We start from the raw sequence: 57208 nt of genomic DNA on the forward strand, positions 1-57208 counted from the left end.
TGCTGGAATACTTGCTTCCAGGGTCATTGCTAGCCCTGGGACCTATTAATGAATGAATAATTAATTACATTTCTATACTGCCCAACAGCCGAGGCTCCCTGGGCAGTTCACAACAGTTAAAACCATAAAATATAACATAATACAACATGATATAAAACTTAAAAGCAGCATGTAAAACCAGAGCAAAACCCAAGAGCAGTTACAGCCCAGGGAAAGCCTGGGTGAAAAGGTAGGTTTTTAGGAGGCGCTTGAAAGATGCCACATTTTCTGCCTCCCAAACTGCACGAGGGAGGGTTTTCCAGAGGGTGGTTGCTGCTACAGAGAAGGCCGTCATTGGGGTTCATCATGGCAACGTTCCTTTCATTTTGGAATAACCAGCAAGGCCTCCTCTGATGATCTTAAGATGCCGCCTACATATATATTAGAGAAGGCAATCTGCTAGGTATTGTGCTCCCAAGTTGTTACCAGGCCCCAGATCATTTCCCAGGGCCTTATGTGTTGAAAGTTTTTCCCTCTGCTTAATTGTCATGCAGGGGTAATTTTAATAGGGATGCTGCAACTCCACCCTAATCCCCCCTGCACAGCAATTAAGTCTGAAAACACTCTTCCACTGCTGCTAGTGGAAGCTTTTCTTTCCTAAGCTTAATCACATGGATGTGTGAAAGGGCACAATGTGAAATTTACCAGCCACTTTTTGTGCGCTTTTCACACCTGTTCACAGCCACTGCAAATTAATTATAATTGAAGAGGAGTTACCAGTTTAGGATGATCTGGGGGTAGGGTGCAAATTAATTAAATGATTTATTTTATTTGGTGTGATGTGGATGGGTCATTAATTTGCTGGCATTGCCTTCTGTGAAATGCAAATGAAACCTAGTAATTATATATCTGCATATCGAGACATAAATTAGCATATGTACATTTTATGCAGCTGTATGCCCCTATGAGCCTGGGGCCCTGAATCTTTTAAGTGCCTAGCAATGCCCCTGCTTGCATCCCCCTCTCAAGCAGCAATGCTAAGCAAGACTGGATATTCTGCAGCTCCCACAGGAACATCTGTCTGGAATCTTTTATAAACAGAAGTGGAGTTAACTGGATTGAACTGCCATTGGCACTAAGTGCTCTTTTATTAAGGTAATACCTACGGCAGCCTTCCTCCACCTGGTGCCCTCCAGATATTTTGGACTCCAACTCCCATCTGCCCCAACCAGCATGGCTAATGGTCAGGAATGCTGGGAGTTGTCATGCAAAACATCTAGAGGACACCAGGTTGGGGCTGGTCTAAGGCTTTTCTTGGCAATTAGATTGGGGGGGTATTTTAAGAAGGCAGGGGTGGGCAAGTGGAGGTCTGATCCCCTTGCTTCTCAAAGCGGCTACCCGGCATGCCGCACTCTTATTTCTGTCTATGTGACAACATCACAGCAGTCTTGTACCAATCCAAGGTGCCTCAAGTGTCTGTTTCTGGCATGAAGGAAGAACTTTGTTGGCACATAGTAGGCCAGGCATGCACTCCTTGTGGGGGAGGGGGAATCTGGCCAGTTGGCTGCAGTTGCAAACTCAGAGCAGCGTGGAGGGCTTTGGATCTGCCTTTTCTTCCCAGCCATGCAAAATGATCTCTGGTGCCCGAAGGATCAACAGCATGAGAAAGTGTGCCATCCGCCACACTGCCCAAAGTTGCCCTGCACAGGGGGGAAATTCTAACCTCAATTGTACACAAGAAATAGCACAGTTCTGAGGACACAGCAAAACTCTACCTCCCACCCCCATGATCTAGAATGGGCCATTTCCACATGAGCCCATCCGGACAGCCAGGGATGCCAAAACGTTGCCCAGGGATGCTGGGCAACAAAGTGGAATAGGTAGCGTGGTTGATGCATCCACTGAAATGCAGATACAAAGACATCGTCCTTTGAAGCTTACTTTGCTCGTTCTTCTGAGCAGATCCTTGCAGAAGAAGCAGTCACCGTTGGCGCCTTAAGGCCGTTGAGTCTTTTATTCCCTCTTTTTCATCACCAAGCTGCACAGTTTCCTCTCCTGTGCCCAAGCTTCTTAGGTGTAATCTGATTTTTCTCTCCGGCTCTTCCTCCTCCTCTGCTCTGTCTGCCTCCCTATCTACATGGCATGGTATTTCTAGACCTTGCATAATGTAAAGCACCCAGTATGCTACAGATGCCTTGAAGCTGCTGGGGTTCAAGCATCACTGGGATGAATGGAATCCGCTTAGAGGTATGTTTTAAATGTGGTAAATGGTATGTAAATCTATTAAATAAATACATGCATATGAATCGATAGCCAGGGAAAGGGAGTGGGGTGGCATCACTTCTCAAGAATCCTATACTGGGAGGCACCGAGGATAAGGAAGCGGAGTCCCCCACTGAATACATACCGGCCAGGGAGGTAGCTGGCTGTAGGTGGGGGTTAGTTTTCTGAACGACTGAACAACAACAACAGTGAGAACGGGGGAGGGCTGAATGATATAGTTGGTGCAGCGGAAGCTGAAGGTCCTAAGGACACGGCGACATAGGCAGGGGAAGAGCGCGCTAGAGGAGTGCAGGGAGCCACACACCTACACACCGCCCGCATCTTCTGTGGCCACGATCCCCGCACCTGTCGGGTGGTGGAGGGAGTCTTCCTTGCTGCTAAAACAGGCAGAACCAGAGGCCGGGAAGCCACTGCCTGTGGAGGGAAGGGCACGACTCTGGCGTGCACGCCCCCCGTGCCAGGGGATGCGCGGGATGGGCTGGCACCGAGGCGCGCGAGAAGGGTGTGGGAGGGCGCCTGCAGCTCTGCCCCAGGAACAGCCCTACCTTCGCAGAGACGCCAGAGCCCGGAGTGAGAACTCAGCTGCTCCGCCTCCCACGCGCTGCGGTTGTTCTCCCCAGCCAAGTCCACGCGGACCAAGTACCAGTAGTCGGTGCCGATGGCCGCAGTCAAGAGGCCGAAGCTGAAAATCCCGCACAGCGCAGCGGCCAGGCAGAGCGCGCCGGGAGGCACCGCTCCTCCGCCTCCTCCTCGCTTGGGCCCCATGATCCCGCCTCCGCCACAGCAGAAGCCGGGCTCGCCACCGCCTGGGCCGCCGGACACGTGGAGAGAAGCAGCCGAGCGGGAGACGCCCCCTTTCGAAGCGCAGCCCGGCCGCGCCCGGAGCGCGAGTGAGTTGGGGGGAGAGAGGCGCTGGCTGCGCAGGGCCCCGACGCTCGTCTCCGCGTGGGGTCTACTGTCAGCCTGGCGGAAGCTTCGCCCGCGGGCGGGGGGGGGGGGGGGACGCCTGCCGCCTGCCGCCTTTTGCGGCCCAAACTGGGCTCGAGCGCACGGAGAGACGACGCCGGCGGCGCTCCAGGAAACAAAAGATCTCCAAAAGTGGGCAAGCTTTCGAGACCTCCAGATCTCTTCGTCAGGGAAGAGGCTATAGCTTGCACAATATCTTTTGGTGATCTTTTGGCCGGCCTGATAAAGGTATTACGCCGATACGGATTTTAGAACTTTACTTCTGCTCAACACGGCTCCCTTTGCTTTTCCCCAAGGAAACAAAACGCCTTGTGGCCCGATCCTGCCCACATTTAACCACAAGTAAGTCGTGCTGAGCTCTGGGGTTATCACTCTCCACTTAAGGCTGCCCGAATTGCAGTGTTGGTTTTCCCTACTCACCCCCGCCCACGCAGGAATTTAGGAGAGATTCTCACGGGGGGCGGGGGCGCGATTCCCAGAGGGGGCGTCCGCATCGTTCCTTTCTCTGGCGCGCGTGGCATCTCGCAACGGCGCAGTCCCGGGCCGGCCACGCCCTGCCCCACAGCTGCTGAAGCTAGCGAGGTTCCCAGTTTTAAGAGGACAAATCCCAGTTGACAGGTACCTGAACAAGTAAACCCCTGCGCCCAGAGACTCTAGCTGAGTTCCTCTTCTATACCCCCCCCCCCCACACACACACACCGGAGTTCACCCACTGCAGTGAATTTTATCGGCTGCCCTTCATATCTTCGCATGTTTGAAGCAGCACCAGCCAGGGACAGCCCTAAGTAGCTGCCAGCAACTGGCTCCTTCGGCGAACCATGCAGGCGGCACCCCCACCCCCAGATCTCAGCTGAGGTTTTTGATAAACTGGGAAACATTTTGCCCCTATTTTCCATTTAATGAAGAGGCAACCCCCGCACCCACCCCCAGTCTTGGGAAGCAGGAATATCATCATTTATAATAAGACACACCCAAATGGGACTTGGTTTTTTTGGTGTTTTTTTTTTTTTACTAAGCACTGTATTGGCACAGAGGGTCTGATAAAAACAACAAAGGTGATGAGCACAGCCCTGGAACGAGGGTCCCAGTCACCTCCTCAGGGCAATGTGAGGCATAAGAACACAAGAAGGGCCCTGCTGGATCAGAGCAAGGGTCCATTTAGTCCAGCATTCTGTGCACACAGTGGCCACCCGGCTGTCGGCCAGAAACCCACAAGCCCGTAGGCTCAACCCTCTGCGCTTTGCTTGGTCTCTACTAGCAGGATTGCCTTTGTCATTTTATTTATTTATTTATTTATAAACACACACACCCCCAATTTGGCACCCCACTTGACTTGGCAGCCTAGGCAACCACCTAGTTCACCTATATGGATGGGCTGCCCCTGGGACTAGCGAATCTGCAGAACTAAGCAGTTGCACTTTCAGCATCCAAATTCCACCCACCCGGCCACTTTATTCCACTTTGGCAATCCTGCTAGTAGAGACCAAGCAAAGAGCATCCTAAGTTGCAGAAACATACAAGGACTTCGGGGGGGGGGGAGTTTAATTTCTAGAATGAGAGATGCTCAAGTTTTGTTGTTTGACTTCAGAGTCTCCCTAACCTCAGAAGTACAGGAACTACTCACAGTGAAAAAAAGCCAATCACACCTGTTTAAAGGCACTTTGCTTCTTATTCATTCATACAATTTTTATTTTTAAAATTATTTATTACATTTATATCCCGCCTTTTTTCCTCTTTAAGGAATCCAAGGTGGCATACATAATCCTCCTCATCTCCATTTTATCCTCCCAACAACTCTGAGGTAGGTTGGGCTGAGAATCTGTGACTGGCCCAAAGTCACCCAGAGATCTTCCATGGCCAAGTGGGGACTAGAACCTGGAACTCCAGACTCCCAGTCCAACACTCTCGCCACTACACCACACCGGCTCTCTTTTTAGCCTGTCCTTCTGCCAGAGAGCTCAAGGCACCATGCATGGCTCTCCTCTCCCTCACTTTATCCTCACGACAAGAAGGCTAGGTGGAATCTAACTGGCCCAAGGTCACCCAGTGAGCTTCATGGCTGAATAGGAATTCGAACTGCAACCCTCATTCCTAAAGCCTGACACTAACCACCATGCCAGCTTTCATTTATATGAGGAGCCATATGCAAGCCCCAACATTAAAAACCACACACACACAGTGTCTGGAGCAGGGCTCTGGTGGCAATTTCAAATCATGAGAGATCCAGCAACATGCCCATTACAGAGGGCTCCTGTCTTCTTTGGGGTGCAGCCTCTTTCCAGCTCACAAACTTGATAGAAGTTTCTAATTCTTTTGTTTTTACTAAAGGGACTGAATAATAGAAACCTATCTGCTCCTGCTCATCCGTTCACCCACACCTGCAGAGAATGGCATCCAACTCACCTGAGTCCAACTCACAGTAGCAGTACTTGGGCATTTAAGCAAGGGAAAGCCTAGCTGTAAACAACCCACACCACCTATATGCAGATGACACTCAGCTTTAACTCTGCTCCAGGTCTGTTCTTCCTTCTGGTCCTGCATCTCCAACCGCCCCCAGCATTTCTGCTTGGATGCTTCATCACTGTCTTAAGCTCAATATGGCAAAGACTGAGCTTCCCATCTTTCCTCCCACCTATCATCTCCTTGTTCATTGTCCTTAACCGTTGACCGCACTGTCCTCCCTTTTGACCAAGCGCAAAGCCTTGGTTTTGGCTTTGACTCTTCTTTCCTTAACCCTCCAAATTCAATCTGTCACCAAACCTTGTTGCTTCTCCCTTTACAGCACTCTGCTGCCAAGATGATTCTCTCTCGTTGCTCTGACCATGCAACTCCACTCCTTAAATCCCTTCACTGGCTTCCTGGTCCCTCCTGGATCCTGTACAAGCTTCATGTCTTTGCTCTCAAAGTCCTCCATGGCCTTGCCCCTCCTTCTCATCTGTTGTTGTTCAGTCGTTTAGTCGTGTCCGACTCTTCGTGACCCCATGGACCATAGCACGCCAGGCCTTCCTGTCCTGCGCTCTCTCCCGGAGCGTGCTCAATTCATATTCATTGCATCGGTGATGCTATCCAGCCATCTCATCCTCTGCCGTCCCCTTCTCCTTTTGCCTTCAGTCTTTCCCAGCATCAGGGTCTTTTCCAGAGAGTTTTCTCTTCGCATTAGGTGGCCAAAATATTTGAGCGTCAGCTTCAGTATCTGTCCTTCCAATGAGCAGTCAGGGTTGATTTCCTTTAGGATGGACTGATTTGACCTCCTTGCAGTCCAGGGGACTCGTAAGAGTCTTCTCCAGCACCACAGTTCGAAAGCATCAATTCTTCGGCGCTCAGCCTTCCTTATAGTCCAGCTCTCACAGCCATACATTACTACTGGGAAAACCATAGCTTTGATTAGACAGACCTTTGTCGGTGATGTCTCTGCTTCTTACTATGCTGTCTAGGTTTGCCATAGCTTTCCTCCCAAGGAGCAAGTGTCTTTTAATTTCATGGCTACAGTCACCGTCTGCGGTGATCTTGGAGCCCAAGAAAGTAAAATCTGTCACTGCTTCCATTTCTTCCCCTTCTATATGCCAGGAAGTGATAGGGCCAGATGCCATGATCTTCATTTTTTTAATGTTGAGTTTCAAACCAGCTTTTGCACTCTCCTCTTTCACCCTCAACAAGAGGCTCTTTAGATCCTCTTCGCTTTCTGCCAATTAGGGTGGTATCATCTGCATATCTGAGGTTGTTGATAATTCTCCCGGCAATCTTAATTCCGACCTCTGATGCACCCAACCCGGCATTTCTCATGATGTACTCTGTATATAAGTTAAATAAGCTGGGTGAGAATATGCAGCCTTGTCGTACTCCTTCCCAATTTTGAACCACTCGGTTGTTCCATGTCTGGTTCTTACTGTTGCTTCTTGACCCTCGTACAGGTTTCTCAGGAGACGGGTAAGGTGGTCTGGTACTCCCATCTCTTTAAGAATTTGCCACAGTTTGTTGTGATCCACACAATCAAAGGCTTTAGCGTAGTCAATGAAGCAGAAATAGACGTTTTTCTGGAATTCTCTTGCTTTCTCCATGATGCAGCGAATGTTGGCGATTTGATCTCTAGTTCCTCTGCCTCTTTGAAACCCAGCTTGTACTTCCAGTAGTTCTTGGTTCGCATACTGCTGAAGCCTAGCTTGTAGGATTTTGAGCATCACCTTGCTGGCATGTGAAATGAGCGCAATTGTGCAGTAGTTTGAACACTCTTTGGCGTTGCCCTTCTTTGGAATTGGAATGTAAACTGACCTTTTCCAGTCTTGCGGCCATTGTTGAGAGTTCCAAATTTGTTGGCATATTGAGTGCAGCACTTTAACAGCATCATCTTTTAGGATTTTAAATAGCTCAGCTGGAAGACTGTCATCTCCGCTAGCTTTGTTGTTAGTAATGCTTCCTCAGGCCCACTTGACTTCACTCTCTAGGATGTCCGGCTCAAGTTCAGTGACCGCACTATCATGGCTATCAGGGACATTCAGATCTTTCCTGTATAGTTCTTCTGTGGATTCTTTCCACCTCTTCTTAATCTCATCTGCTTCTGTTAGGTCCCTGCCTTCTTTGTCCTTTATCATGCCCGTCTTTGCACAAAACGTTCCCTTGAGATCTCCAATTTTCTTGAAGAGATCTCTAGTCTTCCCCATTCTATTCTTTTCCTCGATTTCTTTGCATTGTTAATTTAAGAAGGCCTTGTCTCTCCTTGCTATTCTCTGGAACTCTACATTCAGTTGGGTATATCTTCCCCTTTCTCCCTCGCTTTTCGCTTCCCTTCTTTCTTCAGCTACTTGTAAAGCCTCATCAGACAGCCACTTGGCTTTCTTGCATTTCTTTTTCTTTGGGATGGATTTCGTTGCTGCCTCCTGAACAATGTTACGGACCCCAACCACCCAAAGGCCTCCTGCTCCCTGAACCAACTCCACCCATTTTCCCTTGCTGCCCCTTATGCCTCAAACTGCCTTACAGAATGCTTATTTCCTTTAAGTCCCTCCTCAAAACTCACATTTTCTGGGAAGCCTTTGCATCATACCCCTAGTCCCTACATCAGGGATGATGAACCTTAAGCTCACAGGCCATATCCAGCTGGCCTAGGGATCCCCAGATGGCCACGCCCCTTCTCTTGCCCCACCTGCTCTCCCCCCACCTGCAGATCTGTTGGTAGTTTCCCAGCTTTTGTGTGGTTGATTCCCCTGTTCTAAAAGGTTGGGATGCCTCTCCTAAGGCTTAGTTACTGGCACTAAGAGCTTTAAGCAAAAATATGCTGGTATTTTTCTCCCTACTGACCACTGGAGTTCAGCCTTCAAGAGCCAAATTGAATTAGGTCGTCAGACTAAAAGAGGTTCAACAGCCCTGCTCTAGACCTTATTGTAACTAAGCCAAAGCGCATATAATTTAAGGGTCCACGTCCTTCCACTGCTTCCCCGTGCCTCCATATCCCCATTCCCGTTTTCCTGTGTCTTAGATCGTAAACCCCATAGGGTAGGAACCCGTCATATCTGTTCTTTGTCAAGTGCCATGTACATAGACGGTGCTGTATAAATAATAAAAACAGGCCATGCAAACAGTAGTAGTTGAGGATCACCAGGAACAGACAGCCTGTTTGATGCCTGAGGTAGAAAATCCAACCCTCCCTTCTCCAGTAGTAGATTATTAATTAATTAATTATAATCAAAAACATTTTGACTGCTACCTGAGGGCTACCTCACTCTGCCCTGGCCAGGAAGACAGCAGCAGTCACCTCTAACAAAGCACCAGCTATGGCATGATTTAAGTGCATGAAGAGCCACCCACTCCATTATTTCCATTATTCCGTCTGCAATTACTCTAGGGGTTCATTATGGCTTCTACCACTGTGCAAAAGGCACAGAGTTACAACCCTTCTGGAGAATGCAACTATGCTGCCCACTCATTGTCAGCACTCAGCAGGAACAGTTCTAAATTCTAGCGGGGACTGCAAGGCTAGCACAGCTTGTAGGCAGAAAGTGCCACTTTATCTCATCAGCTTCACGAGACAGATTCAGAGAAGTTTACAGAATCTCACAATGTGATTAATCTCGTACAGTGGTAACGAGGCTGTGCAAGAGCACTTCTCCCCAGCAGGACTGTCGGCTAAAACCTCAGCTCCTGTCAGATATAGCTGGAGTGACGAATGGTCTGTCTATCCGAGTCTTTTCTTCCTCCATCAGTACCTAGCAAGAGACACTTCAAATGGAATGGTAGAAGTCAGAGGATAATTACAGAACAGTTCATCTTTGTCAATCAGCCCCAATGCTGGTCCCCCCAAAACACTTGCACCCAAACAGAACCATCTACTTCTAAGTATCCCATTGATGTCAATAGGTGGCAGTCCTTTCATTCTAGAGCAGCCCCGAGTTGGCTGTTTTAACACTGTTACTATGACTATTCCTGCACCTGGCAGCTCGCTTTCTCTCCCCCATCAGGTGTTCCTGCAGCCCTCACAAAGGAAGGATGGTGGGATGCTCTTCTTTGCCATTTGCCCTGGTGACTGTGTTGCCTAATTATTTCAGGTTCCAGTCATCACACACCATAAATAGCTCTCCTAACTGTTATACAAGAGGACCCGAGCTCCTCTGGCGGTGGTGGTGAGGGAAGAAGATTGTTCTAAAAGTGTTTTGCTGGATCTAACCTGTTTAGGACTCTCAAGAGGGGCACAATGGTGATGCCCATTACTTTTTTTTTTAATACCCACCAAAATTTTGGACTGACCAAACAGAGTTCTGTTTTAGCTATCGTGGCATATAGAGATTGATGCAGTCTCAATTTTTTCCCTAATCCTTAAAAAAAAGCCATCTAAAGTGCTATCATTTTGTAGTGATGAATTCTACAATTACACATTTCTTGAAGTGCTACCTTGTTTATCTAGAACATACTGTCAATCCTTTACAAAGCAATCTAAGCTTTGTGGTGATGAATTTTTAAAGTTAAATATGCATTGAAGTACTGCATGTTTACCCTGAACATACAGCTTCCCAGTTTCATTGGATGACTGCAAGGTCTACTGTTTTGAGAGACAGTACTTTGTCTATTCACTTTGTCCAGATTATAATTTTATAAGCCTCTCTTCAGAAGGATGAAACATCATTGCAATAATTATTTAACAGGGAATAAGTCCGAGTGAAAACAGTAAACCAGCCTGGGATCACACCTTCTCTGCCATGTCCTTTATGAGATGGAACCAGATTTTACACACCATAGATTTGCACACCATATGACAAAATATAATGGTGCTTGACGTTTTGTTTTCAGTCTCTTCCTAATAATTTCAAGGAATGAATTGATGTTTTCAGTAAGCTTTCCACTATGATTCCAAAATCTAATTCCAGGGTCTCCTGACAGCCAAATTAGTCTCCGTCAGTGTCTATATGAAGTTTGGAATTTGTCTTTACATACATAGTTTTTCACGTACAAACACAAACTGCCATTCCACTGCCTAGAGAATATTTGGGGGCATCACAAGACCTGCTTTGGCTTTTACCATCCTGAATAAAACTGGCATAATTTATAGTGTTAGCTACTTTACCATATACTCCTGCCTCCAGATCACTTGTTGGGAAACAAGGCCAATCCCTTTAGAGGTGTTGAACCTCTTTTGGCCTAAGGGCCAAATTCTATTTTGGGGGCCGTATTCCAGGGGTCTGGGCTGGGGCCAAAGACCACAAATACCAGCATATTTTAGCTTAGACCTCTTACTGTGAGTATTTAAGCCTTAGGAGAGGCATTTCACCCATTCGGAATGGGGAAAACACTGCACAAAAGCTAGGAAATCACAAACAAAATGGTGGTTGGGGGAGGGGCCAGGTGGTGTGGCCACCTGAGGAACCCCAGATGGGCCAGATTTGGAGCTTGAGCCTGAGGTTCTGCATCCCTGCTTTAGATCTATACAGCTAACCAAGGCATATCTCCCTACAAAATGTTGTCATAATTCAATACCCATCTATTGGTCCCAACAAATCCATTAAGAGGGATTCTGTAATTGATAGACCTGAAACATTCATTTCAGAATTACTGCTTTAGAAGGCAATAATGGCAACAAAGCAGCATCTCAAGGTAGCAGTTTAATATCTGCTCTTGACATGATGTACCATATTCCCTTTTCATAATAAGCAACACATCTGGTAATGTGCCCCATTGAGGCATACAATGTGGGTGTGGCCTCTTGGAAAATCTCTCACTGTAGATGTACATGCACTTTTAAACTATATTCCTGTGATGTGGGGACTAACAGATGGACAGCAAAAGTACATTTCAAGAGCTCTTGCCCTAACAGTTGCAAAGAGATTCATATTACAAACTTGGAAATACGAACACTCGCCATTCAGTGGTCTGAAGACCTTACCACTCTTGCTGCATTTGAACATATGTCCTAGTCATCAATTTTGTATGCCTGCTTCTTGAGATATATGGACTGCTTATGTTAACGTGTATTTAAAACAGAAATGTCGAATCTTTTTTCTTCTGTTTTTTCATTATTGGCGTTGTGAAACACTATTGTGAATGGATACTTTTTTTTGCTATGTTTTGTTGTATAAGTTCCCCCACCCTCAGCCACATTTTTGTTTATAACTGTAATAAAAAATTAGAAAAATAATAAGCAACATAGGGACTTGCCATGGTATCTGGCACCACAGGACATCCAAGCACTATACCAGTTTGGGGAATGGGGTCAGAGAAAAGTACCACAGACAACTTCATTCAGCCTTTTAACAGCAGCTAGGCTGGAACCACTGCTGGAAATGCAAGAAGGAAGTCCGAGGCCTTCACACCTTGACAGATAGCTACAAACTGCAGGCGGCCTTGCCAGGAAGCTGTCAGAATGCAATAATTTGAAAACCAGTAAACATTTATTAAGAACAATTGGGAAGGTAAACTCCACAAGGAGAAAACACAGAAACTCATATACTTGGACTGAGGCGCAGACATGGAACCATTTAGCTTCTGCCTCTGCTCAGGGCCATTAGACAGTCAGTAAGGAGTAAGCCCATAGCATTGGAAGGCACAACAAGAGCTTTATGGACGTAGCAAGTCTAGTTCATTATGGATGTTTTTGGCATATTTTTCCATCTCGATAATTTCTTGGTTAACTTCCTTTTTCTAGGAAAAACCCAGAAGAGAACGCCATTAGTAAATAATAAAAAGACAATCCTCCAGCTGCAGGAAGAAATACAAAGGGAGGGTAGATAGGGACAGGCAGGGGCAATTCACTTTGAGAAGCAAAACAGGAAAGCCGTACTACAGCGGAGAAGAGCAGACTGGTCTCCAAATTGTAGCCAAATGAGCCAAGAAAACCACCTTCGAATCAAGGTTGTTCTATAGGCACAGGACCATGTATCACTTGGAATGGAGAAGGGTTTGGTGCTATAAGACCATTCTAAAATTGTAGGGTGGACAGGGGGATAAGAGCAGCCAGACTAAATTTGTGGCTCCATGCAAGCCATACTTACAATCAAATTGATCATTCTTTCTTTGCTAAGTTTCAAAAGCTCTTGTACTGTCAGTTGAGACACGTCTTTCTGGAGAGCAAGAAATGCACAGTTGGGGGAGTGTCGCCGGTGCTCTTCCCTAGAAATTAGGAGGACAAACTATATTAGCACAACAGTCCCCAAAGGAGAAAGCAGACCTCCCTGGGAATACATGCGGAGAGTTTATTTCATTTTTATACTGCCCAATAGCTGAGCGTATTGGCCTCAGGAGCATAGCCAAGTCATTTGTAGTGTTAGAGGGGCCTAGAGATCCATAATGCTTGTGTAAGTTCATTATTGGTGCAATTCCCATGCTAGTAAGCCTCTGAGCATGTGCAGATGAGTCAAGGGCCAATAACAGCCTTCTCAGCGCATTCCCTACTAATGAGGAGAGTCTTTATGTCTAATGTGCCTGGGAAGCAAAGTCTGTTTACAGGTGGCTGTGCTTGAGAACCAAACACTTCTAACCTATGCTGAGAATGAACACTACGGGCACATGCTGCTGAAACGCTGCTTATTGCTAACCTGTAGAGTATAAGAGCCATTGTATGCAGTGGCTCATGGTTCAGAGAAGCTGTCTGATACAACCATTGGGTACGCCTGTGTGCTGTAAGTTACTCAATAAAGTCTCCTTGTAAGCAAACCTTTGAGTCTGATTTATCACTATCTTAGCCTTTCTTACCGAAGAGTTCAACACTCACGGCCAGGGCAACTCACCGAGTTGCTAGTAAAAGACAAAAAATTAATCAGAGTTTCCCCACCTCACCTACTAGATGTATCAGCTGGATCAAGAGAGAGAGCAGTGCACACACACTTGAACCTCTTCCCCATCAGTCTATGTCCCAGTTTAAGCCATCATATCCATAAAATGTGATCACCACACCTAGGCAAGTCTTGCATGGCTTTTGGAAGAGGTTTGGGTCTTGGCAAGTTGCCAAGGAAAGGGTATTCCTTATTCCACCAAACACACCTTCCTGTATGCCCTTAACATCCTAGTGGGGCACACAAATGGTACATTTAAGAGGGCACTCTCAGTTTACCTCAGCAGGATACCAAAAGGAAATGTGTCTGTAGCCTTAGAACTGTCTGGATAGCTACAACTGCTGTTCTTCAGCTGTCGTGTGACGAGAGGTGTTCTGTGCCCGTATTTATTGCAAGTGGTTTGCTTTAAAGCAGACTCAATGGGAGCTTTTAACAGACATCAAAGACTGGCAGCCAGAAAAGTTTGGAAAGTGCTATGCTGTGGCTCCTTCTGGAGATCAGTTCCAACAGGTTTGTTTGCAACATTTGAAAGAGTGCAAACATTTCACTCAACATTTGAAAGAGCGGTATATAGGCACAACTTGCAAATGGACTTATATTTGGATATCTGGTCTGCTTTTACTGAAGTTTACATGTAACCTATACTTTTTCTCTTTTTTCCTCCCTAGGATATTGTAATATTTGAAACTGAGGATCTTAGAATATGTTGTTATATTTTTATTTGGGGGGGTTGTTATTATTTTTTGTTTGTTCGTCTGTTTTGTTAAAACTCACAATAAAAAACTGATTTTAAAAATCTGACAGGTTTGTTTCTCTTTCAGATCCAATTCTTCCCCAACTGAGCATGCACGCTACCTGACTGTAGGCAGATCAGGTATGCTATTTCAGTAACTGGTTTACTTCCAGTACAGCTTTCCCATGGCATTCCCCACTAGTCCACATGGCTGGCAGGAGTTGTTACAAAATCAGCTAGGGCTGTGCCAGCTACACAGTTGTCTTCCACTTTGAGGATGCCAAAAGGTAACTCAGAAAAAAGCCCTTATTAGCATTACCAGGTTGCACAGCAGCTAGGGGGATTCAGCCTAAGTTAATGCCATGCACTGTGGTCCAGGGGGGTGGTAGAGATTTAATCTGCACTTTTTGCAAATGCAGTTTACACCCCGCTGCGGAATCTGAACACCTGCTGCTGCAGACCAGGCCTCCGTATGTTCAAAAATCAAACACGATCTGCCTACAACAAGTGGTCTCACTCGCTCTGGAGTGGCTGCATTGAAACAACTTTTAGCAAAAGAAGAGGGAATGTGCGGACAACTCATGAACTGCTAACATGCTATACGAAATTTGTGCATCCACCTCTGTCATCCTTGTAAAACCAACAAGCCATTATGTTTTGCAGTGATGCTTTAGTACAGCAAGCATTTATTTGGTGGCATTGCAACTCTTAGTATCCAAATACCAAGATACATACATGGGGTCATCATCAGGCTCCCATCCCTCCAACTCCTTAAAGCATATGAAACACTGAGCCACGTCAGGTGCATTCTCACTAGGACAATGAATGAATCCTGCTTCTGCCATCTGAATTGGGGTGGGGAGAGAAAGAGGGAGAAGTTATTCAACAAGGGCATATATTCCACAATCACAATTCAAGGTTTATGAACTAGGAAGGTAGAAGAGATGGGTTGGCTATGTACTGTCCCTGCTCCAAACCTCCAGGTGTTGGAGGTGAAAGCATACCAAGAGTCTACATGCATAGGCTTCTTTCTAGGTATCCTTTTTCAGGATTCCCAACTGTATAGCATGTATAGTTGTATGTGCAGACTTCATAAACACATTCAAGTAATCTCATGGAGGCAGGGTGGATAAAAAACAATGATTTAAAAAAATGCTTCAGATGTTTGAATGTTCAAATGTTTAACTTTTTTTAACACTGTAAATCTCAAGTTTCTCCTGAATAATATTAATTATTAGATGTTAATAAATAATCTGGATATAAGCATATAGAGCCCTATTATTAAACTCTAAAATGAATCAAAGCTTCTACCAGATAAATTTTGAGTTAAAGGATGCTTTTCTATGTAAATAAGGGAGCAATCCTATGGCTGCTAGACAGCGGCTAGACAGCCATAGGATATGGTGTTTTCCGGGAACCAACCTTGGGGTCTCTGCACCGAGGTTGGTTCCTGGAGAACCAACCTCCCCCCACTTCCACGCTGCTTCGGAGGTAGTGTGGAACAGCCCTGTCCTCCGCACTTGCAAGAGGAGCGTGGAGAGGCTGGAAAGGGGCGTGTCTGGGGGCATTCCAGGGCAGGGAGAGCGTAGCTGCCTGTACGACATATCCAATGTGTCGTACAGCAGCCTCCTTCCTTGCTCCATGCTTCCACAGCTACACAGCTGCAATTGGCTGTCTAGCTGAAAAAGCAGGGCAGGAAGAGCATGGAGGGAATGATCCCCTCCGTGCTTCTCCTGCCCTGCTTTGGATAGGCGGTCATCTCTGAGTTTGGAGGCAGCCTCCTATCTTGTTAGGACTGCGCCCTAAAGAACCAGTCTGATCATTTCAGAAGCATGAAGGTTACAAGCTACCAAACATAGATACTTCATTAGCACCTGATGAAAATAAACTAATAACGCTTAGTGTAACTATCAGAACTTACTTCTACATGTCAGTCATGGGCATTTCATTTTTTGTTTGTTTACTTTGTTTTTTCTGAGGGTGGGGCTTAGAGATGTAAAATTTCCAGAAATTTTGAAACCATGGGGGAAAAAACTGGGTTTTTTTTCCTTTTTTGTTAGGAGAAAACAGAAATTTTGGGAAGCATTGAAAAATAAGCAATACTTATTTTTTTTAGCACTCTTTACAGTTCCAGAGTCACTTTGTTGCTTAGGACAGTCTTCTCCGACCTGGTGCGCTCCAGATATTTTGGACCTCAGCTCCTATCAGCCTCAGGCAGGGTGGCTAATGGTCAGGAATGCTGGGCATTGTAGTCCAAAATATCTGTAGGGCACCAGATTGAGGAAGGCCGCTTTAGAAATGTAAAGCAGCCTTTATGTTCCTAAAGTTATATTATGTATAACTTGGTTTGCTCATAAAATTGTCATATTTGAAAACTTTAAAAAGTGAACTCAGTAAGTAAATTTGTAATTATTGTTGGAATAAACTATACTTTAAAATTTTCATATACCAACACGACTTTATGAGCAAACCTAAGTTATACATAACATGTGTTAGGTTCTTAGTTTATGTCTGACCAGAGGGAACTTCACTAAGTTGCTCCTGAAACATCTGAATCATCCTAGAAGCCAGAAGAAGCAGAAATAACTGGAGGCAGAGGAAGACAAGTCCAGAAACACAGAACTCTGTAGAACAAAACCCAAACTGTCAAGAACGTACATTTTCTTCCATATTATGATATGGTGACTATTCACATATTGGGAAACTGAGCATGACTTGGAACATCCCAAAATGTTTATCAGTAATAGATTGGATCAATAATTTTAATAAGCAATGAAAGAAATAACTATGCTGGGAATCTTATAGAGAGGATTAAAAACATTTTCACCATGCCTTCATTATTTCCAGACATTTTACATCTCTAGTCTTTCTATAAACATCTTTTTATTTCATAGTTTTTAGAAATAATTTGTGGGGGAGTAATGGCTTGGTAGCAATATAGAAACACCTTCTCTTAGATTCTAAAAGAAAATATTCCATAATCCAAAACTGTTCAATTTTTCAGAATAAACAAACAGTCCTTGGGAAAAAAAAACCTTGTTTCTGAATTTTTCCGGGCCTCCACATCCTTAGTGGGGCTGGACCACATCAGAGTGAAGAAGAAGGGAGCAACACTGGAAAGAAGAGAAAAGTTGTCCAGTGCACAGGTTCCCATACTTATAATATAACCTATACATATCTACTCCGAACAAAGTCTTTGTTTTTAACTGATCTTTCGTTAAGGTAAGTGTGTATAGGATTGCAGCCTAAACTTTACCAACAAATAAATAATAATAAACTTCAAAGTGTCATGGGTGCTGGTTGTAAGAAAGACTTCATATAAAAATATTTTAAATACATTCTTTCTATACGTTAAAAAAGGAAACCATGCAAAATGTGTACAGTGTAACAGAGACAAATAAGGCCTGGATGTAAGAATGAAACAGTATAAACAATATTCTACTTGCAGATTAATATGGTTTAGGGAGTCAAAGTTACACCATTATTTAGGAAATAAGTCTAAATGGGAAACTACTGGCTACTGCCTGCTCCAGATTACAAATACACACATGCTCTAACCTTGAGAATGCGAAGTCACAATCTATTAACACAAGCCTATCAATGTCAACGATATTTAGTTTTTATTTAATGTGGGTTTTTTTAAATGCACTTCACACACATTATCTCAGTAACCTTTACAACAGCCCTGTGAGGTAAACCGGTATTATCACAACCTGTACTGAATCCTGGAAAACTAAAGACCAGGAAGAAGGGTTCTAGTCTAGCCTTGATGCTGGCATTCTAGTTTTCTAGATGCAGGGCATATTTTTGAATAAAGAAGCATTCACTCATGCGAGTCCTCACCTGCAATCTGGAGTGGCACATGCTGTCCTTTACCACCCCTTAACGGTTAGGCCTACATATGATATTAAGGACAAAATCTTATACACATTCACTAGTGAAAACATTTGCGTGCAGGGGTACCCAACCTCTTAGGGATAGTGGACAGACACATTGAGAAGTTTGAGAGGGTGCTGCAGACACTCACAAAATGGCTGCCATGATGGGTGTGGCCAGTCACAAAACACCCATTTCCCAGAAAGCAAACTGGCACTGGCGAGGCTAAAAGAAAAATAACTTGCCCAAGAACCTAAGCACAAGGTGGGGGGCTCCAAGCTCCAAAACTGCTCTTTTGAACCTCCAGTTGTCTGCTCCCACACCCATTTCACAGAAGGCAAATTGACCAGGCTCAAAGACAAGTAATCTGGCCAAGAAACCAAGCACAAGTCAGTAGGTGCGTTATGTGATTTAGGATTTGGAGCTCATATTTGCTCCAGCAAAGCATAACAAAGCATTTCACAAAGGCAGACTGGTATGCTCAGAGACACATGCACAGAGCACAGCCAACCACCCCCTCCCTGCCAACCCCTCTAGCTCCCCAGGATGCTTCCTACCACACAAAGCTTACCTTGTTTTCCTTTTGGAGGGGGCTGGGCATGCTTCAAAACAAACCACTGGACTACAGTTGCCCACCATTTTATTTTCTAGGAATGCCTCTGTGGCCCATCTGGGAAATAAAGATGGTACTGGAGGCTGGCACTTTACTTTGCAGCACTCCAGCCTCCCAGGTGAAACTTTAAAAAATTAAAAACCAGAAACTTAACGGGCATCTGCAGGCACTACAGGGAACCACGTTGGTGACCCTAGCCCTACTATACCCCAGTGAACTTATTTTGGAGAATACATGCATGGAGTGGAGCCTCCTCATTCTTAACATAGATTAAAATTATATTCCTGGCCCAGGTACTCGGCCGGGCAAGGGAGAGAATCGCGATCTACAGAAACGCATGGCAGCACAAACGGTTATGCTCAGTTTGGAGAGCGAACGAGGAAAAGTAGACGGAGCAGGGAGACTCTTCGCCCATCCACTTTTGAAAACCTCTGACACAGGACGAGTTGTGCGGCGCAAAGGCTTGCAAACCGTGGTCCCTTCCGCTTTTCAAAAACATCACCTTCGCTACTGTGGGAGGGAAACGCGCTCTACGAGCCACAGGTTAGCTCCCAACCGCTTACGGCTGCGATCCTATTCATACTTACTTGGGAGGAGACCCACTGAAGACAACGGGGCCCACTTCTAAGTAAGCATGCCTAAGATCGTGCTGCTCGCAGTGGGAAGGCTCACCCTTCTTGGGCGGTGAGTGGGAGAAATAAGTCCCTCACCCGGTCGGGAGTGCAGGAGCAACCAGAGACGAAGGGCCACTGAGAGAAGGTGGCGACGCGGCACTCCTTCAGGTACAGCTGCAGCGCCGGCGGCACCAGCGCCTCCGCACCCGCACAAACCATGTCCGCTCTGCAGCTTTCAAACCACCGCGGGAATACAACGGCTCTGCAGGGGATGATGGGAAGTTCGCTCCTAATGAGCGCCGAGTAGCGGCGCTGATGGGGCGCAGACTTTGGGGCAGAAGTCCCAGGCTCCACCTCCGTGGAACGAACGAGCGCCGGGCATGTTGGGAGTCGTAGTCCTTTATCATTGTAGTCTGGTAGAGCATAATCGGTTTTGTTCCGTAAAAGTTCTGTGTTTTTTTTAAAGAAGCTTTTCTCATAATAGCTCTCGTTTAAAATGCCCCTGAAATCAATTAATTTATTTTTTTAACTACAACAGACTAGCGCCTCTGGATTTTGAAAGGAAAACAAAACAAGAATTCCACATAACTTTTGCTTCCTGCTCCGATTAGAAACCCCACTCCTCATCTGCGAGGTAAATGGTAGAAGTACATAGAATCAATATTAAAAAAAAAAAACCAAGGATAACAGCGCTAGTCCAGGAGAGAAAAAAACACACATCCAAAATCCGCAGTTGGACGATACCTTTATTAGCACAACCAAAATGCTACAAAATATGGTGCAAGCTTTTGAGTTCTCCAGAAATCTCCATCAGGCAAGGAGGTAAAAAACCGAACGGAGGAAGAAAAGTTTTACAATTAGGACATATGTTGTACCCATGAATCTGCAGTTAAGACCAAGTCACAAAATGGAGATTACAGACTGAATGAATTAGTCACTGGTAGGTGTTGGAGGTATCAGATTACACCTGGCATTCTGGGGCAAAAAATAATGGCTGATCCCTGTTTCCGAAAACAACAGTCCGGCTGTAATTCAGATCGGTCTTTTGCTCTGGGTTCCTTGGTAGGTAGAGAGCAGAAATAAAGACAAACCTTTTTATTTATTATTATATTATATTTTGCCTTTTTTCCTCTTGCGAGGAGCCCAAGGTGGCTTATATGGCCCTCTTCCTCTCGACTGTATCCTCACAACAACCTTGTGGGGTAGGTTAGGCTGACAGTCAGTGACTGGCCCAAAGTCACCCAGTGAGCTTCACGGCCAAGCGGGGATTAGAACCTGGATTTCGAGAGACCCAGTCCAATGCTAACCACTACATCACGCATCACCGTCTTTAGTTTGCATTAACAAATCCAGATATAAATTTTAGGTGGGGTGGTGCACTAGTTCTGTAGAACTCAAAAGCTTGAACTATCTTTTGTGGCATTTTGGTTTGTCCTAATTGCCCAATAGTTGTTTTTGGATTTTTTTCCTCATGACTCAACGCAGCTAGTTTAGTTTTTAACATGCTTTGGAAAATACTGGATTTAGCCGAGCCATTCAGGGTGGAATCTGAGGAAGATGATTTTCCCTGAAGAGGGAATTTGCATTCTGTGGGTTCCATTTTATTCAACCACTAGTGCTGGAGAAGACTCTTACGAGTCCCCTGGACTGCAAGGAGGTCAAATCAGTCCATCCTAAAGGAAATCAACCCTGACTGCTCATTGGAAGGACAGATGCTGAAGCTCAAATATTTTGGCCACCTAATGCGAAAACTCCCTGGAAAAGACCCTGATGCTGGGAAAGACTGAAGGCAAAAGGAGAAGGGGACAGCAGAGGATGAGATGGCTAGATAGCATCACCGATGCAATGAATATGAACCTGAGCACGCTCCGGGAGAGAGCACAGGACAGGAAGGCCTGGCGTGCTATGGCCCATGGGGTCACGAAGAGTCGGACACGAACAACAACAACAGGTAATACTAAACAATTTGCTTTCAATTTACTCTTTTAGTGTCCATCACCTAAAACGAATCCCTGGCTTTTCTAATATAAAGTATCATGTTTTGCTTTACTCTCTTACTTTTACTGAGTGGATGACCTTACTCCTTCTCTGGCTGTTAGAACAGGAGGGGGGGTGTTAAAAGTAAAAGCATAATAGGGTTGTTGGTGCGTGTAAGAAGACCACACAGAGAAGTTTAAAGCCACTTAGGGTGCAATCCTATCTAGACAGGCAGCCACCTCCGAACCCGGAGGCGACCGCCTATCCAAAGCAAGGCAGGAGAAGCATGGAGGGATCGTTCCCTCCACGCCTCTCCTGTCCTTTTTCTGCTAGACAGCCGATACCGGCTGTCTAGCCGCAGGGGGGCCGAGAGGGAGAAGAAGCTGCTGTGCGACACATAGGACGTGTCGTGCACGTAATTCCGCTGTCCCTGCCCCAGAACGCCCCCAGCCACGCCCCTTTTCAGCCGTTCCGCGCCCCTCTTCCGAGCATGGAGGACAGGGCTTCTCCGCGCTACCTCCGAGGCAGTGCGGAAGGTCGTTTTTCCGGGAACCAGCCTCGGTGCACGGGCTCCGAGTTCGATTCCCAGAAAACAGCATATCCTATGGCCGTCTAGCCGCTGTCTAGCGGCCATAGATTTGCTCCCTTAGTGTACAAGTTTAATTTGTTTTTCTTTTTTATAAATAGGAGTTACAAAGATGAGGCTATCTAGCCAGCTGAATAAAAAGCAACATTTACCTTTCTATTTTGATATTACATTATTTGCCAGAGACGGAAGGAAGGAACAGCAAAAAGACACAGGTGGACTTGGCCAGAACACTAAAGGGATTGAAGGGGGTCTTTAAGAGACACATGGTACATCCTGATCCTTTGCACATGCACTCAAAATTAAGCCCCATTGTATTCAATGGGGCTTGCTCTCTGGTAAATTGCAGTTTAAAGCTGCAGTATCCTAATCACTCTTAATAGGGAGTCATATTGAACTCTGTGGGATTTTTTTCTGAATAAACATGCTCACACTGTAAGGCTGCAGTGCTATGCACACTCACTTGGAAGGCAGCTCTAGTGAACTGAATGGGAGTTACTTCCTAATCAACATGGATAGGATCAGGTTGCGAAGTGCATGTACCTTGTCAAAAACTGAAGCCAAGGTTTCATGAGAGAGTCCAAGGGCCCACTAAGACAACCTTCTCCAATCTGGTGTCCTCGAGATATGGTGGACTACAACTCCCAGCTGTTAGCAAGAGTGGCTGAATAACTAAGTCCATGAAGTGAAGGCTTGGCAAAACAAATTTTACTTGGTTGTATTGCAGAATTTTACCCTTCTGCCAGAGAACAGACACCAACTTTTGTTTGAGCAAATGTTTGCACCACACCTTGGTGTTCTAGTAGTAATCAAGAGTTGCCAACATGGTCCCTTGGGACTGAACCCAGAACACTAGGCAACTTGGGTATTTATACAAAAAAGTAAACGAGGCGCATGAGGTAAGCTTTGGTCATTATTTGGTGCAGCGCTGAGTCAAGGGGCTACAAACTTCCTTCAGATGAAGTTTTCCAGTTTCCAGAGCCCTGCTAGGCATTGTGACTCATGTGCAGTAAGTTAATCAGCCACCATCCTCTACCACTAGGTCAATCACTACATCCTTATGCCTTCATGACTCTTGGCACTTCAGCAACACATTCCCATGCTAACAGTGCAAGTGGTATTTTTCCACTTCAGTCCCTCCTTTTGGCCAGGGCCTACTCCATTGGGGAGGCCCCTGGCCAACCTTTAGAGTTTATTAGCATGAGCCTCATGACTTCCTCTTTCCTTTCCCATTCACTTTCCATTTCTTTCATCACCAATAGCTTAATTTTGGTGGCGGGCATAGTTTGCAAGGACTTGCTGGTCCTTGAGATACAACATTTACAGGCACAGATCAACAGTTGTACAACAACATATATGATTATGAGAATGACAATACCCATGATAAGATATTTCAGTGGGATTTTACCCATCCTGAAACATCCAGTAGCCATCCCACCAATCCCAATCTCTAATATTAAACCCATTTGCGTCTGAGGCTATGGCATGCAGCCTTTGAACAGCCTGTTTGATTTTGTGTACATCCTGCTCTATTTATCCACTTTTATTCACTTAGGTACAGCAAGAGGTGTTTACTAATGCACAAACTCCCCTTTGTTGTACAGTAAGCAAATCCAAAGCCATCCGGTTTTGGATCACTACTTTTACAAGTGAATCTACTTCCTTTTGTAAATTCAGCAAGCTATTAATGGTTGCATTTTCAATTTTCTCCATGGATGCTCAGAGGCTTTTAAATGCCTTTTCTAATTCAGTTATACCTATGCCAGGGATCATTGCCCTGATCATTTTTCTCCACCAGGTGTCATCCTCAGTGCCCAAAATGGTTTAATGATCTCCAGCTTCTCTATGCACTCTGTGTAGCATACCCAATTTTCTAACATGAGTATCTGTAAGGTTCTTTATAACTTGTAATGCAGGCATCCAAAAACCAACTGAGCAAACACCCTCCCAATCAATTGGTAAGGTTTTATACCAAAACCTTACCACAAATTTATGCAGTTGAGTTTCCCGCATTTGGGGAAATCGCAGGGGTCAGCACACCCAGCGTGCAATGGATGAGCCTCACCGTGGGAAAACCATCTTCACGATCATGGTGTCTCCCCTGCCAGGTTTCCACGAAGAAAATACAACCCATCAGTTGTTAAATGTGGGCTCCAAAACCTTTGGACCAATCTCCGTGTTTTTAGGGGATGTTCCTTCTGCCAAGTCATGCAATATTGTTTGTAATGTGCTTCCCACTGACAAGTAAAATTCTTTACTAAAGTGACTTCACAAACCTTTCTCTTCAAGGTAATTAAACCACTGGAAAGAACTGTCTTTCCGTTTACTAATGTTTCTGCAAATCAAATTTATATTCATTGCTGACAACACGCCATCCTGCTGTAGGGTTTGGCTAACAGAATTGTTAATGGTAACGTCAGAACCCCAACTGGGATCAGTGAAGTAGCCTGTGGTGTTTTCGGTCAATACAAGTCCTCTAGTGGCCCATAGATAAAGAGTTTCATTCATCAATCTAGTCAAGTTTGTTAAAGCATAGATGTGTTTGCCCTGCCAGTCACGGGGTGAACTGCAAGTTTCAGTGAATGCCCCTCCATCTCCTTCACCATTTCCTTCTGCAGCCATGCCTGCGGCACTGTCAAAGGACATGCATACACTGAAAACCTGGGATTTGACCGACCTCATCAGCTCCCTCTTCTGATTTTACACAGATGGAGAACTTACTACCAGGGTGAATGATAGGCCATACCCATGAGGGGGAAAACCTCCCTCCAGCTTCTTTTCTGCAGCTGGCCACTCCCACCCAGCTGGGTAGTTATAACATCACTGGCCATGGTGGTTGTCTGGTTCTCATACCAGACCCAAGCTGAAGCTGGCACCCCAAACCATGTTAACGCGTGACCTGTGTCGTGATGCAAGTGTTGACACACTCAGTAATCTGAGAGGTTTAAAGTTCTAGCTAAGGATTTATACATTTTTACGAGGGGATGGTTCTCTCACCAGGGCCACCATTGGGCTGTTTCTGAATGAACTAGGTGTGACCAAATGACTACCAGGAATGTAAGAGATAACCACACAGTGCTTGGCACAGTAACCCTAACCTTCATTGATAGCATGTTTTATTTCAGCTAACTCGCTTTGAGTTACCCGTCCATATTCAGCGGCTAGGGGAGTATCTGCAATATCAGTGGAGAACCAGTCTGTGCCTTGAATTCCTTCTCTGAGGGTCTTGGGTTTAGCAGTCTGCTTCATGCTGTTATCTACTTCTGGACCTGGGGTTCCGGTGCCAGGTCGGTAAATCCTCACCTTGAGATCTCCAGTGGGCTTGATCAACCAGGATTTCATCTGCTTCTGGCCTTGGCAGGCAGCAGTGCTCCATCGGAGTGTGTTGTTGTTGAGAGTGTGGTCCGTGTCCTTCAGCGGCGCTGATGTTGGTGCAGGTGCGCGCTTACACTGGGACACATGGATCCAGGGAGCAACTCCTTCGAGTTTTAACAGCTATGTGTGAGATCAGGAGTACTTGGTAAGGGCCCTTCCACTGTGGTTGAAGGCAAGTCTTCCTCTGATGCTTCTTTATATAGACCCAATCTTCTGGTACTAGACTATGACACTGCTCATGCTGCGGGTGCAGGGGGTGGGTTTGTTGTACCTGTTGATGAAAATTTCTTACACACTTCATTAGTTTAATGCAATAGTCTGTCATTATACTATGTGTGAAGGCTGAGCCAGGAACAGTTGAGGTGTGGGCCAACAATCTCATCGGTGACAATTTCATAAGGGGAAAGTTTATGTTTCCTGGCAGGGGTGGCCCTCATTGTCATCAGGCAAGTGGTGAAATTGTTACCCAGTCAGAGTTCAAATTGGTACATAATTTAGGGCGCAATCCTATCTAGATAGGCGTCCGCCTCTGCACTCGGAGGTGACTGCCTATCCAAAGCAAGGCAAGAGAAGCATGGGGGAGGGGGGATCATTCCCTCTGCGCCTCTCCTGCGCTGCTTTTTCTGTTAGACAGCCGTTTTCAGCTTTCTAGCCATGGGCCAAGCGGGAGAGGAGGCTGCTGTACGACACATAGGATATGTCATACATGCAGTTCTGCTCTCCCCACCCCGGAACACCCCCAGCCCACCCCCTTTTCAGCTGCTCTGCGCTCCTCGTCCAAGCATGGAGGACGGGGCTTCTCCGCACTGCCTCCGAAGCAGCGTGGAAGTGGGGGGAGGTCAGTTTTCTGGGACCCAACCTCGGAGCGCAGGCTCCAAGGTTGGTTCCCGGAAAACAGCATATCCTATGGCCATCTAGCAGCTGTCTAGTGGCCATAGGATTGCTCCCTTAGACAATTTATTTTTCAGGATGCCATTCGCTCTTTCCATGTTTCCTGGACTTTGGGGATGATATGGACAGTGGAGAATGCTGGGTCACATTCATTACTTTGCAAACAGTTTCTAACACTTGACCTGTGATGTGTGTCCCATGGTCACTTGATAACTTAGCTGGTATACCCCACATGGGGATTACATGGTTCAACAATTGTTTTACTGCTGTAGTTGCATTTGCTTTCCTGCAGAGAAATGTTTCAACCCAACCAGAAAAAAAAGCACACAATGACCAGAACATATTCAAACCCTCGGCACTTTGGCATTTGAATGAAACTGAGCTGCAAGTGCAAAAACGGATCCTCGGGCAGACCCTTGTATCCCTGTCCTACCTTTACAAGAAGTCCCGAATTGTGGAACTGACAGGTTGAACAGCGGAGACAGACAGTTTCTCCTGCTTCTAGGAAATTCATTAGAAACCAATGCTTCCGAATAGTCATGTCCATTCCCTCCTTCCCAGTGTGCAAGAAAGAATGGAGCATGCCAGCAAGCTGGGGGTGGAGTGACTTTGGCACCACCAAGCAGTTGTCTGGGGAGCGCCAGAGTGAGTCTGCATGCAGGCTGCAACCAGCACACAGCCACTTGTCTTTCTCATGGTTTGGAGCCTGATCTTGGGCTAAACTAAGGCCCTTGAAGGTGGTTGTCAAGGCTGGAAGGGCTACTGCAAGAGTGGGTGGAGATGCTGGCATTGCACGAGCAGCTGCTTTGGCGGCTGTGTCTGCAGCAGCATTGGGCTTTGATACAGCATCAGATTTTATAACAGCAATTTCTTTAGGTTTTAACAGTGATTCAAGAAGTTTGAAACATACTGCCCATTTTTGATGGGGGACCCTGAGGAGGTCAGGAACCCTCTCTTTCCACAGTTGACCAAAGTCATGGACCACACCAGAAGCATAGCGAGAGTCAGTGTAACCATTAACAGACAAGTCTTGGGAAAGTTCACACACCTGTATTAAGGCTATACGTTCAGCCATCTGAGCTGAAGACACTTGTGGGAGGGAAGCACTTTCAACAAGTTGAAAAGGTAATTGCATATCCAGACAAGACCTGACCCTCATACAGGACCCATCCACAAATGGTTCCCAGTCTGGGTTCTGTAAAGGGGTATCTTGAAGGCCTGGTCTGGGTAAAGTAGAAAGTTGGACAGTTTCTTCACAAGAGTGGTGTTCCCCTTCATCAGGCGATGGAAGTGAGGTGGCGGGGTTTAACACATTACAACGATGAATAGAGATGTGACTAACAATTAACAGAAGGAGCTTGTATTTGCTGAGATGTGATTTGCTATCTGGGCAAAATTTGCAATCCATTGTCTGCAAAAACTAATTGTTCCAAGAAAACCTCATAAATCTTGCAGGGGTTTTGGCTTGGGGAAGTTCAGTACAGTTCGAATCCTCTCAGAAGTTAATGACCAACTACTTTGTGAAAGCATAGGACCTAAGTACAAAACCTTTTCTTGGCAGAGTTGAAGTTTTTCTTGGGAAGCTTTGTGACCTTTCTGGGCAAGGGTGTTAAGGAAAATGACAGAATCAATTTGGGACAATTCTAGGTTGTCTGAACAGAGAAGATCATCATCCATGTATTGAATTAGAGTGGACCCTCTTGGGAACACTAAATCAGCCAAGTCAGGTTGTAAAAATTGAGAAAAATAGCTTGCTGATTCGCAAAAACCTTGGGGTAAGCAGCGTCAGCCAGGTCAGCTGAGTGTCCCTCTGCCCCCTGCAGGAAAATGCAAATATTGGTTGGGAATGTGCACTGGCACAGAAAGAAAGCAGAACAAAGTTCCATAACAGTAAAATATGTAGCAGAGCTAGGTATGGATGCCAAGACGGTGGCTGGGTTAGGGACCACCAGGAATTTGGGAATTACTATCTGGTTGATGGCTCAGAGGTCTTGGACAAATCTCCAACCCCTATTGTTTGCCCTTTTGATGGGAAGCACAGGGGTGTTATAAGGGCTCTGTTATAAGACCCCCTGCTCAAGGAGTGAAGAAATGATAGGTTGGAGGCCAGCCTTCACCTGGTGACAAGGGACACTGCACGATTTTTGGAGTCGGTTTTGAGGAGTCAATTGTGACTCCCACAGGCTCTGCTGAGCGAATTCTCTCCACTTCAGTGGAGGATTTTGCCCATAAAATGGGGTTAACTTGACCTATCAATGTTTGATCTGGTGGTGAGCAAGCAACAAAAATGGGGACTGGAGATTCTGGGCATTCTGTAACTCCTGGAATGGAAGATGGGACATGAAGAAAAATGCCATCTGGAGTGCAAGTCACACTGTCTCCTATTTTATATAGGAAATCTTTTCCTAACAGATTCACAGGAATGGTAGGACTCAAGAGAAAAGGATGGTCTACAACCTGATTGGTCAGACCAACCACTTGTGTCATTTTTCCGCTCAGTGGCGGTATTTGAGGATTTTTAGTCCTTAGGGTAGAGGTGGCAGTGCCTGTGTCAATTAGGAATCGCTCAGGCTTGCCATTCAAACTTATGGTGCATTCTCCTTGCTGGCTTAGGGGAAGGACAGGAAGTTGGAGAGAGACTCCCCCTGGCTCCCCTTCCCACACATTTGATTTCTGAAAGAGAAATTATAATGTCTTAATTGGCTCACCATTGCACTGATTGTGTTAATGCTCAACTGAATGGCAACTGTTAAGTTCATTATCACTATCTGTACTTCTTTGCGTTTCAGTTCCCTCTGACAACACTGTTTACATCTCCCCACCACCTGCATGTGTATATAGTTTGGCCAATTTGAGGTTGACACTTCATGAATTTGATGAAGTGGACAGTGTCCACAAGTTTATATCAGAAGAAATACGTTAATCTTTAAAGTGCCACAAGACTCTTTGTTATGTTTACCGAGTAGTTCCCCCACCTGTGCCCCAGCCCCATTGCTGGAGCCCTGCTGTTACTTGAAGGAAAGGTATAGTAGTGAACAGACCTGGCTTCGCATGGGTTGAAATAGTCCTTGGTTTGATACAGCGAAGGCTTCAAGGAAAATTACATAGTTGCCAGAGTTGGACACGTTGTGCCCGCCCCATCTGAGTGAAGCTATGACCACTGGCACCCCTAGGTACAGTCCCTACCATGGTTCACTCCTATAGCACCCTGAGCAAGGGGTCTGTCCACTCCATTCCCCCAAGAGGGGGGCTACCTCACATCAGGGGAGAGGGGGCAGCCCTATAACTCTGTGTTTCAGACTACTCCCCCCCCCCTTCAAACTGTATCTACTGCAAAGTTGGTTAGGGAAGTCTTCCACCTAATGACTGAAGTTGGTAGTGCAGGCTTCAAACACACAGCCACGTTGAAATTAATTAAAATTAAAATTAAATTAATGCTTTAAAAAAGCCTTGCCCCAGCACCTTCACCCTAAACTTCTTAAACTTTCCAAGAGGGAAAAGTATAGGCTATATATACAGGGTGGCCCAAAAGTAGGTATACAGTTGTTTAGAATGTTGATGGGAGGGGGAGAGAACGTGTGAGTAGAAGAGGTGTGGGTGGAGTCAGAGTGACAGTTGGGAAGAGGGAGTGACAATTAAATCAGTTAATGGAATACATTTCGAGCACTTACGAGATTAAACAGTGTTAAACAAATGTAAATGTAATAAACAATGTAATAAAATGAAAATAAACTATACTGTATACCTACTTTTGGGCCACTCTGTATATAGGCCAGAGGCACCATAACAACATCACCTCACCACCCCATCCTCTCAGGGCCAAAGGACACCACAGACAGGCAGCGCAGCGTCAGCCTTTGCTGGCGAGGGAGATATCATGTGTGTATATGTGCTGAACAGCGCCTGCTGAACATGGTCATTGCTCTTTGTTTAATTTAACTCCATTGCTTCACTATGGGGGGGGGGCAGGTGCATTTAGCAGAGTGAGAGAGAAGAAGGCAGGCAGAGAGAAAGGCGGCGGCGGCAGGCATTATCCAAGGAGCTGACAGTGGAGAGCAAAGCAAACAGCCAATAGCTAGAGGGGGCATGGTATGGGAAGGACAGCCCGAGGCAGGGTAATGGCGTGATAAACGCCTCATCTGGAAGCACCCCAAGGTCTGGACTGCAGTCTGCTTTTGGACCATGGTCCGCAGGTTCTCAATCCCTGCTGTATAAAAAATGTATAAGAATGGTGAAAAGATCAGTGTTCACTTAACTTGCATGTACCCTCTCAGCAGGACATTTCTTTCCCAGAACTGCTATGAAATAAGGGATATTGATATATCCTGGACAGTTGCTGGGAAAAGGCCTATGGCCCTCAGCCAAATCAAACAGCGGGTTCTGCTATTGTGCATTGCTAGAGTCAATCAGAAGAACATCCAATATAGGTGCTTCTGCAGGGAAGAGAAGGCTATTAAAAATGTGAACAGTCTAAATACTACATTAGCTGAGAGGTTGGTTTAGTGCCTGGAATCTAAGACCCTGGAGCACGCACAGCCTGAAAAAAAAAATGCACTTTGCTTTAGCCATCCTGCCACATCTCTGTGTTTCCAGCACCACTTACTCGCTTGAATGCAGATGGAAGGGACAGAGGAAGTACTGAAATACACATCTGATCACACCAGCCCCAATTCAATTTCTGGCATCAAAACAGACCTGCCATGACAAGTGACAATACTTGGTTGAGGTCATGAGATGTGCTCCAGCCTTGTCCCATTCAGAGTTAAGGGCACAATAACTTTCTGTTCCAGCATTGTTACTTTAGCAACGGTGCTATGTATCCTTGCCTTACTTCTAGAACCCCATGGTTTGCCATATAAAGGGAATATATGAGACCATGGTCTGTGCTGTATCTCATTATTTTACCCCATTCTAGCCTGGCTGTACTCAGAGTTTTCAGCTTCCTGTGTGCTGAATCCCTGGTTCAAGACCTCCTTGAGCTGTGCTGGGAAGGAGCTGAGCCTGGCTCCTCTGACATCTTACGAGAGCCCAGAGCACATGAGTTTGACTTGCACTGCCAGTCAGATCAGATGCCACTGGCCTAGGCAGACCAGTAGTCAGACTCAGTATAAGATAGCTTCATGTGAATGAATGAATGAATGGTTTTTTACAATCATAGACCAATAAGAATTTTTGTACAAAGAGCAAATCCAACTGATTAAGAACAAATAGATAAAAACAAATGGGTTTTAAAAGGAGGCCAACATTTTTTTTTCCTGATTTGCACTGATGTCAAAAGTTTTTTTTTGGCAACCCTCTCCACAGCCCTCCCTCCCTTTTCAGATTCATGTGTACCCAGATCAAATAAAAATTCAACTACTCCTCTGAGTGAAGAAAACCCACCTTCACTTTACCACTTGAGTGGAATAAAGAAAAGTGGTGATTTATGCAGCAATTATGTCTTGCCTGTGCTCCTTACAGACCCATTTCCAGACCATCTCCTGGGGGAAAGTGATTTACAACCACAATACAGTTGCAATTTATGCCCTGGTTTTATTTAATGTTCTCATCTCAGTAAGCAGTGAGGGAAGGAGCTTATCGCAGGAGCAGATGGGAACGGCCTCTGTGTCAGGCAGTCCATGGGAAAGGAAATGAGTTCTCTTCAAAAACAATTCCCACTAAAGCAATCAAGAAAAATTCATTTTGAAGTTCTTTTGGAACAGGCTCATCTCTTCCACAGAGATCTCTCTACTGGATACAACTAGAGTTGAGAAAGGAGAGTGGCAGGAAGTCCATTCACAGTTTGAAATAAAAGAGCACAACAAAAAGATGATAGAGGAGGGGGCATGTATGATGAGCGCAGGGCATCTGCATGAATGTAGATGGGAACATCAGGCTGAGGGCTTCATCTCTTCCAACCCATCAGCCTCTTGAAATCATTTTAAGAATCACCTGGAACATCAAGAAACGTGTGTGAGAGCGAGAGAGAGAATAGATTAGCTCCATAGCAAAGTAGCTCCCATGGTGAATGTGTGTATATAAAGAGGGCTGAGCTTGTGGTGACGATTATTACCATCCTTTTTCCAAATTCCAGACGGGTTTTCCCTATTTGCGCGTCAGGGGCATAGGTATATTTCGCAATTACATGGGCGTTTCCCTCCTGATTAGTACCCTACTGGGAGGAAGGGCGGCATTTGAGTGGGAAAGATCCATGTGATGAGCCTCACACACAGCATTGTAATGTTTCCACATCATGCCCCCAGTGTTGAGGGGATCATTCCCAGGGAAAGTGGCTCCCATACTATTGGGTATTCAAATGAAGGGGGTTGCTTTGTTCACTCCATTTCTATCTTGACGCTAGGTCTAAACATTTCACTGTGGTGGTGGGGGGGTCTCATTCAATAATTTAAATTTGGTACAAGGCTACATGCAGATGAATTACTCACTGAGCCATGGCATTAAGGAGATGCAGGGTGTCTTGCCCTACCTGAGACACTGCTCCTAGCACATGTTGGCACGCACACACACCAAGAGCCCCCATCGTTTTACTGCATGCATTTGCCCGTATACCTGTGTGAGGAGATAGTCCTCCTGGGTGAGCTTCTCAATGACATCAAAGTGATCTGTGTCGCAAATGTCCAGAAAAGAGGTGCTCCAGCCAGCTGCGCATAGAGCCTATGGGGCAGCAACAGGAGTCTTAACAAAACTGTCCCCTCCATGGCCTTTGCCCTAAGACAGGAGTGGGCAGATTTCAGGCTTGTGGGATCTACTTTGTTTATTTACTAGAACCCTGAGGTCCACCAGCTGGAGCTAAGAGCGAAATAGTGGCACAGGCAGGCAGGCAAACATACGCTAAGAATGAAGGAACAGGCTGCCTCTGAGCGCATGCTCAGCCCAGGAATTTGTAATTGGTAAAACAAACTTGCAAGCCCTTTCACACAAAAATCCGCTCCTGTTCCCCCATTCCCACCCCCAGCATTCCTTTCCAGCACTTTTATTTAGTGGGGGGAAATGCTTTTTAGCTGCTGCTATTGTGAGACACATGGGAGTCAGATGCCCTTGCCAATCTATACAGATCACCCAGAGATCTACCTGTAGATCCATATCTGCCCCACCCCATCTTAAGAGATGCAATACTTGGATAGGTGGGAACTCAGATTTGGAGGAAAGGTGGCGGCGGCACCATTGATTCACAACTAAGCAACAGGGAGTGGAACGGCCAGGAGTATGAAGCAAGGACTAAGTCAGTGTCCTAAGCTGGGGTGGACAACGTCCGAGGACCTGGGGCAACTTGCGACCCCCAAACCACCCACAGGTCACCCTCCTGCCACTGCTGCTGCTGAATGCGGCGACAGCAAAAAATTGGCAGCTTGTCACCAAATTTCAGCTGCAAGCTGCTACAGAGCAGTAAGGAGCTCAAACATAGCTTGTTCTCAAGCTAAATTTGACCTCTCTGTAGCAGTTTGCTGCTAAATTTGGTGGCAGACTGCAGCTTTTTTGGCCACCATTGTGAATTTTGGCAGCATGATGGCAGGGGGCTACACTGGGGAGGCAGCGGGGGCTGCATGCAGCCCCAAGGCCATCTGTTGCCCACCATCTTATGCAGTGATCCCACCTTCCACGCATATGCAAGTCTTTTAGAAATATAGATGTGTGGGTTTGCATGTATACATGTCACATGCAGGCACAGAGAAATACAAAGAGGTGATGCACAAGCCACTCGTCCGTGCTTAATGCCCAGTGACTTCTTTAGAACACCATGTGATTCACTTCCAAAGCATAAAAACATTTGCACATTTATTCATGCGCATGTTTTTAGCACACAGCACACACTGAAATGCACACATCAGAGCTGAAACTGTACCATTGTTCACATGGGTGCACATAAGACCAAAGCAAGTGAGCAAGATGTCTTTGTTATAAACAGGTTAGCCTATTTGGCTATGTTTATTCTTATGTTTCTTGACCAGCCTAATACATAACTAACTGGTACAGCAACAGCTGGACAGAAATTGCCTGGCTTTGGTTAAAACAGGGACTCAGACTAAGGGGTCTCTTTCAACTGCCTTCAACAGTAGCCAACAACACACCTGAAAATACTCCTGGGACTGCCGGTGGAACTCGGGCGAGTCATGTTGTGCCACAGCGACGAGTACCTGGCAATCTCTCCTGCCCTCCAACTTAGGCACACATCGCAAAGGGCTATTCTGTTGGGCCACCTCTCTAAGGAGAGTCACATAGTTAAGACAGTGCAAAGATGGAAAGGCAGCAGAGTGTGGCAGAGCGGGCAGGCCTGTCTTGAGAAGCAAAATCTGTCTGTGTGTGCATGGGCACACACATTGTGCTGACCCACCCACGCATTTGCTGTGGGCTGTTAATAATAGTAGGTCATGGAAAGGGTGGTTCCAAGAGACCCAGTGCAGTTTTGCTGCTCTCCACAAGTTGAGCATCCCTGTTCTAAGAAGCAGCTCTCACCGGCTCATGCGCAACACATCATTGACATAGGTGTGCATGATAGGCTCCAGGTCATAGATGCCACTCACCAAAAAGGCTCCTAGGAAGGAAAGATTGAAAGCCACAAAGCTTTAATGAAGCTCCAGCTGGATCTGATATTCCAGCAAGTTATGCAGTTAAGACAAGGGAAATGGGGGAAATTATCATGCCAAGAATTTGAGAAGTGGGGTACTCTCCCACACAGTACCTTTGATGTCAGGCACAACACCAAATTCTGCCCAATCTGTGGAAAGCACCATGGCTGCCAAGTGGGCCCCTGCTGAGTGTCCAAGCAGATAAACTCCACTAAAGGTAAATGAGACGTGGATGCAATGAGCAAGTGAGAGGCTTGGACTGGAGTGGAGAGCATAGGACGGCCAGAGGAGTCAGAGCTCAAAAGCTATCAAATCCTAGCCTGGATTTGAGCAGGTTATAACCAGACCTTGGGGGCTCCCCTTCTCAAAGTTGTTATGTGCATCCACCCTGTAGCAACATCTCACAGCATATATGCACCACCTACCTGATCCCTGTGTATTGTTGGACTGCAAAGGCCACACTGCGTCGCACCTGCCTGACCATCACCTCCAGCTGGCCTGAGCAGAAAGCACAATATCCAAGTGAGGCATGAGATGTTAGGGAGAGCAGGGGTGCTTCCAGACAAGGCTCTTATTGCACCATCGCCCTGCCTCATTCACGGAATTTTACCGTGGGTCCAGACAACAACATCGTCCATTCATAACCCTCCCGTGTTTTCCCACTGTCTTTTTCCTTACTGCAGAAAACCCACAAAGGAAAAAAAAGATGGAATTGCTACCCAAAGCCTCCTGACTGGTAATGCAAGGAGGCCTCTGTCTGGAAACACCCAAAAGCAGAGTGAGAAAACTGCTTCCATCACACTCACCTACCTTTTGGGGCCACATCATAGCCAACTGCAGCCAAGGCAATGCCATGGTTGACCAGGGGCTTTGCAGCAAAGCCTGAAATGTCTTTGCTAGAGTGGGAAGACAGATGGAAAAGGGCAGGTGGTGATGCCCAGTCAGAAAGTGCCTTCCATTACCACCACTACTCCCAGCTCCAGCCCAGGTAGAATGGTAGTCCCAAATGGTTCTGTGAGCTGCCTGGGACACCATCCTATTTAGGCTGTAGGGTCAGAAGACCAGAACCACAGCCACCTCCAGCACAACTCACCTCAGGAATTTCCAGTAGCCACCATGAATATAGAGAACCAGGGGAAAGGCTGAAAAGGGACACAGTGGATAACTAGGCAGGAAAGGCCACCACCTACCACAAATACCCTCTAATGCACCACCCCTCCATTCCTTGCATGTCTCCCTCATGTTGGCTGTCGGCCACAAACTGACATATACAACCCAGTCCCACAGTTTCCCCTCTCCCCATCCCACTCATTCCACTGAGAGTCCCCTGCGCTACTGTTACTTTCAGAATGTTCTTTAGGAAGGTACACATCAAGTTTCTCTCCTTCACCCAGCCCATAGGGCACATTGAGCAGAGTGCGGGTGGCAGCCTGGGCGTTTTGGGTACCTGCAGAGCAAAGGGAGGAACAGAGTGATCAAGTTAGCACCTTACCTGGCCATATTATTCATTCATAGTATTTTTATCCTTTTCCTCAGCCCCAAAAGGCTCCCAAAGCACCTCACAATCAATCAGCATGAGAAGACGGCCCCTGCCCACAGGCTTAAAAAGACAAGGAAAAGGGGATAGGGAGGGAGGAGGAAAAATTGTATCTGGGCTGCCCTCCCAAACTCCTAAGAGCCTCCAGATACTAGTGCCTCCGTATCTTCACAACTGCATGTCATCCTGCTCACCTGTTTGTTTGTTTATTTGATTACATCTATATCCTGCCCAGCAGCTGAGGCTCTCTGGGCAGTTCACAGCTATCAAAACCATAAAATATAACTCGATAAATCCTAATATAATACTTTAAAAGTTTAAAAGCAACAGAGTAAAACCCAACAGCAGTTACAGCCCAGGGAAAGCCTGGGTGAAAAGGTGTGTTTTTAGGAGGCGGTTGAAAAATGCCACATTTTCTGCCTCCCAAACTGCACAGAGGAGGGCTTTCCAGAGGGTGGGTGCTGCTACAGAGAAGGCCGCCATCAGGGTTCTTCACGATGACATTCCTTTCATGTTAGAATGACCAGCAAGGCCTCCTCTGATGATCTTAGATGTCACTTGCATATATATAGGGTATAAAGGTAAAGGTAAAGGTGTCCCCAACCAGTCGTGTCTGACTCTAGGGTGCGGTGCTCATCCCCGTTTCTAAGCCGAAGAGCCAGCGCTGTCCGAAGACGCTTCCGTGGTCATGTGGCCGGCATGACTGAGCACCGAGGTGCACGGAACGCTGTTACCTTTCCTGCCGAGGCGGTACCTATTTATCTACTTGCAATTTCTTGCTTTCGAACTGCTAAGTTGGCAGGAGCTGGGACTGAAGACGGGAGCTCACTCCATCACACAGAACTCGGGTCTTGAACTGCTGTCCTGCCGACCTTCCGGTCTGCAGTTCAGCATCTTAACCACTAAGCCACCGCGGCCCCATATATATAGGGTATACCTGTTGGGAAACTGAGCTAGGCTTTGCCCTTACTACAGAGTTCCAAAAGGAGAGAGGATCCTTATTAGTTTATGAGGGGATCCTTCTGGCCAAAGTCTCTTCCAGTTCTTCCTATAAGATTTCATTCCCTCTTATACCAGGAGTGTGCTGACTTCAGCCTTGGGTGGTCTACTCATTAGAAACATTCCCCCCACTCCATGGTCCACCAAGGTGTTTTACAATTACAAAGCAGATGTTAATCCTCAGGATCTCTTAACCCATGTTAAGTGACCAAAGCTATGTTGCTTTGCATAAGACTCTATGAGCTGCCTGTCCTGCTGGATCAGGCCTAATCTGACCATCTCTAGTGCAAGGCACTCAGCAGTCTACCAGAAGTTAGCCAGTGGCCCTCTGGTGTCCCACCTTCTGTCCACTCCTGTCCTAGTTATTGCTGGGTCTTGGACTGTCCACAGGCCCTTTACCTTCACTCACTGCCTGTACGTGAGCCTCAATCACAGCATCCTTATCCAGTCGCAGAGACCATCTGCTAGGAGAGTACTGAGTCTCCAGCTCCTGCAAGGAGAGAAAAACAAGGGCAGCTAGCACCACCACCCCAGCACCTTTTCATCCAGAACAAGGAGAGTAATGACAGGATGGCTGAGAAACACTGGCAGATTCAGCTGGGACCAGGGGCGTTGCTAGGGTCTTAAAAGATCTGGGGCACAGGCCCATAACACAAATTTGCACGCACGCACACACACGAGTCTAAGTGCACGTCTAATTTGTGTGTGTGTGGTGCATGCGTGCAGTGTGCTTGCGTGTGTGTATAGATTACATATATACATACATAAGAAGTGTGCACTGACCCCCCACCCCACTTCAGCTCAGACCCCAATTCAGCATTTCGGAAAACATCCCACTTCTGCTCAGGCCAATTTGTAGTTGGACCACTTCAGCTCAGCACCAAACCTGAGTCAAGGTTTAGAAAAAAAGAGTCTTTATGCTTCCTGTTGACAACCATGGGAAATTAGAAAAAAAAAACCCTGTCACTTTTTTCTCTTGTTCAGAACTGGATAATTTCAGGCATAGTAGCCCCCTAGAAGGGGATTACACCTGCCCAACATCAGAAAAATAAGTGCAGGGTTTATATTTAGATTTTCTTTTAAAGGGAGCTGCCAATAACGTTTTAATTCCTTGGAAAAATTGGATAAAAATTTCAAGATTCATTGCCCCATCAGAGGAGATCATGTCTGCCAAATTTCAGAATGATAGCCCCAAGGGTTTTTCTGCAAGGGTGGCCTTGACATTTTGAGGTCTCCAAAAGAGGACATACTTATCTCTCTATGTTCCTTGTGGACCATTGTTCTGAAAGTTTCAGACAGCCTACAGTTGTTCCTAAGAAACCAGCAAAGTTTCAGAAGGGTAGGTGCAGCAGTTCATGTGGAAAGGGAGTTCTCCAGTTTGGGGGAGGGAGTGATTCGCTTACCCTTCCCTTCACCTCTTCCCCAATAGTTTTTGGGTAAATTTGTATGAAAATGCACAGGTCATTAGAGGTGTCCCCCAGGCAAAAAACCTGCAAAGTTTCTGAAGGATATACATGCATTCTAATTTAGAATGACTAGAATTTATTTGCATTTCACCAATGTTAGCAGCGGGGGAATGTAGGTGGGAAGGTGCTATTGCACTCATGTCCTGCTTGTGGGTTTCCAGTGGGCATCTGGTTGGCTACTGTGTGAACAGAATGCTGGACTTGATGGATCTTAGTCTGATGCAGCACGGCTCTTCTTATGTTCTTAGATAGAGATTGCTTCTGAGCATGTGCAGAATGTTCTTCTTTCACCACTGAGCACTTGCATTCTCTCCCTACCAATTCTATTCCCCTCCATGCAACATCCCTCCTCATCCTACCATCCTCCAGCAACTATTCATAAAAACAGATGTTTTGTTTTGTGCAACTCTCCTCTACCTCCTCCTTGTTATGCACAAGCTCTCATTGTATCTTCCTCCCTATAACTTCATTTGTGCCACAACTTCACCAGGACTCAGCCAATAAATCTGTTTTCAAAACTAGGGCTCAGTTATGGAGGAACTCTGAGCATGCACTAAGTGCCTTTCCCTCACCACTGAAGCTAGAGTTCATGCAACCCCCTCCCCAAACCCACAAATGACAAAACATGCATAGGACTGAGCTGAAAGGGTAGTCAGTTCATTAGACAGAATTGGGTAGGCACTGTATTAAGCCTGCAGTACCATGCTCACAACTCAGGACGTATTTCTGAGTAAACGTGCAGAACATCAAGGTGCAAACCTCCCTGCAAAAGAAACTTGTGCTGGAATCCTATGCACACTTTCCTGAGGGTAAGCCTCACTGAACATAATGGGAATTCTCAGTAGGCATACATAGGATTGCATAAATTAGCAATATTTATCTCCCCTCCACTTAAAAAACAAACAAAAAAACTCCTATTTTTATTAAAGCTTTCTGTTCAGAGGAACATAGGAAGCTGCCTTGTACTGAGTCAGACCCTGGGTCCATCTAGCCCAGTGTTGTTGACACTGACTGGCAGCAGCGGCTTTCCAGGGTTTCAGGCAGGATTCTCTCCTAGCCCTGCCTGGAGATGCTGGGGATTGAATCCGAGACCTTCTGCATGCCAAGCATGTGCTCCACCACTGAGCCACAGCCCTTCCTATTGCTGGATAATGGCAACTGACAAACAAAACAGCCCCAGATTTGTTTCTCTGCAACCATGTGAACCCACTTTTCTCAAAGGCTTGAGTGAGAAGGAGAAAAACCAACCCTCTTGTCTGTTTGTATAAAGTCAAATACAGTTCAGAACTTCTCTTGCCCGCTGAAGAGAATTCTCTTTAAGAATTCCCCAAGGTATGCTCTGGGTGGAATAAAGAAGAGAAAGAAAGAACAGGATAGGGAAGAAGAAAAGAAGAACGGTGATCGGAAATGCACCGGGGGCGGGGGGAGTGGAGAGAATTCCCTAAGCCAAGTGGCTCCTTTCAGAGAAGTAGTGCTTCAGAGGAAATTAGGAGGCTGTGGAGGGTTTACAAGGATTGCATGTACTTAAGTGAACTTTATGAGGTGAGGTGGCTGAGGGCTTTTTCTAGCTCTTTTAAAACTGTAGAATCTATTTAGAAGCCCCAGCAGTTCCTCGATCATTATGCCACATAGTCCTAATCCTCCTTTTGGAATCATTTGAGTCCTACAGCTAATTAGGAGAAATTAAAGTGGAGGGGGAGAAAGACGTTTGTGGAGGCTGACTGGATGCTTCACTGTACTGAAGCTACTAAACTTCTGCAGAAGCCAAAGGTTCCAGTTCGGGGCAGTAAAATCTGATGCTGTGTGAAATACCAGTATTTCACATGGAGCTCTTTCTTCCCTTCCTTCTCCCTCTTCAAAATTTCATTGCAGGCAAGCTCACAACAGTGGGCATGTAAGAGTAAGAAAAGTAGGGGGAGAGAAGTTTTTTGCACCTCAAAAAAACCCTACCAGAGATTAGAAATAGTGACCTCCTAATGGTCACCTTAAACACCTTCTGATTAGGATCACTAATCCCCTGGTGACCTGACAGTTTTTACTTTTTGTTTTAGACTTTGAGAAAAGGAAAGTTTATGCATGGCTAGTGCAAAAGCCACTGGACTTAACTGTCTGAAATTTGGTAGGTTCAGTCAGCTCCATAGCGCCTACTAGGTCCCCAATTTCCATGAATTTATGTGGAAGTACAAAGAAATTATCCTTCATGGATCACTGCCTTGTTGTAGCGAAGGGGCTTGCGTAACTCAGTGAAGCCATAAGCTATGCCGTGCAGGGCCACCCAAGACGGACAGGTCATGGTGGAGAGTTCTGACAAAATGTGGTCCACTGGAGAAGGAAACGGCAACCCACTCCAGTATTCTTGCCAAGAAAACCCCATGGAACGTATCACACGGCTAAAAGATATGACACCGGAAGATGAGACCCTCAGGTCGGAAGGTGTCCAATATACTCCTGGGGAAGAGCAGAGGGTATTTCCAAGTAGCACCAGAAAGAGTGAAGCGGCTGGGCCAAAGCCAAAAGGACACTCAGCTGTGGATGTGTCTGGTGGTGAAAAGAAAATCTGATGCTGTAAAGAACAATATTGTCTAGGAACCTGGAATGTAAGATCAATGAATCAAGGTAAGCTGGAGGTGGTCAGACATGAGATGGCAAGATTGAACATTGAAATCTTGGGAATCAGTGAACTAAAATGGACAAACATGGGCGAATTTAATTCAGGTGACCATTATATCTAAGAATCCCTTAGAAGAAATGGAGTAGCACTCATAGTCAATAAAAGGGTGGCAAAAGCAGTACGGGGGTACAATCTCAAAAACGATAGAACGATCTCAGTACGAATCCAAGGCAAACCATTCAACATCACAGTAATTCAAGTCTATGCCCCAACCACTGATGCCGAAGAAGCTGAGGTTGATCAGTTCTATGAAGACCTACAACACCTTCTAGAACTAACACCAAAAAAAGATGTCCTTTTCATCATAGGGGATTGGAATGCCAAAGTAGGAAGTCAAGAAATCACCAGGATAACAGGCAAGCATGGCCTTGGTGTACAAAATGAAACAGGACAAAGGCTAATAGAGTTTTGCCAAGAGAACACGCTGATCATAGCAAACACTCTTTTCCAACAGCACAAGAGGCGACTCTACACATGGACATCACCAGATGGTCAATATCGAAATCAGATTGATGATGTCCTTTGCAGCCAAAGATGGAGAAGCTCTATACTGTCAGTAAAAACAAGACCTGGAGCTGACTATGGCTCAGATCATGAGCTGGTTCTTGCAAAATTTCAGCTGAAATTGAAGAACGTAGGGAAAACCACTAAACCATTCAGGTATGACCTAAATCATACCTGATTTAGAGAGAGAGAGCCAGTGTGGTGTAGTGGCTAGAGTGCTGGACTGGGAGTTGGGAGATCCGGGTTCTAGTCCCCACTCGGCCATGGAAGCTCAGTGGGTGACTTTGGGCCAGTCACAGACTCTCAGCCCAACCCACCTCACAGGGTTGTTGTTGTGAGGATAAAATGGAGAGGAAGAGGAGTATGTACACCGCGTTGAGTTCCTTGGAGGAAAAAAGGCGGGATATAAATGTAATAAATAAATAAATAAATAAATAATCATATCCCTTATGAATATACAGTGGAGGTGAGGAATAGATTTAAGGGATTAGAAGCCATCTCATCCTCTGCCGTCCCCTTCTCCTTTTGCCTTCAATCTTTCCCAGCATCAGGGTATTTTCCAGTGACTTTTCTCTTCGCATTAGGTGGCCAAAATATTTGAGCTTCAGCTTCAGTATCTGGCCTTCCAATGAGCAGTCAGGGTTGATTTCCTTTAGGATTGACTTATTTGACCTCCTTGCAGTCCAGAGGTCTCGTAAGAGTCTTCTCCAGCACCACAGTTCGAAAGCATCAATTCTTCGGCGCTCAACCTTCCTTATAGTCCAGCTCTCACAGCCATACGTTGCTACTGGGAAAACCATAGCTTTGATTATATGAACCTTTGTCGGCAAGGTGATGTCTCTGCTTCTTACTATGCTGTCTAGGTTTGCCATAGCTTTCCTCCCAAGGAGCAAGCGTCTTTTAATTTCATGGCTACAGTCACCATCTGCGGTGATCTTGGAGCCCAAGAAAATAATATCTGTCGCTGCTTCCATTTCTTCCCCTTCTATATGCCAGGAAGTGATGGGGCCAGATGCCATGATCTTCGTTTTTGTAATGTTGAGTTTCAAACCAGCTTTTGCACTCTCCTCTTTCACCTCCAACAAGAGGCTCTTTAGATCCTCTTCGCTTGCTGCCATTAGGGTGGTATCGTCTGCGTATTTGAGGTTGTTGATAATTCTCCTGGCAATCTTAATTCCGACCTGTGATTTATTCAAACTAGCGTTTCTCATGATGTACTCTGCATATAAATTAAATAAGCAGGGCGACAATATACAGCCTTGTCGTACTCCTTTCCCAATTTTGAGACAAACGGTTGTTCCATGTCCGGTTCTTACTGTTGCTTCTTGACCCTCGTACAGGTTTCTCAGGAGACAGGTAAGGTGGTCTGGTACTCCCATCTCTTTAAGAATTTGCCACAGTTTGTTGTGATCCACACAATCAAAGGCTTTAGCATAGTCAATGAAGCAGAAATAGACGTTTTTCTGGAATTCTCTTGCTTTCTCCATGATCCAGCGAATGTTGGCGATTTGATCTCTAGTTCCTCTGCCTCTTCGAAATCCAGCTTGTACTTCCGGTAGTTCTCGGTTCACATACTGCTGAAGCCTAGCCTGTAGGATTTTGAGCATAACCTTGCTGGCATGTGAAATGAGTGCAATTGTACGGTAGTTTGAACACTCTTTGGCATTGCCCTTCTTTGGAATTGGAATGTAAACTGACCTTTTTCCAGTCTTGTGGCCATTGTTGAGTGTTCCAAATTTGTTGGCATATTGAGTGCAGCACTTTAACAGCATCATCTTTTTGGATTTTAAATAGCTCAGTTGGAAGACTGTCATCTCCGCTAGCTTTGTTGTTAGTAATGCTTCCTCAGGCCCACTTGACTTCACTCTCTAGGATGTCCAGCTCAGGTTCAGTGACCGCACTATCATGGCTATCAGGGACATTCAGATCTTTCCTGTATAGTTCTTCTGTGGATTCTTTCCACCTCATCTTAATCTCATCTGCTTCTGTTAGGTCCCTGCCTTCTTTGTCCTTTATCATGCCCGTCTTTGCACAAAATGTTCCCTTGAGATCTCCGATTTTCTTGAAGAGATCTCTCGTCTTTCCCATTCTATTGTTTTTCTCGATTTCTTTGCATTGTTCATTTAAGAAGGCCTTCTTGTCTCTCCTTGCTATTCTCTGGAAATCTGCATTCAGTTGGGTATATCTTCCCCTTTCTCCCTTCCTTTTCGCTTCACTTCTTTCCTCAGCTACTTGTCAAACCTCATCAGACAGCCACCTTGCTTTCTTGCATTTCTTTTTCTTTGGGATGGATTGAGTTGCTGCCTCCTGAACAATGTTACGGACCTCCGTCCATAGTTCCTCAGGCACTCTGTCTATCAGGTCTAATCCCTGAAATCTATTCGTCACCTCCACTGTATATTCATAAGGGATATGATTTAGGTCATACTTGAATGGTTTAGTGTTTTTCCCTACATTCTTCAATTTAAGCCAAACTTTTGCAACAAGAAGCTCATGATCTGAGCCACAGTCCGCTCCAGGTCTTGTTTTTACTGACAGTATAGAGCTTCTCCATCTTTGGCTGCAAAGGACATCATCAATCTGATTTCGATATTGACCATCTGGTGATGTCCATGTGTAGAGTCGCCTCTTGTGCTGTTGGAAAAGAGTGTTTGCTATGATCAGCATGTTCTCTTGGCAAAACTCTCTTAGCCTTTGTCCTGTTTCATTTTGTACACCAAGGCCATGCTTGCCTGTTATCCCGGTTATTTCTCGACTTCCTACTTTAGCATTCCAATCCCCTATGATGAAAAGGACATCGTTTTTTGGTGTTAGTTCTAGAAGGTGTTGTAGGTCTTCGTAGAACTGATCAGCTTCTTCGGCATCAGTGGCTGGGGCATAGACTTGAACTACTGTGATGCTGAATGGTTTGCCTTGGATTCGTACTGAGATCAGTCTATCGTTTTTGAGATTGTACCCCAGTACTGCTTTTCCCACCCTTTTGTTGACTATGAGTGCTACTCCATTTCTTCTAAGGGATTCTTGCTCACTGTAGTAGATATAATGGTCACCTGAATTAAATTCGCCCATGCTTGTCCATTTTAGTTCGCTGATTCCCAGGATGTTGATGTTCAATCTTGCCATCTCATGTTTGACCACCTCCAGCCTACCTTGATTCATTGATCTTACATTCCAGGTTCCTAAACAATATTGTTCTTTACAGCATTGGATTTTCTTTTCACCACCAGACACATCCACAGCTGAGTGTCCTTTCGGCTTTGGCCCAGCCGCTTCACTCTTTCTGGCGCTACTTGGAAATTCCCTCTGCTCTTCCCCAGTAGTATATTGGACACCTTCCGACCTGAGGGGCTCATCTTCCGGCGTCATATCTTTTAGCCTTGTGATACGTTCCATGGCGTTTTCTTGGCAAGAATACTGGAGTGGGTTGCCATTTCCTTCTCCAGGGGATCACATTTTGTCAGAACTCTCCGCCATGACCTGTCCGTCTTGGGTGGCCCTGCATGGCATAGCTTATGGCTTCACTGAGTTACGCAAGCCCCTTCGCCACAACAAGGCATTGATTCATGAAGGGGACATACTGTTGCAGAAATCAGAGTCAGAGAGACCACGGAGTGAAGGAAAAAGAGTTTTTCTTTATTAACGCACGGGTTTTATGGCTGGAATAACTTCCAAAGTGCCAAACAGCCCCGAAGTAAATTGTTTTTATAGATATTGTGACACATAGGCAAAATCTCCCCCGCCCCTTTCTGTGTGGTTTTGCAGTATTTAGCATTTCTTCTTCTAGCACAATTGTTTATAGTCCAGGAAATGGGTTATAGGCCATGATAAGCAGAGAACATGATAAACAACTCTGACCTTAGCCTTGTTGACAAGATAAGAAATTCCTGCATCTTTTCAGCTTGCAAAATGTATTCGAGGGAGAAAGAGCTCAGCAAAAACATGAGGCTACTTAGTCTGACCCTCTACATTGCTACTACATACTAGCATATAAACAGATATAGGATTGCCTTAATTGATTCAGCATTAAAAAAAACCCTTCTGATTAATTAAAAAAGCGCTCCTTTTAAAATCTGGGCAGATTTTTTAAAATGTTATTTTTAACATAAATACTTTCAAAATGTTGGGGAGTAGACACCATCTTAGATGAGGCATTCCTCCTTCTCTCACAGGAGGGAATGCGTCATCTGAAGTGGGCCCTGTGCACATTATCTAAAAATTAAGCAATAATGGGCAGGGGGTCTTTCACAATTCATGTTTTAGTCATATGCAATTTATGCAGATTCAAACCATTACAAATATGATTAATTGACTAAGAGTTCCCAGTGGGTGAAGGGGAGGATTAAAATGCTGGCTTTATCCTTTAAAACCCTGTGTGTGGAGTTCATTAGGGATGTATGACATCATCCAGCAGCCACCCCAGAGCTTATCAGGAAAACCCCAGATTTCCTGAAACTGTTTAAAGTCTGATTCTTTTCCTCAAGTCGGGTTCTCCCCAGTATAGTTGCTGTGTGCCCCAACCCCTGCATTTACCTCAGGTATGCTAGGCCTGTCCAGGGGTGTGCCTTTTCAGTCCCTGCACAAACCAAGTAGTGTCTACTCAGAAGTAACTCCCAGTGTGGTCAATACAGAGATCCCCATCAACGGACATGGCACAGTTTAAAGCCCAATTCCCTAAGTGCTGTAAAGCCTGATCTCAAGGCTCCAATTCTCCATTGTTTGGTTTATTGCCTTAGCAAGTAACTACTTCTACTTCGTAACCTGATCCTGCAGGTTAAAAAGGGGGTTGGTTTCCTCTTTGTGTTTACTGTTCTCTTTCCCACAACAAATCCATTAGTGTCTCCTCAGAAGTAACTCCCATTATGGTATGATAAAATGGGCACAAAATGTTGGTCATAATATATCAATGGAAGAGTGGGAAAGTATGTGGGGAAAAGATTTAAAATTTACGTTATGTACAAGTCTTAAAGAGTATTTTTATAAGATGATGTATAGATGGTATATGTCACCGCCTAAATTGTATAAAATGTATAAAATTGTTTCTGGAAAATGTTGGAAATGTGAAGACCAAGATGGAACATTCTGTCATTTATGGTGGGCTTGTAAAAAAGCTAAAACATTCTGGAAACAAATACAGCCTTTAGCTCGAAGAATATTAAAGACTACTATAGAACTAAGGCCAGAAACTTTTTTATTGGGACTAACAGATAAACATGTAAAAGAGAAGGGGGGAACCCTCTTTCTCTAGATGACAACGGCTGCAAGGTTATTGTATGCACAAAAGTGGAAGGCTGAAACAATACCACCTGTGGGCGAGTGGATCATGAAAATGATGGAACTGGCAGAGATGGCAAAACTTACTATTATAATTAAAGAAGGGTCAACAACTAAATTTATGTTAAGATTGGAAACCTTTTATAGAATTTGTACAAGAAATAGAGAAAAATGATATCTATGTATGAGGATTTTGAACTTTGAGATGGTTGATTCTCTTCTTTCTGTTCTTAAAATTAGAAGAAAGGAGATAATGTCTGTGAACTCAATGTATGATATACAACTAAGATAAGAACTAGAGAATAATAATAATAATAAGCATTTGTTGTGTAAGGGGAGCCAAAGGTAGATATCTTACAATCTTAAGAGATATTTTAGTGTATGTGTATAGTTGTTATGTTGTGTTTTTCTTTAAAAAAAAAATTATATAAAAAAAAGAAGTAACTCCCATTGTGCTGAATGAGGCTTGCCCTCTGAATGTCCACATCAGTATTTACAGAGATCCCCCCAATTTAAATGGCACAGTTTAAAGCCCAATTCCCTAAGTGAGATCTCAAGGCACCAATTCCCCATTGTTTGGGTTTTTGCCTTAGGAAGTAACTACATCACAGCTTTCTTATAGAGTTCCTGAGTAGCATCAGTTTGGTTAGAAAGGGGGCTGGTTCCCATCCCTGTGTTCTCCCCCTCTCTTTCCCAACACAAGCATATGTTTGTCCACTCAGAAGTAACACCCATTGTGTCCAATGAGGTTTGGGGCTCGTTGGGAGGCTTGTCTTACAAAGGCCAAGGGGAAGTAACTACTTCACACCTTCCTTATGGAGCCTGCAAGGGGAGGGGGAGCCACCCTTATTGGTAGAGCAGCCCCTGCCACTCAGATAACGTTCACTCCAACCCCCCACCCCGCTCACAAATGAGTTATGTGAAGCTACTTAGAATGGTGCAATGTACACCCTCATGGAGCCCTGCCTAGACCAAAAATGGCTCCTACAAAAATACAGGTGAGCCACTCCTCCCTTCTCCTTTTGTTGTCATGGAAACAGTGCCCAGGTTATCTGAAAGACCACTTTCTCCCATATGTACCTACTTGAACCTTAAAATCTTCAGAGGCCCTGTCTGAGTGCCTCCACCAAATGAGGTGAGGCGGGTGATAAAAAAAAGGATTCTTTTAGTGGTAGCACCCATTATAGAACAGCAGCTACCCCAGAAAGATTTGCCTGGCTGGTACCTTCTTTATGGTCTTTTGGTGCCAGATGAAGATCTTGTTATTCACCCAGGCCTTTTAAATAATTCCTGTTTTTAGCCTGGGCCATTCAGTTTAAAACAGTGCTTTTAATTGTGTTTTTAGTTTTAATCGTTTTTATGGTCTTATACTGTATTATAACATACTTGTGAGCCATCTAGAGAACTCCCATTATGGAACAGTAGAGTAATATGTATCACAAGGCTAAAAGATATGACGCCGGAAGATGAGCCCCTCAGGTCGGAAGGTGTCCAATATACTACTGGGGAAGAGCAGAGGGAATTTCCAAGTAGCGCCAGAAAGAGTGAAGCGGCTGGGCCAAAGCCGAAAGGACTCTCAGCTGTGGATGTGTCTGGTGGTGAAAAGAAAATCCGATGCTGTAAAGAACAATATTGTTTAGGAACCTGGAATGTAAGATCAGTGAATCAAGGTAAGCTGGAGGTGGTCAAACATGAGATGGCAAGACTGAACATCGACACCTTGGGAATCAGCAAACTAAAATGGACAGACATGGGCGAATTTAATTCAGGTGACCATCATATCTACTACTGTGAGCAAGAATCCCTTAGAAGAAATGGAGTCGCACTCATAGTCAACAAAAGGGTGGGAAAAGCAGTACCGGGGTACAATCTCAAAAACAACAGAATAATCTCAGTACGAATCCAAGGCAAACCATTCAACATCACAGTAATTCAAGTCTATGCCCCAACCACTGATGCCGAAGAAGCTGATCAGTTCTATGAAGACCTACAACACCTTCTAGAACTAACACCAAAAAAAGATGTCCTCTTCATCATAGGGGATTGGAATGCTAAAGTAGGAAGTCAAGAAATCACCGGGATAACAGGCAGACATGGCCTTGGTGTACAAAATGAAGCAGGACAAAAGCTAATAGAGTTTTGCCAAGAGAACACGCTGATCATAGCAAACACTCTTTTCCAACAGCACAAGAGGCGACTCTACGCATGGACATCATCAGATGGTCAATATCGAAATCAGATTGATGATGTCCTTTGCAGCCAAAGATGGAGAAGCTCTATACTGTCAGTAAAAACAAGACCTGGAGCTGACTGTGGCTCAGATCATGAGCTTCTTATCGCAAAATTTTGGCTTAAATTGAAGAACGTAGGGAAAACCACTAAACCATTCAGGTATGACCTAAATCATATCCCTTATGAATGAATATACAGTGGAGGTGACGAATAGATTTAAGGGATTAGACCTGATAGACAGAGTGCCTGAGGAACTATGGACGGAGGTCCGTAACATTGTTCAGGAGGCAGCAATGAAATCCATCCCAAAGAAAAAGAAATGCAAGAAAGCAAAGTGGCTGTCTGATGAGGCTTGACAAGTAGCTGAGGAAAGAAGGGAAGCGAAAAGCAGGGGAGAAAGGGGAAGATATATCCACCTGAATGCAGATTTCCAGAGAATAGCAAGGAGAGACAAGAAGGCCTTCTTAAATGAACAATGCAAAGAAATCAAGGAAACAACAGAATGGGAAAGACTAGAGATTTAAAGAAAATCGGAGATCTCAAGGGAACATTTTGTGCAAAGACGGGCATGATAAAGGACAAAGAAGGCAGGGACCTAACAGAAGCAGATGAGATTAAGAAGAGGTGGAAAGAATACACAGAAGAACTATACAGGAAAGATCTTAATGTCCCTGATAGACATGATAGTGCGGTCACTGAACTTGAGTCGGACATCCTAGACAGTGAAGTCAAGTGGGCCTGAGGAAGCATTACTAACAACAAAGCTAGCGGAGATGACAGTATTCCAGCTGAGCTATTTAAAATCCTAAAAGATGATGCTGTTAAAGTGCTGCACTCAATATGCCAACAAATTTGGAACACTCAACAATGGCCGCAAGACTGGAAAAGGTCAGTTTACATTCCAATTCCAAAGAAGGGCAACGCCAAAGAGTGTTTAAACTACCGCACAATTGCGCTCATTTCACATGCCAGCAAGGTTATGCTCAAAATCCTACAAGCTAGGCTTCAGCAGTATGCGAACCGAGAACTACCGGAAGTACAAGCTGGGTTTCGAAGAGGCAGAGGAACTAGAGATCAAATCGCCAACATTCACTGGATCATGGAGAAAGCAAGAGAATTCCAGAAAAACGTCTATTTCTGCTTCATTGACTATGCTAAAGCCTTTGATTGCGTGGATCACAACAAACTGTGGCAAATTCTTAAAGAGATGGGAGTACCAGACCACCTTACCTGTCTCCTGAGAAACCTGTACGAGGGTCAAGAAGCAACAGTAAGAACCAGACATGGAACAACCGATTGGTTCAAAAGGAGTACGACAAGGCCGCATATTGTCACCCTGCTTATTTAACTTATATGCAGAGTACATCATGAGAAATGCCGGGTTGGATGAATCACAGGTGTCACAGGCAATTAAGATTGCCGGGAGAATTATCAACAACCTCAGATATGCAGATGATACCACCCTAATGGCAGCAAGCGAAGAGGATCTAAAGAGCCTCTTGTTGAGGGTAAAAGAGGAGAGTGCAAAAGCTGGTTTGAAACTCAACATTACAAAAACGAAGATCATGGCATCTGGCCCCATCACTTCCTGGCATATAGAAGGGGAAGAAATGGAAGCAGTGACAGATTTTATTTTCTTGGGCTCCAAGATCACCGCAGACGGTGACTGTAGCCATGAAATTAAAAGACGCTTGCTCCTTGGGAGGAAAGCTATGGCAAACCTAGACAGCATAGTAAGAAGCAAAGACATCACCTTGCCGACAAAGGTCCATCTAATCAAAGCTATGGTTTTCCCAGTAATAATGTATGGCTGTGAGAGCTGGACTGTAAGGAAGGCTGAGCGCCGAAGAATTGATGCTTTCGAACTGTGGTGCTGGAGAAGACTCTTACGAGTCCCCTGGACTGCAGGGAGGTCAAATCAGTCAATACTAAAGGAAATCAACCCTGACTGCTCATTGGAAGGACAGATACTGAAGCTGAAGCTCAAATATTTTGGCCACCTAATGCGAAAAGAAAATTCTCTGGAAAAGACCCTGATGCTGGGAAAGACTGAAGGCAAAAGGACAAGGGGACAGCAGAGGATGAGATGGCTAGACAGCATCACCGATGCAATGAATATGAACTTGAGCACGCTCCGGGAGAGAGCGCAGGACAGGAAGGCCTGGCGTGCTATGGTCCATGGGGTCACGAAGAGTCGGACACGACTGAACGACTGAACAACAGAATAATATGGAGTGAATCCAGTAATAAAATTGTAAGTAAAAATAATCAGATGACAGCCCTAGTAATTATTTCACATGTAGTGTTATGCAGATGGAACACTAGCCTGCAAAGACTGGGTGTGACTGAGACTTTTCAAGTATATGGGCCTGTTATCATATCTTGTTAACTTCTGCTGACTGAATAGGCATCCTTCTGCCTTCAGGATATTATTTTTACCTTTTTAAACACTGCAGAACAGTCTTGCCCCCACCTCTCCTGTGTGCATATAAGATTATAGAATCATAGAATCATAGAATCATAGAATAGTAGGGTTGGAAGGGGCCTACAAGGCCATCGAGTCCAACCCCCTGCTCAATGCAGGAATCCAAGTCAGAGCATCCCTGACAAATGGCTGTCCAGCCTCGTCTTGAAGGCCTCCAGTGTGGGAGAGCCCACCACCTCCCCAGGTAATTGGTTCCATTGCCGTATTGCTCTGACACTCAGGAAGTTTTTCCTGATGTTCAGTCGGAATCTGGCTTCCTGTAACTTGAGCCCATTATTCCGTGTCTTGCACTCTGGGATGATCAAGAAGAGATCCTGGCCTTCTTCTCTGTGACAACCTTTCAAGTACTTGAAGAGCACTATCATATCTCCCCTCAGTCTTCTCTTCTCAAGGCTAAACATGCCCAGTTCTTTCAGTCTCTCTTCATAGGGCTTTGTTTCCAGTCCCCTGATCATCTTTGTTGCCCTCCTTTGAACCCTCTCCAGCTTGTCTGCATCCTTCTTAAAGTGTGGTGCCCAGAACTGGACACAGTACTCCAGATGAGGCCTAACCAGTGCTGAGTAGAGGGGAACTAGTACTTCCCGGGATTTGGAAGCGATGCTTCTATGAATGCAGCCCAAAATAGCATTTGCCTTTTTTGCAGCCACATCACATTGTTGGCTCATATTCAGCTTGTGATCGACGACAATTCCAAGATCCTTCTCGCTCGTAGTGTGGTTGAGCCACGTATCCCCCATCTTGTAACTGTGCATTTGGTTTCTTTTTCCTAGGTGCAGAACTTGGCATTTGTCCCTATTAAATGCCATTCTGTTGTTTTCTGCCCAGCACTCCAGTCTATCCAGATCACTTTGAATTTTGTTTCTGTCTTCCAAAGTATTAGCTATCCCTCCCAATTTTGTGTCATCTGCAAATTTGATCAGCATTCCCTGCACCTCCTCCTCCAAGTCATTAATAAAAATGTTGAAGAGCACTGGGCAAAATAAAATAATTTATTTTATTTAAAAATAAAATAAGATTAAAATACCTCCATTATCTTTTTCATACATCTGACATACAAGGTTCTTTCCTATGAAAGCAATTTGTTAGTTTTTAAGGAGACACAAGACTTCTTGTTGTCTATTTGCAGCAGACTAACACAGCAGACATCATGATTTCAACATCAAGTCAGACTTCCCACCCCTGCCCCCATTTCTCTCTCTCTCTCTCTCTCTCTCACACACACACACACACACACACACACTCCTTTTTGGGGTAATATCTTCTCTGATGAAGAGATCTCAAAAGATTACACATGTTTTGTGTCCTTGGAGTTGGCCTAATAAAGGCATTACACGAACATGGATTTTAGAATTCTTCTAGAATAAACTGTGCTGCCATCCCCCCAAGTCCCAAATCCTTTTTGTGGCTGTAACTGCACACACACACACACCAACTTCCCCCTAACAAATCCTGTTACCTCCTTTGCCATGTCCTGCCACTTTCCCATGTCACTGGCTCAGATGTGGCCTGTGCGATATTTTCTTCGTTCTGTCTCTGTGCTGGGCTGTAGAGCAACTTGAGTTGCTAAAACCATGTGACCAAATTTAGCCTTTGGAACAAACTGTAATGTAGAATAGAGATCAGGTGCTCTACCTTGGCTTGTGCCCTGTAGTTGTCTCCTAAGCAAGGTCAGCAATTGCTAACAAAGGGAACTATGCTCTCTGCTAAAAAAACACATCTGTACTGGGATTTAGGGGGAGGGAGTCATGCATTTACTCCCAAACAGATATCCGAGTAAACTCTGCTAACTGATATATCCTCCTGCTACAAGACACGAGCTGAAATCTGTAAACAAATTTAGAGGAAGTGATGGTTGTGGCCAGGTAATCCCCCCCCCCCCAAAGAAACGTTTTGAAAGAAATGAAAGTCTTTCTACTTTGGCAGCCTGCAGAAAAAGGCCCTTTGTTTACCCAAATGGCAGTTCCTATATTTTCTAACATTCGTTTGTTAGTTAATTACATTTATGTATCACTTTACACAACAGAAACAAGTCCTGAAGCGTCTACAAAAGAACAATAAAACACAAAAACAAAGGACACCATATTATCTCATGGCCCCTTTTGATCTAATTTTCAACTCTGCCATCTCTCCCTCCTCCATACATTCAAGTTCAGTTTCTCCTAATGTTTTAATGAAAAAATGTATGTTTGTAAGAGTGTAAGGGAGTGGCTCCCTCTCTCAGAGTTTCTTTGCCTAACACCATGATCCTCAGCTTACCTACTTGGAAGTAATTCCTATTGAACTCTGTGGGATCTACTTTTGAGAAAACAAGTGTGGAATTGGGCTCCCATTCTTACCTGTCATAATATTTGCAATCTTTGCATAATTCATGCTGAGGCCACCTTGGTTGGAGCAGCTCAGGATTTCATGGCCACCATGGTCCTGTCTCAAATTCTGTCTGGCCCAATGCATGTGGCAGGAAACTCGTTAGATCTGGGGTTTTGTATTGGAGTAGTAGAAGGTGATACATGGGTCGGGGAGCCAAGTATGACTCCATTATCATGGGCAGATCACTACCCGATCAGACTTGGACTGTAGGCTGACTCAAACCTTTGTGGGGTGGGAGACTGGTTTTAATGGTCCACCTATGGAGAGTTATGGATCTGGATGGTTTCCTGATGTCTGTGGGGGGGCTTTCCCCACAGATTTGGCCAGCAGTCCTGCCAAAGCCCTAGCCCACTCCTAGACTTGGACTGTGGATGTGATCACTCCCAAATGTCCTCTACTAAACTGTAGAGTTGATATGTCAAGTTGCTGAGAATGATGAAATGACAAGGCCAAGTCAGCAAGGTCAAGAGCGCAGGTGGCGGAAGACACAAGATAAATGCTACTGAGCCTAGTTTAGAACCCAGGTTAGGATCTATTCTGTGGCAGTGATGGTGGCCGAAAAAAATGTATTTCTTTGCCAGTGGAGCTTTTTCAGGTGATTAGGGATCTGCTTAGTGCAGCTCTAGTGGGGCAACATGTTGAACCCTCAAAGGCCCATGGTAACATTTTGTTATATTTGCATAACATTTTGTAGGTAAACGTGCTCATATCTGTTCTGACTTAGATGCCATAGTTTTGACCAAATTGGAAATGGATGCAGCCAGTGTAACAGCTGGTCCTGTTATGGATACTTTTCAGCTTGTACAGACTGAAGCTGCTTAGAGGGCTGAGACCAACCACCTGCTCTTTGGATCTTTGCCCGTTGTGGCTTGTGAAATCTATTTTAGTGAGGTATTCCCCACTTCTAATACCCACACAGAAGGCCTAGCCCCTGTGCCTGGGACCCAGGATTCCCAAGAATATTGTCCAGATGAGGAGAATCCTGTGCTGAGTAGATCAGCTCAGTAGATCTGCACAAAAGTCACACACACATTCGATCCCTGGCTATAACCCCCTGGAAAGGGCAACAGGGATCGAACGTGATTCTCATGAGAAGGAAATAGCTGGGAAGGGCAACAGAGACACTTGAGCCAGTGTACTGTTATAGCCGAACAGAATGAATAGCACATGTCATGGACCAATGTCAGCACATGGACCATTCATGCCCCAAGATGCCTGCCATTTTGCCCAGACTCTTCTATGTCCTCCACTTACATCTCTCCCATGGTCCTTTGGCCACTTGCCAGTGACGGCTAGTTATTTTCCTGGTAGATCTTGTTATCAGTCTCCCCCCCCCCACCTTCATGCAACACCACTCTGTGACTTATCACTGCAGCAGTAAAAATGATTTAACCATGGTCAGGAAGACAGTGAGCTGCTAGTGCCTGTCCCAACACCTAGGGGCAAGGTTGTGAGGCAAGATGCCAACAATAACCCCGATGCAGTGTTGTTTTGCACAACCTGCATTCTCTCCCCCTCCGTTATGTGCCTCCTCATGAAGACATCTAAGGTGAGGTACAAATGGGGTGGCACTAGCCAACCATCACCAAAGGAAAGAGAGAGACGCCTTAAATTGGCCTTCCCCACCCTGGTGCCCTCCACATATATTGGGGTTCAACTCCCATCAGCCAAAGCCAGCACAGCCAATGGTCAGGAATCCTGGGAGTTGTAGTTAAAAACATGTGGAGGGCACCAGCTTGGAGGCTGTCTTAAGGAATCAACAGTAGCAGTTGCAGAGCAAGTTCTCACAGTATCACCTAAATAAATTAATAGATAATATCAGTGGGGTTTACAGGGATAGAGTATAGCAGCCTTCCCTACTGTACCTCTGCTATTCCTGGTAGTATATCCCAGTGGCCAAAGCAATGCAGCATGAGTCAGAAGATACTAGATTCAAATCCTGTGAAACTGTGTCTTTCCTTTTCTCAGCTTTAACATCTGTCTATAATAAATATTTTCAGTACATATCACTATTTTGCTCATCCTAACCCAGTGATAGGCTACGAGTTCCCATGTTATGTGGGCCAGTGGTAGTACAAGAGAGACTCGCCTGGCACCTACCTGGCACCTTTTCCGCACCAGCTGAAGACATTTTTTTCCCAGGCTTTTTAATCCTTCAGTTTTAAAAATTTTGTTTGTGCATTTTTGTATCTTTGCACTGCAGCAAGATTTTATTCTAGTTTTATTCTGTTTTAAACTTAAGGTTTTTATGTTTTACTATGTTATTGTATTAAGTTTTGTTTTGTGAACTGCCCAGAGAGCTTCAGCTATTGGGAGGTGTAGAAATGTAATACATACATACATACATGAAGAAGTAACCACCTAAGCACCTGAGCCACTTTATAGCTTCCTACAGGTATCATTAGAATGGCTCAGAAGGTATGGTTAAATAACATATACATTAGTCCAGAGTGTAACTTGACCCTGTGCAGAATCTCTACTTTTTTCACTCCTTTACCTCAGGAGTCAAGACCAGCATGCACTATAGGTACAAAGTGAATGTGTGGGTACTGTTCCTGATCATCTGAGCGACTCTCATTTTATAATTTAAACTGGAGCCATAACAGACAATTTAAAGTATCTTTCATGCAGCTTGCATTTCCCAGGTTTTGAAATGGTATTAGAAAGTGTTTCTTTGTACATTGGGTCATTGAGTCTCCTGTAGTTCCACCTCTGAACTGTGCATGAATGTAAATTCTGAATTTGTAAAGAATTTGGTTTGTACTGCCAACACCCATAGTACTGAACAATCTAGTTTGTCTCTACCTTGCCTGGAAGGAGAGATTAAAGGCTGCTGCTCTCAGCTGTCCCACTTAAAGCACAAGGAGCCTACAAAAAACAAAAAAGATGGAAAACTCCGGAGTGGATAGTTGCCGTGTTAGTCTGTTGCAGCCAAAACAACGAGTCTTGCAGCACCTTAAAGA

General features: G+C 45.2%; 3 protein-coding genes and 1 non-coding gene across 6 annotated transcripts in view; all 4 read right to left on the reverse strand.

The window, feature by feature from the left end:
• TMEM235 (transmembrane protein 235) overlaps positions 1 to 3066 on the reverse strand; it is a 7828-nt gene extending 4762 nt beyond the window's left edge. The window contains exon 1 of the mRNA XM_084837770.1: positions 2808 to 3066. Coding sequence (XP_084693896.1) covers positions 2808 to 3027 — 220 coding nt within the window. The 5' untranslated portion in view covers positions 3028 to 3066. The remainder of the gene's footprint in view (positions 1 to 2807) is intronic.
• An 8229-nt stretch (positions 3067 to 11295) lies between these two features.
• Positions 11296 to 19545, reverse strand: BIRC5 (baculoviral IAP repeat containing 5). Its single transcript, XM_084837774.1, has 4 exons — positions 19414 to 19545; positions 14950 to 15059; positions 12702 to 12819; positions 11296 to 12351 (listed from the first exon to the last, which is right to left on the reverse strand). Exons 1-4 carry the CDS (start codon positions 19534 to 19536, stop codon positions 12268 to 12270), a joined length of 435 nt encoding a protein of 144 aa, XP_084693900.1. The 5' UTR covers positions 19537 to 19545; the 3' UTR covers positions 11296 to 12267.
• A 4288-nt stretch (positions 19546 to 23833) lies between these two features.
• Positions 23834 to 23992, reverse strand: LOC146353956 (U1 spliceosomal RNA). Its single transcript, XR_014788720.1, has one exon. It is a non-coding gene; the product is annotated as a U1 spliceosomal RNA (small nuclear RNA).
• Positions 23993 to 24981: 989 nt separating this feature from the next.
• Positions 24982 to 53407, reverse strand: AFMID (arylformamidase). 3 transcript variants are annotated; one of them, XM_084837771.1, is made up of 11 exons: positions 53335 to 53407; positions 37649 to 37739; positions 36056 to 36160; positions 35807 to 35855; positions 35524 to 35609; positions 35139 to 35211; positions 34827 to 34924; positions 34601 to 34679; positions 34216 to 34348; positions 32696 to 32800; positions 31295 to 32077 (listed from the first exon to the last, which is right to left on the reverse strand). In XM_084837771.1, exons 1-11 carry the CDS (start codon positions 53362 to 53364, stop codon positions 32048 to 32050), a joined length of 879 nt encoding a protein of 292 aa, XP_084693897.1. In that variant the 5' UTR covers positions 53365 to 53407; the 3' UTR covers positions 31295 to 32047. The 3 variants fall into 3 exon arrangements, with proteins under 3 accessions (XP_084693899.1, XP_084693897.1, XP_084693898.1); XM_084837772.1 differs by lacking the exon at positions 34601 to 34679 and having other exon boundaries at positions 31434 to 32077; positions 34820 to 34924; XM_084837773.1 differs by lacking the exons at positions 31295 to 32077; positions 32696 to 32800; positions 34601 to 34679; positions 34827 to 34924 and adding an exon at positions 24982 to 25526.
• Positions 53408 to 57208: the final 3801 nt, after the last annotated feature.

The sequence above is a fragment of the Heloderma suspectum genome, chromosome 2, assembly GCF_057233095.1.
Source record: "Heloderma suspectum isolate Gila_16-S chromosome 2, 16-S_ref, whole genome shotgun sequence".
NCBI classification, from domain to species: Eukaryota; Metazoa; Chordata; class Lepidosauria; order Squamata; family Helodermatidae; genus Heloderma; species Heloderma suspectum.

Excerpts from the sequence above, each read along its gene's own strand:
- BIRC5 (XM_084837774.1), bottom strand. The coding sequence starts at position 19,536 with ATGGTTTGTGCGGGTGCGGAGGCGCTGGTGCCGCCGGCGCTGCAGCTG. Across the intron at positions 15,060-19,413 it reads GCTCCTGCACTCCCGACCGG|ATGGCAGAAGCAGGATTCAT; the intron begins GTGAGGGACTTA and ends ACCCCAATTCAG. Across the intron at positions 12,820-14,949 it reads GAGCCTGATGATGACCCCAT|GGAAGAGCACCGGCGACACT; the intron begins GTATGTATCTTG and ends CCTAATTTCTAG.
- AFMID (XM_084837771.1), bottom strand. The coding sequence starts at position 53,364 with ATGGGAAAGTGGCAGGACATGGCAAAGGAG. Across the intron at positions 35,856-36,055 it reads TCCTAAAGAACATTCTGAAA|CCTTTCCCCTGGTTCTCTAT; the intron begins GTAACAGTAGCG and ends GTCCCTTTTCAG. Across the intron at positions 35,610-35,806 it reads GGCTACTGGAAATTCCTGAG|CAAAGACATTTCAGGCTTTG; the intron begins GTGAGTTGTGCT and ends TTCCCACTCTAG.